The 72089-nt window shown below is 35.2% G+C and overlaps 1 protein-coding gene and 1 non-coding gene across 2 annotated transcripts; one reads left to right on the forward strand and one right to left on the reverse strand.

The window, feature by feature from the left end:
• The first annotated feature begins 33013 nt into the window (after window positions 1-33013).
• LOC121205247 (small nucleolar RNA R71) lies at window positions 33014-33120 on the forward strand. Its single transcript, XR_005900332.1, has one exon. It is a non-coding gene; the product is annotated as a small nucleolar RNA R71 (small nucleolar RNA).
• Window positions 33121-65904: 32784 nt separating this feature from the next.
• Window positions 65905-67131, reverse strand: LOC107905919 (small heat shock protein, chloroplastic). The gene is made up of 2 exons (XM_016832717.2): window positions 66565-67131; window positions 65905-66482 (listed from the first exon to the last, which is right to left on the reverse strand). The coding sequence occupies exons 1-2, from the start codon at window positions 66827-66829 to the stop codon at window positions 66049-66051; spliced, it is 699 nt and encodes a 232-aa protein (XP_016688206.1). The 5' UTR covers window positions 66830-67131; the 3' UTR covers window positions 65905-66048.
• Between the last annotated feature and the right edge of the window lie 4958 nt (window positions 67132-72089).

The raw sequence follows: 72089 nt of genomic DNA on the forward strand, positions 1-72089 counted from the left end.
GATTTCTTCATAGTGTTTGAAGAAGATGGCATTGGGATGGTCAACTCAAGATTAAAACTCAGCTCCACTGGTTCAGCAGTATTTGGGTCCACCCTCGACTCAGGGCTGTTTGGTTCCTATGTCTACTTCTTTCGTGGCATTTTTGAGTCAGATTCCGGCTTAGATTTGGATGATGACCCATCTGATTCTGGTTCGTTTAGCTCATTTGGTTCAACTTGGTTCAATAACCCAATAGTCTCCACTAACCTTTCAAGGTCATGCCTTATTATGCAACCTTGAACATAATGGTCCTTTAGATTTGCTTTTGACCTTACTTGGGCCTTTAAGCAAAGCGAAGTAATCAATTATGGAAAGTTGGCACTTCCTACCTTTTTCCTTATGCAATCATGGATATCGTTGAGAATAATTCTCCCAGTATTGATAGACCTTTTTGTCATAATTGCATACAACAAAAGCATTCATTCCATCGAGATGGTGGAACTATGTGCGTTAGGCATAAAGCTATATCGAATGATGTAGAATCATACCTTAGCCACTGGATTTAAAAATTCCCTCTGGCAAGAATGACTACCATACTTTCTTATAATCCATTGGGATCCCAAAAATTGTAACCACCTAAAAAACTTGTTGAAGAAAATCCCAATTGATATTTTTCATCATGGCATAGTATTCATCTTGTTCAATATCAGGTAAGTTAAACAAATCATTGATGGACTTAGAAGTAAGAGGTACCTTCTTCTTACGAACAAGAACTTTATTAACATCTAACGTGGTCAAGTTGGCATAAAACTCTGGTACTAAGTCTTCATCAGGAATTAATCATGAAACAAAGAATTGCTACCAATTTAAAGCATTAATCATCTTTCGAAGTGAGAATGGCATGACCATCTTGTCATTGCTATCCAAATTAAAACATTTTTCTGGCATCATGGGTTGATTCTTGAAGATAGAATCAAATCATTCCCTTGCTTCCTCACCTTGTATCACAATTGGGTTCTTGGCTAAAGTCTTGGAAGATCTAGCTCTTTTGTGAGACATGGTGATTTTTCCTGAAAAATAGGAGGAGTTTCGGCAAAAGGAAAAATAAGAAATTAACAAGGTTTGCTGGTGAATGTTGCAGCGGTGATAATAGTACGATAGCGTCAGGATTGCAACGACAAAGGCGTTGCTCTGACAAAGGCTTTGTGATGGAGGTAAGTGAGATTTGCGGCAAAGAAAGAAAATTGGGGAGAGGCTTTTAGGAACTTGAGGCTGGCGACTAAGAGAAGAAAATTAAGGTTTAAGCTAATTGTTTAGGTGTTGTGAATTTTATGAAGGTATGAAGGGGTTTATATAGTGATGGATTAGAGAAAAGTTCTAGCAAAACTTTGGCTACAAGGGTTGCTTGGGCAGTAAGGTAAGGATGGAAGGGATAAGTGGTGGCAAAACTAGGGTTTTTAGAACCCTATGGATGACTCCTAGTGGGTAAATTTCTCCTCTTCGTTGTTTTAGGCCTCGAGCCCAAACTGAAATATTAAATTGAACTAGAAAAATAAACTAATCAGTACTTGGGCCAAATTGACCCTTTTATTAAACATAAATGAAAATTTGCAAATAGAAATTAAACTTAAAAAATTCTTTTGGCTTACTTAGAATTTTTCTTCTAGAAAAATTACATTAAATTAATATCCCAAGAAAGGTTAGATGTGATATCTCGAATTAGGACCTAATCAGAATAGTAGTTTCGGGACCACAAATCCGAGATAGAAATAATTATTTTATGATTATTTTTAGGTCTATGATATGATTGCATGATTTTGTGAAAATTTCGTGAAGAAATTCTATGCATAAAGTGCTTAATTTGAATATAGGGACTAAATTGAATAAGTTACAAAATTTGCATTCTAGAAGTTTCTAGTATGAAATTGCTTTGAAATATTAATTAGGAGGTCTTAAATAGCAATTTGACCAATTTTTAAGTTTATGGACAAAAATTGGACATGGATGGAATTTTTGAAAGTTTAATAAGGAAGGGCATTTTGGTCATTTTGATATTAAATGAAATAAAATGGGAAAAATAACACAAAAATGATCACCTTCTCCATAAGTTGCTGCCAAATTTTTCTCTCCACCATAGCTAGGGTTTCAACACTTTTAAGCCTTGATTGTAAGTGATTTCTATGCCCGTTTTTAATGTTCTTTACATTTTTGAAATCCTCGTAGCTCAGTTTACCTGTTTCTACCGATATTTTGAGCTAGGGTTTATATTTAAAAATTTACCTATGAATGATATGCATGAATTTTGATGTTTTATGGTAGAATATGAAGCTTAAGATTGTTTTAAACAACTTTTGCTAAGTGATTTTACGTAAAAACGACTAAAATGACATAATCGGTAAAAATATCTAATGTTCATAAGTACATGTTAGAGTGAGAATTGGATGTTGCTGTAGAAGGGAAAAATGATCAGCGTATCATAAAACATAAGAAAATAGGATGAAGTTTAATTTACGAGATTTGGGGAAAAAGTGTAAATATGTGAAAGTTTAGGGGAAAATTGTAATTTTTCCAAAATATGATTTTGGGTTGATTTGAATAATATGAGTCCTAATTAGGCTATATTTGAAATGATAGAGCAAGGAAAATTGAAATTCGAGCTAAAATCGGCAAAATACCATGTTGTGGACAAAATGGTAAAAATGACCATTTTCGCATACGAGGTAAGTTCATATGTAAATATTGTAATATAACCGTTATTTTAAATCATTTAATACTATTTATAGGATATTATGATTGTTATCATGCAATTCTATGCTTTGTGATCATTGTTGGACAACATGCAAAAATTTTATGAATTATGTGAAAGATGTGAAAGACTAGTGAAGTATCGTCATTAGTATTCCAAGGAGAATGGTAAAGGAGTACAAACGAGGAAAATCCTGTTGAACCTTAGGAATAGATTAGGGTATTTGGGCATTCGAACTCGTTGAGTTGAGTCTGATTTCACTTATGGATGCGAATGCCCGAACTCGTTGAGTTGAGTTCGAGTTCACTTATGGATGCGAATGTCCGAACTCGTTGAGTTGAGTCCAAGTTCGTGAGATGTAACTAGGCATCTGAACTCGTTGAGTTGAGTTCGATTTTACTTATGGATGTGAAAGCCCAAGCTCGTTGAGTTGAGTCCGAGTTCGCTTATGGCGGGTTACATGGTAGCTTGGCTACATATGTGGCACTTATGTGCAAACTTTCCATGTATCCGAGTTATATTCTGATGTGTTCAACGGGTAAAATTCTAGTGAAATGGAAGAATACTCAAGATGCAAGTGACGTATTGGTAAGTTTTATGGAATGGGCACTTTGGACAGGTATGTACTTAACCCTCGGGTTGAGACTTGATACGACAACAATAATGTAGTAAGACGATGAATGATGAATAGAAATGTGATATATGTTTTGGTGATATTATGCTAATGTTGGTTGGTATAATTGCTTTGTTAAGTTATTTGTTATTTGCATGTGAACTTACTAAGCATTTATGCTTACTCCTTCCCTTCCATTCCTTGTAGTTTGGACAAGTCGGTTTAGAGATTAGGACGGTCGGAGGCGCGCTCACACTATCAACGGACCATCTCGGTATGGTGGCTTGCATATTTTGGGAATATGGCATGTATAGCATTATAATCCTTTTATGTATATAATCTTATGATATAGCTCATGGATGGAATGGAAATTTTTGAGAATGATTAGCTATTGGAGTGGCTAATCGAGATTATATTTGATAACAAGTATGCTTTATGTGCTAACTAATTTATGAAATCCATAAAATGGTGAAATTGGCTATAAAATAGAATCACACAGCAGCAGTGACGTATGTTTGAAAAATTACTAAAAATATTAGAGATAGAATTAGATGATGAATATAATATGGAATTGAAGCTTAATGAATCTATTTTCATGTGGAAGAAACAAAATAGGTAAAAGAGTTTTATTTTATGAGATATTTACGTTTTGGTGAAACAGGGTCAGAGCAATTTCTGGATTCCCTGTTCTGAATTTATAAATTCACCATAATTTTTGTAAAAATAATTAGGACTCAAAATTTATATTTATGGATTTCTTATTGAGTCTTATTTTAAGTGAAACAAACAGCATAGTCATTGGATTTCTGTACAGAAGGAAATTTGATTCGTAGTGCACAGGGGTCAGAGTAGTCGAACCCTGAAATAGGGGAGACTTTAACTAATAAACTGTACTAATTGGACTGACCAAAAATTCTAGAAAAAAATTAGTAGATATATATATGAGTATAGTTTTAGGAAAAATTTACAGATCTTAATTTCAAGTTTCGAAACTCGAGATATGGATTTTTAAGCGACTGTGATACAGTTAGCCAGCTTGTCTGGAAATTTTAAAAAATAAATTGTTTGAGCTGTTTAATTAATGAATTAAGTCCGTTAACACCTCGTGTTCGACTCAGGCGATGGTCTTGGGTACGGGGGCGTTACATTAGAGGGGTCACAAATGGCCCCGCTTAAGTTCCAATGTCCTTGGGCATGTTTAATTTCATGTATTAATTCAAGAAAAATAATTTCTAAGTATGTCATTTATTAAAAATAAAAATATGAAAAATTAATGGACTTTTAAATTGAAAAAGGTTTCCACTTGCTCAACTTCAGCATCCCAATAGTGTTTGAGACATTGACCATTAATTTTAAACGTACCCCCATTGTTGTACATTTATTTAGCTCCATATGTGTAAACTCTGTGGATGCTATAGGGTCTTTTCCATCAGGATTTTAGCTTTCCCGAAAAAAAACCTTAGCCTTGAATTAAACAACAACACTTTCTGTCCTTCTCTGAATTCACGAGGTTGTATACGATTGTCATGCCATCTTTTAGTCTTTTCTTTATACACCTTTGTATTCTCATATGAAAATAACGTCAACTCCTCTAACTCATCAAACTTTAACATCCTTCTCTCACTGGCTTGCTTAAGATCCAAATTCAATTGCTTTAAAGTCCAATGAGCTTTATTGTCCAACTCAAGCGGAAAATGACACGCCTTTTCAAAGACTAACTAATAAGGGTTCATTCGGTGTCTTAGAAGCAGTTCGTTAGGCCCATAAAGCATCATTGAGCTTTTGAGACCAATATTTTCTTTTAGGTTGCACCACCTTCTTAAGGATACCTTTGATCTCACGGTTTACCCGTTCAACTTGTCTATTTGACTGTGGATGGTAGGCAATGGCAATTTTGTGTTTCACATCGTACTTGTCAAACAACCAATTAAGCCATTTCTTTACAAAGTGAGATCTTTCATCGATAATTATAGCTCTCAAAGTCCCTAATTGAGTAAACACATGCTTATGTAGGAACCGGATGATTACCTTACAATCATTTTTTGGGTATGCCTCGACTTCAACACACTTGGATACATAGTTGATAGCCATGAGGATATACATGTTGCCATAAAAAGAAGAAAATGGGCCGAGAAAATTGATGCCCCATATGTCAAATAATTCTACCTCCAAAATGTTTGTCAAGGGCATTTCATTCCTCCTTGATATGTTTCTGATCCTCTGGAATCTATCACAACTTTTCACATACGCATACTCATCCTTAAGCACTTTTAGCCAAAAGAACCCTACTTGCAAGATCTTTGCTGCAGTACGGGAACCACAAAAATGTTCCCCACTTGAAGATGAATGGCAATGATACAAGATCTCATCAATTTCACTCCCATCTATACATTTCCTGATTATGTCATCTGCATATTTTTTTTAAAAAAAAAATGAATCCTCCTAGAAATAATACTGACTATCATGAATGAATTTTTTCCTTTGCTGGTATGCCATTTATCGAGGAATTATTCCCCATGCTAAATAATTTACATAATCAACAAGCCAAGGTATTTCATAAATCTGACTTACCTCAAAGATATGCTTATCTGGAAAATTTTCATTAATTGGAACAAGTGAATGAGTTACCTCGTTTTGATCCAATCTCGACAGATGATCAGCTGCTTGATTTTCAACACCTTGTCTGTCTTGGATCTCAAGGTTAAATTTTAATGCATCCAATCATGTATAAATGAAATACATACTTGAGTTTAATTGAAAACATGATTGACTGAGGCAAAAACACTATAAACATGATTTAAACAAACTTCATTGAATCAATGCAGTCATCCTGGCTAAACAAATTTAAGCTACCATTGTAGATGACAAGATAACAAAACATATTGCAAACATGATTAAAATCAAAATAACAAAGTAAATGAAGAATGAACTGCCAAATCAACAGTCTCGTAAACTCTGATTTATATGTTCTCCCTCGATCCTTGTGTTGCTATTTTGCTAATGGCTCTTAAAGGTGGTCAGCTAAGAGATGATCTTCTCAATGTTTTGTTGGCTAAGGGAAATGAGATGTTATGCGTGGTAATGAAGAGGGGAAATGAGAGAATAGTTGAATGAGGGATGTAGGGATGGTTAAGGAATGAAGGGATGAGAGATATTTATACTTGAAGTAGATGGCAGAGTTTACAAAAAATAGGGATTGGAATCCCTCCATTTTCTCCACTTCTTGGCAAACCACATATACTGGAAGTAGGTGGATGGTGGTTGCTTGATTTGAGCATAAAATCACGCTAAATTTAGGCATGGGTTGGACAGTTTCAAAGGCAATCTTTGCGTGTTGATTTCTAATGATTCTCCAAATGTAGGGACCTCCAAATAATTTTCCCAAAAGAGATTTTTGGGCATCCAACATGCTTGTGCCAAATTTGGGCTTGACTCCCCCTTTTTGTACGGTTTAATGACCCTTTAAGCTTGTCTGACTTGTCCATCATTATCATCTTTTTTTATTTGGTCAAAGTAACACCTTGATGACCTATTTAGCATGGTTTTGTTGACCAACATAGGAAATAAATAGCTCATGTTCATGTAAATTTATAATAAGCTCCATATTATATTATCTCCATGGTTTCATGCATAATAAAATATAACACATTAATAATTAACATGAAATAATTTAAACTATGCACAGAATTAATACAATAAAGCTTATATTTGCATTTTTATAAATTCATGCCCATTATCGAAATATAAAGAAAATCCAGTTGATTAATTAACAAATACTCGAGATTAGTATTATTATTAAGTAAAAAGGTGGTAAAAATGACTAGAAAAACCCTATATAATTTAGAGTTTACAATCGCCACAAAGGCTTCCTTTTAACAGAGATAGCCATAAAGGCTTCCTTTTAACAGAGATCGACACAAAGGCTTTCTTTTAACAAAGATAGCCATAAAGGCTTCCTTTTAACAAAGATAGCGACAAAGGCTTCGATACAAAAATTGCCACAAAGACACTTCTTTAGGTTGCACCACAAAGGTGTCTCCTTACAAATTACCACAAAGGTATTCCTTATCAGAGATTTGCCACAAAGACATTTCGTTAATAGAAACAGCCACAAAAGCTCATTTTTCTAGAAATTGGTGTTTTTTATGATAAGGATTCGCCTAAACTCATTTTCATGAGGTTTGCACCTCACCGTTTCGTAGTCACCCAACCATCCTTTAAATCTTTTCCATATGATGCCATGACCCAGCCATCGTCTTACACTATATGGTCTTCAGAGTGTCATGGACTTTTCCTTTTAGAGATTCGTGTTTTTAGTCCTGATAGACCCTTTTAAATGACTCCGGATATAGACACAGTGTAACACTCCTAACCTGTCTCCGTCGCCGAATTAGGGTTATGGAGCATTACTGTACAACAAAAAACATTTGAACATTTTCTCATTTAATAATTCACTCAAATCATAAACCATTCCTACACATGCATACTGTCCCTAAATTGAGCCCTCGAGGCCATAAAAATAAATTAGAAATAGTTTGGGACCAATTTGAAACAATTTGGAAAGTTTATGAAAAATATGCTCAATTTGAAAAATTGGGGTCACACAGCTGTGTGCTCAGATGGCTGAGACACACGCCCGTGTCTTAGGCCGTGTAACATTCAAACTAGGGACACATGGTCATGTCCTCACCCATGTAACTCTCTGAGTTAGCTTGCAGGCCCGTGTGTTAAGCCGTGTGTTAGGCCATGTAACTCACTGACTTTCACCCTAATGAAATCATTAGATGATGACCGTGCCGCCAGGCCATGTGTCTTACACGACTGAGTTACACGCTCGTGTCTTAGGTTGTGTGGACCCAAATTTACCTAAAATCTAGCCATTTCATACCCTAACTATGCATTGACATTTAACTCATTTGTGCACACTTAAAAGGGAACCTAAACAACATCCAAACATACATCAAAATGCCACTTCAAGATCCTACATCAACTAACCAATATGCCATTCAAAGGCACCACAATTATAACAACACAACACTTTCCAAATCATGTGAATATTACCTAATTCCTTGCTTAAAGACTTCATTCTATTATGTGCCTAAAATAAAACATAATTGACCATTTCTAAGTAAAAATATTGTACCAATATGCCATACACATAAATTAGCAAAAAGTGACTAAAAGGACTTACCTAAACAAGCATTATAAGTCTATCAACCATTCTTAAACATCAAAGCACAAACATACCAAATTACTATTTACATATTCATCGAAGCACCATTATAAATTACCTTATGCATGTTAATATTGCCATTCTCAAATATAATAACCTAGTTCAAATATGAACTAAAACATATTACAAGTATCCATTTTCAAACCATCATCAACATGCCAAGATATCCATATCAACTAACAATTTAAAGTAACCAAAATCACATAACTTGATAAGGCTTCAAGGTGTACCAAACCAACAAATCTTTCCAAAGCTTATACATACCAAAACACCATTAACAAATGCACCATAATACCTTTACAAATCATCCTATACATTTCATTAAAAACCTTAGCCAAATTACACAAAAACTATCGAATTATCCACTCGATAGTGTGAAAGATCTTTGACAAACTTCCAACCGATTGAGGTTTTGATAATCTGTAAAGCAAAGGAAAAATAGCTACATAAGCAATGAATGCTTAGTAAGTTTGTTTAAAATTTAATCATAATATACCATTTCAATAATGAACTTTATAAAATAAGTATAAACCTTTACCAATGCCATAAGATTAATAAAGCCTATATAACACCATCAAACTCACGAGTTAGCATACTTGTTCATGATACATATGAAATCAACCTTATATATAAACATAACATTTAATTTATCATCGTTATTATATGATCATGTTTCATTCCAATAGGTTACTTACTATTTCCAAATGCTTAGTATAAGCCTAAACAACATCATCAAATCACAAGTTAGTGCACTTGTCTGTAATATAAATGAGTTCATCCATAGCATAAGTAGATTTCCCATATATAAAATATTTAATAAAATATTTAATAAAATATTTATGGATCATTTTCTAAAAATGAGGTCCCGATACCTCATTTTTTAAAACTACTTGACTTTAGGGACATACCACTTGAACCTAATCATTTATTCAAATAGCATAAATTACCAATTTAAAATTTATTATAATACCATATTTGACTTGTAAATATTAAATAATAACATTTATGAACTTACTTATCGAATTTGTGGCTCTGAAACCACAATTTCTGACACCATTAACAAACGAGCTGTTACACACAGACACTTTATGCAGACTCATACTTGACAGACTCTTTCACAAAAAAACTTGTTCATACGCTAAAAACACATATTGACACACTTCAGACACACTAACCATTGACCATAGAGATCATATCCATATTCCATACGAATCATTCATCAAGTTCATCGACATACATTTCTCATAGAATCATCATATCAAGCATTTTTAGCTATTTCATGGAAGGTTCTAACATGCATAATACATTTTCAAGAGTTGGCTTAGAGACTCACCTGACTTGCGTCTTTAATAGCTCTAAACACTAGATCCGGGCTTCTATCGAGTAGATCAGTAGCCCCTAATTGACAGAACATGGGAACTCATCAAGATCTGTATACTTAACTTATTTTCTTTCACTTTGAGCATAAAAAATCTCTAAATAAGACTTTACCCTACTTACTTTACCTAGTTAAATCGAGCTGCTCCTTAACAACTTAGAATGTAAGGATGTACATCCTACCTTAACAAGGGACATCATACAACCTAGATCTATATCTTCAACTTAGCTTGAAGGATGAGAGGAATTCTCTTTGTTTCTCCTATTTTTATAAATAGAGGTTACTTCTGGAAGAAGTAAGAAAAAGGTTCCCCATTTCTTACTCGGGTTACCTTGATATTTTACCTTTGTCCCTATACAAACATAGATTACTTCTTGGTGATGACCCTATTATCTGAGTTTCTTTAATACCTTACTAGACTTCTTTTTCCAAATGGTTAATTCCTTTCTAAGGTAGTTTCTTGCCATAGTTTCATCTTAGTTACGCACCTACTTAACACGCCAAGAGCATCAGTGGGGCGGAAAACATTTCACCCTTTGAAGTAGCACTTAGTTTACTTATTAAGTTCAGAGCTCGCTCAAATATTGAGCGATACTCAACTTTTAAGGAAATCTTGTTCAAACATCGTGGTCTCAAACTTAGTTTAGAGGAGTACATCACCTTTCTTCTAGTCCTATTATCTCAAGAAAAGGAAGAGAAAAGATATTTTCTTCTTAACCTATCTTAAACACTTAACTCAACCTAAGTCTTTATTGGAACTTGTTAAACATCACATCAGTTATTCAAATCTACAATTTTCAAGAAAATTAATTGAGTACCTACCTTTAGTCCTTAACTATCTTGATCCTTGTTTGGTTGGTTCCTGACTATGGTTTCTTCCATGTTGACTAGCTCAAAGCCAACCTTATAGGATACTCTACACTACTGATGTAAACTCACATCATAAATATCGTTTCCCTTATCCAGAATAGAGTCCGTCCACTCTACGTGCCATCAAAGCTTTCGAACGAATCCTTCCTTACCAGGCACACTTCTTGATCACTATGTGCCAACCTAGTGTTCTCTAGCATCAAGACGTCATAAGAGTCCTTAAAGGGTTCTTATACTTAGTCAAGTTCTAACACTATACATATTCGAAACTTATCTCATCTGTCTTATTTCCCTAAACAGTATCCAGACACTAAGGCTTCGTTGGGCAGAGTGTTATAATACCAGTAGCCACTTAGACTCCACAATGTGCGCAATTTATTACTCAAATGCCATCTCCTTTAGGTTTGACTCCTTGGAATAATCTAGTGTTCCATCGGACACTATAAATATTACAACTGGCCTGGATGTGTGGAAGTAAAACCACTCTTCAAAAAAATAGTTTTTCAAAATAATTTGTTTTAACGTGCACACGCGTGAGAGGCCAAAGTTGTTTATGCCGTTTTTGGGGAGATAATGCAAGATATGTAGAGATAAATGGTAAAAGTAGGATTTATAGATACAACTTTTTTTTTTAATTTTTCTTTATTTTATTTGTATTTTTTTAGTTAATTTACTTCACTCTCTTGTGCTTGTAGGACGCATTGTATGACTTAGACCAGTAACAGTGTATTACTATTTGAGCCAAAACTAGATCATATCATCACACACATGAGGAGGGTGCAACATCTGAGAGACTCCCAACCTCCACAAAGAGAATAATCTATCAAATATCCATGAGTAAAGATTCAACCACCACTACACCCACCCATGGAGCAATGTGTTTTGCGCGACTACACGATGCTTAATCTTGATGCTGTTCAAGGCTGTATTAATCACCTGATGATTAATACTAATAACTTCAAAATCAAACCGACAATGATATAAACGATACAAGCAAACCTTCAATTTTTACGGTCATTGAATGAGGATTCGAACCAATATCTTAAGAGATTTCTAACCATTTGTGATACCTTTAAATATAATGGGTTATCCGTTAATGATATCTATCTTCGATCATTCACTTTATCTCTTATTGATGATGCATTTATGTAGTTAGATTTAGAAACTGTAGATTCCATCAACACTTGGGACGAGCTAGTAAGAAAATTATTGGCGAAATACTTTCCCTCGAGAAAGAGAATGAAGCTTCGTATTGATATTATAAATTTTTGATAATTGGACAGGGAGTCTCGCTACGAGGCATGAGAGCGCTTTAAACTCATGTTACGTAAGTGTCCATATCATGGCTTGCAAGATTGGCTGCAACTTCAAGTTTTTTATAATGGGCTTGATGGAAACTTGCGCTCTAGTCTTAACAGAGTGTCCGCGAGGGCGTTCATGACAAAGACATACGTTGAAGCTTGCCAACTCATCGAGGACATGGCAATGAATTCTTATATATGGTCAACTGAGTGGTTTACATATAGAGTCAAACAATCGACTATAAATATAGTCAGTTGCGAGGAAAAGTATCAACAAGTCCTCGAAAGGCTCAATAAATTAAAGATGAGTTTGACCAAGGCGTAAGTCCAAAATCAGCCAATTCTAATCCATTCTAATGTAGGACATGATGTGGAAGGCGCTATGTGGGGAAATACTAATGAGAAAAACCAAATGGAGGTTAACTATGTGGGGAATAGAGGATATAACCCACACTCCAACACCTATAATTCGGGGTGGCGTGAACATTTTAACCTTAGGTGGGGAGGGAACCAATGAGTCATTCTAATCAAGGAGCCCAAAATCTTAATCCTCCTAGACCCAATGCACCTTACCAACCTCCATTACAAATTAAGGCACCCCAAGATCTGGAAAGAAAACTAGCCATTAATAGTGACCCTTCGATGTCGATTAGGGTAAGTAAGGTAGAGGAAGGCTTGCGTGTGGCGCAAGTCGATGTATGTCAAATTTCGTTGTAACGGTCTGTTTTTAGTGAAATTGTAACGATGCTTTTGGGACCACAAATCTGAAGTCCAAAAATATATTTTAATATTATTTTAATATATTTTGCATGATAATATGATAGTATAAAAATTCTGTTAAGAAATTTTACCGTTCGTATGCTCAATTTGTGAAAAAGAACTAAATCATGTAAAGTGCAAAAGTTATGTTCTAATAGCTATAGAACTTTAACGGGGAGGTCCTTATATGGTAATTAGACCATTAAAGGTGATAGTGGATGTGCATGGCTTGGTAATTGAGTAATTTTCAAATTTAGGTAGGGGAAGTAATAAAAACAAAATTAAGTAAAATAACACAAAATGGTTATCTTCCTCTTTCATTGTCAACCGAAAATTTCAGCAAATAAAGGCTTTGAGAGCTTGAAAATTTCAGCCACAAAAATCTCTTGCATGTAAGCTAATTGTCCCTTTTTTGTTGATTTTTATCTTTTTGGGATTGTTGTAGCTTAACCTAGCTAACTAGGAGACTAATTTGCAAAACTATTGAATAGTTTGAGATTTTCCATTGATGAGTATAATAGGGTTTTGATGTTTAATGGAATAAAATGAATCTTTGTTGTTAGTTAAACAACTTTTGTTAAGAGAATTTTAATGAAATTGTCAAATAGGGGATAAATTGAGAAATGTGAAAATTGTGTTAAATGTGTGAAATTTTGAATTGTATGGGCTGATATAGGTTTATATATAATTCGGCTAGGCTTGGTTGTGGATGAAAATGCATAAATTGCATTTTACGGGTCGAGGGACTAATTTGTAAAAAGGTTAAAAGTATAGGGGAAAAATAATAATTCTACCATAACATGAAATTTGGTTGGATTTGATTAGAAATATGATTAAATGAGTTAAATTTGATTATATAGATCAAGAAAAGCAACATTCAGAACTAAATCGGGGAAAAGATAAAGTCATAGACTAAACGATCGTATTCTTCGTTTGAGTCCATGGTAAGTTTGTATAAATAAATTGCACATTTATATGTTTTGATTGAAATATATGTATGTGAACAGTTTAATTTTTATGTATAATTATTGAATGCATAACCGAAAATGCATGAAGAATAATGAGCCCCGTTTGAACCTTAGGAATTCGTAAGATATAAATGACATGTCATTAGGGTTACTGTTTTGGTTGAGATCCTGCATGTGTTGCGGACTTACCATAGCTCGTATGAACTTACCAATTTGCAGCTCGTAAGAGCTTACCGATATTCAATTGGGAGGAGTTTACTGTTTATCACTCATATGAGCTTACATGTACAAGAATTGACAAATTACAGTTCAGTACACCTCGTGTGTACTACCCGCATATCTAATGAGATTCTAAGTGGTTCAACGAGCATAGCATTATTATGAGATGATATAAATTCAATACAAACTAGTACAGGTATTTACATGAAAATGGTTCATATATATATGATATACAGATATATGGTATAAATGTTACATGTATATGAAATTTTAATAATTGTTAAATTTATACATGATTCTCAGATTTTATACGTACATATGACTAACTTGATGAGTGGTTATGTGATAGCCTATAGCCAAATTGAAATGAGTTATGCTTTGAGTTACTTACCTAAATTTAAGGTCATATGGTAAGTTTAATTCTATGTTTTTACGAACTTACTAAGCTTAATTGCTTACTCCATTTAGTTTCCGTGTTTGATAGTGGTTCGGAAGCTCACTCAATTTGAAACTTGTCGGAGATCGCGTCATACTATCAAACTCTCATTTTGGTACTTTGGACTTTACATTTTGAGTTAAATGGCATGTATAGGTAGTTTGGCTAATGTGGCCTATAGGTTTGGTTGTGTATTAGCCAATTGATTTGGCTTGAAAATGGTATATATTTTGAAATGTAAATATATGTAAATGGCCTTATGATATGTTGGGTATAATTGCTATATGAATGTTTTATTTTAAGAATTGGTATTTAAGGTACAAATGGTTGAAATTGAGAATTTGTATGCATGCTAAGTTAGGTACAATGTCTAATATATGTAATTGACCACTTAGGTAGTCTTTGGAAGTACTTTTGGTATGTTTAAAAGTGGTCAAATGATTTGGCTTATGGATAACAAGTTGCATGTGTCGATAGTACATGATATAAACTTGATATTGGCTGGTTTTGAGTGCCAATTTATGCAATGATTGTTTGTGCTTTGTTGATGCTTAGGTTGGTACCACATTGGGTAAGAAATAAGGCTTAGAAAATAGCCTATTTTTGTCCACACGGGCAAAGACACGGGCGTTTATCTCAATCGTGTGTGACACATGGCCAGGTAACACAGCCTTGCGTCCCCTGATACTTTTATAGATTGCAAGTCAGTAGCTTCACACGGCCTAGCACACGGGTGTAGGGCTTGGCCATGTAGCACAAGTCAGTATACCCTCTAGTTTTCATACAGCCTAGCAAATGGCCTGGCACACGGGCATGTGAGGCCATTTCGAATGGTACACGGTCTGGCCACACAGACATGTGGTTGGCCGTGTGACCCAAGTTAGTGAGTTACACGAGGTCAGACACGGGTTGGGACACAGCCATTTGTCCCCATTTCGAATGCCCACACGACCTGGCCACACGGCGTGTGTCCCCTACATTTTGAAAAAAAAATTCAATGTTTTTCTAAAAATTTCTTGAATACCCGGTTTAGTCCTGAACCACTTTTAATGTGCTCGTATTAGAAACTGTATGAATGTTTCTGAATATTTTTTATTTGAATGGTTTTTGATTGTGAAATGTTTGATTATATAAGCTATAAGTTTGATAATGCTTCGTAACCCTGTTTCGGCATTGAATACGTGTTAGGGGTGTTACATTCATGGTCAATTAAACCAAATCATGCAATTATTTCAAAATCATGCACCCTCTAGCATCCCTAGTAATACTAAGCCAAACTTGAAGAAGGAAGGAAACAAACATGCTAGGGAAAATTCCCTTAGATTTGGGGTTGTGGTTTGGAACCTATTTGACCAACTAGTGGGGAGAAGGAAATGAGTGAGAAGGATGAAAGCACCTACAATCCTAGTGTTGAAGATGGGGAGGAAGAGAAGGAAGGACCCGAGTGTGAGCCCACATGAACTGAACTAGAGGATAGAATTGTTCCAATACAACAACCAAATCCAACCTGCATACCCTTTTCGAGTAGACTAGAAGAGAAGAAGTGAGACAATGAGGAGTTACTAGACTTCACTAATATGTTTAAAGCACTGTATGTCAACCTCTCATTGGTTGAAGTCCTAGAAAAAGTGCCAAAATATGCCAAGTTCCTTAGAAAAGTGATGTCTAGGAGAAAGAAGATTGGGAAAGAAGAGCAATTTGTTCTTAATGTTGAATGTAGTTTCGTTACGTCTAGAAGAGTCCCACCAAAACTCAAGGACCTTAGTAGTTTCACCATTCCCATAGAAATTGGAGGTGTGAATTTTTGCAAGGTACTTCGCAATCTTTGAGCAAGTATAAACTTAATGCCTTTGTCTATCTACCATAGGTTAGTTCTAAGTGACCTTAAGGAAACTTCGGTAACCTTCCAACTAGCTGATAGGTCCTTATTTCACCCAAAGAGAGTTTTGGAGGATGTTTTAGTAAGAGTTCAACAATTCATCTTACCGGTCTACTTCATAGTTCTTGACTTTGAGGAGGATTTAGAGATACCAATTCTATTAGGGAGACTGTTCCTAGCTACCTCTAAGTTTTGGAAAATGTCCCCATATTGTAGTAAACATGTATTTGTTTTCTATTTATTTGAATGATGAATAAATAAAAAAAGTTAATTTCTTATTTTACTATTATGTCTTGTATTTTACATGCATAGAAAAATTGAGACAAGCAAATATTAGCTCATTGATTGTCTAAAGTTTAAACTGAAGATAAGCGGCATTGTAAAGAACGTTTACATTGTGAGAAAGACAACTTACTTTAGTAGATAATCTAAATGCGTTCGTAATTCTGTAAAAGAAGCAAAGTATGCATTTGATTCAAATACTGAAAAGGATTATTATGTCATCTATAATTCCATTTTGGGAGATGGATAGTCTTGGCTATCGGAGTAGTTGACTCCACAAGTAGAGACATAGATGTATTCATTGGTAGAATGATACATTGGATTGGACCCAAGTTGAATTAATTTTGAATCCGTTTGTGAATTAATTCACCTGTTACATTTATGATGTGATTTACGTAAATCCTAAGATAGTCACTGACCATGCGTATGCAACTCATGTGCTTTAATATAAGTAGAGGCTTATGCTCTAAAGATGATAAAGCCTATAGCTGGTATGTTGGGTACATAACTTGTGTATGGCATGACTTTACTAGTAACAGTGGAATTAATAACTCAATTAAAGAGTTAATGATATCCTCTCATTGGCATTGTATGGATTGATAAATATGGAACATGACCAAGGGTTGCTTATTCTTGAATGAGCAATTTATCGCAGTCATTTGTTGACAGATCTCATATTAATCATTAAGAACACAATGGTGACCAAGGGTTGCTTATTCTTGAATGAGCAATTTATCGCAGTCATTTGTTGACAGATCTCATATTAATCATTAAGAACACAATGGTGACAATGAGATAAAATAGGATTGTATTGAGTAAACGGATTTAACTCAAAGGAATCAAGGATATCATATAAAGGTAACACACACATGACGAGGTCATTGGACAAAGCAGTTGGATGAATTGCTTTTGTAAAGAGTATACAATAAGGATTTTTCAGTCGTGGTAATTCTTGTCGACTGTCTCCATGATTAAGTAATTGCAAATCATTGAAACGATGCTTCTGGACATAATTGTAATCACTAAAGTCTAATTGCATATGTCTGATTGGTCCCTCCGCTAGCTCAACAAAAGCTTGATCGGATTGTGTTTTAATCAGAAGAAAATTCTATGACTTTGGGAATAATTTAATTGAGTCGATTTATTCGATGTAGAATTAAATTAGGTGGTTGTGAGAATTGTTCAACTAGAGAATTTGATTAAAGAATTTTCTTGAAAAATTAATTTGGAAAATCTAAGTGATTTTCGGATAAATCAATTTTGATCAAGTAAAATTAAATTAATCAAATCAATTAAAATTAATATGATATGTTTGGAAGTTAATTTTCAAGTTAGACAATTGGCCCAATGGGTAATTAAACTTGAAAATTGGACCTGAGATTTTAAATTAGGCCTTGGAGCCCAAATCCGAGACTAAGACCCAAAAACTAGTCGAACCGGGCCCAGTATGTCAAATCAAGCTGACGGTCCAACCAGTGGCTAGACCGGACTGGTCGTGTCGTCATTGACCTAGACCGATCTGACAGTAGCTGAACCGGCTCAGGGTGCCATAAGGGTGTTGCACCTGCATCATTGGACATGATGGTATAGGTGGCTGCGACAGTGGCATCCCAATGGCCAGCGGTAGTTGCTCGTCGATAGTTGAGTGGAAGAGTTACACTCCTATTAAAACTCTACTAGAGAATTTGATTTCAAATTAATTATTCAAAACATAATATTCTTTTAATAGTTTAATAGTAAATTTAATTTAATACTTATCTTAATAGTATTTTATTAATTCAATATTAAAGTGATTATCTTAATATTAAATTAAATTAAATTTTTATCTTGTAGATAAATATTCTATTATTTTAATAAGATTTAATATTAAATTTAAATATTAGATTAAATTTAATATTAAAGCGATTAAGTTTAATTTAGTTGAACTCTCTAAACTTTCCCTATATAAGGAGAGTATTGGGTAATTATTTACATACACTTGAATTCAAAAGAAAGTTGTAGAGAGAATTCTCTGAAGAGATTATTCAAAAAAAAAATTGTAGGATATTTTTCTTATTTACATCTTGACCTAAAAATTTAAAGAAATTATAAAATTACCCCACTGGTAATTTTTGTGAAAAATTTTCTGATTCGAAGCGAGCCCACACTCGACAGACGTGAGATTGAGGATAGTAGAGAAGACTACTCGATCGAAGCACTCATCCTAGACGAATCAAAAATGTATTTTGATTAAGTGTTTATTACTTTTGATATGACAACCAATATCTTGTTTTGGAAAAAAAAATTAAAACTTTCATTTTCCCTAAATTTATTTCTGCTGTGTTTTCCAAATCCATTTTTCCAACGCTAAGGCCACCATAGATGTGGGCAAAGGAGAGATGACGATGGAAGTAGGTGGAGTGGTAGAGACCTTCAGGTGTGTAGAACCCGAACCTAAGGTGAAGGAAGTATCCCCTAATAGTGAGCTAAAGTGCCTAGCCATTCAGGTAGTTTCCGATCATGCAATTAAAAAGGTGAACTATTTGAAGTGGTGTATGTTTTCAGGGTCAAGATTGAGGATACGAGGCATCCAAGTGAGGAAATGAGGCATCGTGAAAAGCTGATCAGTGAATCAACTCGTAAGGCTGAAGAAAATGAGATGTGTTGGTGCTTCGAACCCTGTGCAAGCATCACTATGGGGGTGATACATATCACCTCAGAAGAAATTTTTAATTTTCCGCATGTGTCAATTGAACAAAAAAATTATAAATATTTGGGTTATTGAGCATCGACTCCACATATTTTCTATATTTAGATTAGTATTTTAATTTATGTTGGTTTAATTTTTAACTTGGTAGTTTGGATTTTTGAGAGTTGAGAGAAAATTTGATAATTTTGTAATGGGTTTGTTCTGTGAAATTGTGATATCCAATGGAGGTATCACGATTTCTAGAACAGTTTTGATTGGGGGCCAAAACGTTTTCTAGGTATCACGATATTGGACCTATGATATCGTGATACCCCTAAAATTTCAAAAGTAACAAGTTTTGGTTTTACTTAGTGATACCGTGATATCTCAAATAGTATAAAATGTAAAGGGCCAAAAAAACAAGGCATATCGTGATACCCACCCCTGGGTATCGCGATACCCATGTCGAGGCAAGCAATGCCCAAGTTGGGTATCGCAATCCGTGTGCTTTGGGAGGCTTTTTAAGCCCCCGTCTCTATTTTCTCTCACTCTCCCTCGCAATTTCTTTTGTTTTTCTTGCAAATTCACTATTCTTGTTCCTTTCTTTTGGTTTTCTCCCTCTTTTTGTAGGTTTGTATTATTCCATCACTTGGGGAACATAAAGCTTTTTCAAATCAATCAACTTGTCTATGACGATCAAACTGATTTAAGTTTTCTCTGCTTTTATTTTCTTATAATTGGTCTTTGATGCTTTTACTTTCTTTAATTTTCCTTTTTGTCTTTAGCTTTTTTATTTTTCTTTAAATTTTAGTTTTTAGTATCGTTAGTTTAGTTTGTTGGTTGATTGCTTATGGCTAGTTGGTTAGTTTTCTATTGTTTGCTTAAAATTGAGAGAAGCACAAAAATGCCCCCGAGACAATGAAAACAGTCTCGAACCCAAATTGCCTTATGTCTATCATCGGGATTTCAATGGCAATAAATTTGCATGAAAAGAGGTCGCGCACTTCTATCAGATGATTTAGGGACGGACGTTCAACCCTAAACATGGTTTTGATCTAGTTTATTCATTTAACGATTAAATTTGGAATGATGTCCGCTTTCACAGGTGAGAAATTTTTTGTATTCTTCCTAAGCAGACTGCCGTAGAACCCGTAGTATTGGAGTTTTACTCCAATTTGAAAATTTCTAAACGTGACCAGGTGTACGTTAGGAATGCTAGCATGGGTATTTCCCCGAAGCCATTTGTGAATATTATGGCCTCCTATGTTATGAGGAGGATGATCTTTTGTCTCTCAAATTAACTCACTTTACTAACGCAGACACCGAGACGATTCTAAACTACCTTACAGAGGGTAGAGGCAAGTGGAAACGATAAGCTTCATTGGGGGATCTCGCTCATTTAAACAATCAGTAATCTTCCTCATTGCAAAAATTTGGAGGCAATTTATATGTACTCGTCGTTACCCATTACTCGACACTAATAACATTAATGTTTTTAGAGTAGGCCTATTATACTCTAGTTTGCAATGCAAAAGAATTTGTGTTGCTACATAGATAAATCAACAATTAAAGCATTGCTTTGGGGGCGACAAGGTATGTACTTATTTCTCACATTTGGTCACTGATCTCCATCGTAGGGTTAGCATAAACATGACGTCCACCGAGCAGATTCATAGTTCCACTCGCAGCATCATCAGTGATTCCTTGCTCCACCAATTCCACGATCATCATAGAAGAATAATTAGGAGTGGAAGACGTGCCTCGACTAGCAAAGAAGCCAAGTGAAAAGAAGAAGACTAATGATGAATCTACACAGTGGCAACGTAGGCTAGGTCGAGACATGCACTACAACAATCGAATGTTGGAGGTAATGAAACCATTTGTGATTATGTTTGTGGTGAGTTAGGAGTAGAGGGCATACAATAGCCTGATCGGTCAAGTGATTCATCTGTGGATGAGGAAGACGAGGACCAGGAAGTCGATGAAGAGGGGAGTGATGAAGGCGAGGCTTGTAAGACCTCTAACCCATATCCGTCGCTGGACTAGGGTTAAGAGGCATTACCGGTTATATCGGAACATTTCATAAACATTTCATAATCATCATATCATCATAGTAACTCATCATTATAGAGTCCTTTACATAGGTCAATAGGACCTTAAACATGCTTTATGAAGGGGTCGGGACTAAACCGAGCACAAACAAATTTTCTCAAAACTTAAACATTTTTCAAAGTTATAAAGGTCACACGCCCGTGTGAAGAGGCTGTGTGCTTCACACAGCATTAGACACATCTGTGTGTCTAGGCCATGGCAAAATAGAGCATACATACTGACTTGTCCACGTGGCTACAAGACACGCCTATGTGCCAGGCCATGCGAAAATTAGGGAGGCTACTAACTTGAGTCACACGACCAGTCACACGCCCGTGTGTCTAGCCCATGCTCGATACTGACTTGACCACACAGCCTGGCACAAGCCCGTGTGTGCTACTGTGTGGTCTGCCTAGGCTCATTTCGAAATGGCCCTCGAGCAACACAGCAGTGACACATGCCCGTGTCCCTGCCCATGTGGGAAAAAATAGGCCATTTACAAGTCCAACATGCCACCCATTTAGGGTCCTCCCTACAAGCACCAAAACCAAATCATTTGAGACCTAATTTTCAACTAATTCACAACCAAAACATACACCAATCATGCCATATTATGATCAACCAATTTCATGCTTACAATCCATACCAAAACATGCTAAACCATAAGCCCAAGACATACCAAAACATATGTTTCATTGTCTAAATTCATTCCATTCATTCTCATGCCAATACTTACCAAATTCCACAATGGGCACATTCCAAGAACTTACCAAATTGACCAATTCTCTTGCCCATTCATGATCACATCATATTAGCATAATTGCATCACATAATTTATATGCAAAAGTCATTCATGAATACAACCATAACTAAGCCATATCTCATGGCTAGATATTCACAACTCAAAACATATCTCTATACTTCTATCCTATACATGCCATACATCAATATTAACATTTTCAAAAGGTACCAAAATTGAGTTTGATAGTGTGGTGATGATCCTCGATGATCCCCGACCTCCCAGTATCTTCGATATCTCAAAACAATTAAAAACACGTACAAAGTAAGCTTTCAAAATCTTAGTAAGCCATATACAAATAAACTTAACACATAACATCAATCTAGATAAACTTATTCATATAACTCAAGGAAAAATACATTCACATAGCCAAATGTCCCTTATAGTTCATTTGATCATGAATCACATATATATATCATATCTTATTCGCATAGCAACTCATACTTATCTCATATGATCACCAAGGTACATGTACTTACATTTCATTTTCAAACATAGTATACAATTCAAACATACCTGGATTGGATATACATTCACAAAGTCATTCATTATCTCGGAATGCTCGTTGAACCATTCGAAATCAATAAGGATACTCGGATAGCTCAGAAAGCTCATACAATGCCAACGTCCCAAACGTGGTCTTACATGTAATCAAATATCGATGCCACTGTCCCAGACAGGGTCTTATACGAAATCAAATAAGATGTTGATGTCCCAGACATTGTCTTACATGTAAATCATAAGCCGATGCCAATGTCCCAGACGTGGCCTTACACAAAAACACATATCGGATCATGTCATGACATATGTATCCTAACTCTTCCTATGGTTCGTACGGGACTTTTCGGACGCCGAAACTTTGTCAATACTTTCTTGGATATCTTATACTCAACTCATATAATCATTCATCATTTTTCAAGAGCAAATAAACAATAATAATTCAATTCAAAACACATTTATTTGTATATCGACTTACCTCATACGGATTCAAACGAACAGAAACGATTACTCAACGACTTTCGACTTTCTCCGGTCTAATTCCGTTTTCTTTGGTTCTTGATCTATATAATTTCAAATTTAGCTCTTTTATTCACCAAATCATTCAATTCAATCCAAAAACACATATTTAGGGCATTTTACAAATTAATTCTTACATTTTTACATTTTGACACTTTAGTCCCTAATTCACAAAATCACAAAATACACAAAATTTCCTTTTACACAAGCTTGGCTGAATATTCATAGTGTTCATATAAGCCCACATATTTCATTTATTTCACATTTTAGTCCCTTAACATCTCATTTTTACAATTTAGCCCAAATTACTCAAATTCATCAAAAATTCAAAGACAAAATTTAGTAATCTAACACATATCTTTCATTTTCCATCAACTAACTTCACAAAGCTTACAATTTCATCAATGGCATAACTCAAAATCATCAACAAAATCAGAAATTGAGACATGGGCTTAGTAAAACATAAAGCAACGATCACAAAAACGTAGAAATTATCGAAAACAGATCAAAAACCATACCTTAATCACCAAAATCAATAGCTGAACCCTAGCTTAAGTTTTCTTTTCTTTTCTTTTTGTATTTTCAGTTAATAAGGATGAATAAATCATCCATTATAATGTTTTCTTTTATTTAATAAAGCTTTAATAACCAAATACCAAAATTTTCCTTAATAATATAAACATTTAAACTTATAATGAATGTCCAACAATGTCCATTTAATATATCCATTGTCTATTAACAACATAAGGACCTCTCATTTACAAAGACATAGTAATTAAGCACTTTAACAAATAAAAGGCCACTTTTACATTTTACGCGATTAGGTCCTTTTATCAAATTAAACACACAAACGATCAAATTTTTATACAGAATTTTTGGTCCCAAAACCACTGTTTCGACTTGACTCTAAACCGGGTTATTACAGCTCTCCCCCCTTAGGGATTTTTGTACCCGAAAATCTTACCATTGAACAGATTCGGATATTGCTGTCTTATAGCATCTTCAGGTTCCCACGTAGCCTTTTCAATACCGTGTCAATGCCACATTACTTTTACTAATGGAATTTTCTTACTTCTCAATTCTTTAACCTCGCAAGCCAAGATACAGATTGGATCTTCTTCATAAGTCATATCAGACTGAATCTCAATCTCAGACAGAGAAACCACATGTGATGGATTGGATCTGTATCATTGAAGCATCGATACATGAAACACATTGTGAATCTTTTCTAGCTCTGGTGTCAACAACAATCTACAAGCAACCGGCCCGATACGCTCAATAATTTCATACGGTCCAATAAACCTCAAACTCAATTTGTCTTTTCTGCCGAATCAAAGTACTTTCTTCCACAGAGATACTTTTAGAAACACTTTGTCACCGATTTCAAATTAAATATCTTTTCGTTTCAAATCTGCGTAAGATTTGTAACGATCGGATGCTGCTTTCAGACAATCTAGAATTGTTTTTACTTTCTCTTCAATCTCTTTAATCAAGTCAACCCCGTGTATTATTTTCACTAAGCTCAGTCCAATACAAAGGTGTACGACATTTTCTACCATATAAGGCTTCGTACGGTGCCATTTTAATGCTCGATTGAAAAATATTATTATAAGCAAATTCAATCAATGGCAAATATTGTTTCCACGTACCTTCAAACTCAAGAATGCAACATCTCAACATATCCTCGAGAATCTGAATAATACGTTCGGATTGACCATCGGTCTGTAGGTGAAAAGCAGTACTAAAATGAAATTTTGTACCTAAAGCCTCTTGTAGTTTCTTCCAAAATCGCAAAGTGAATCTCAGATCTCTATCTAAAATAATAGACAAAGGCACCCCGTGCAACCTCACAATATCATAAATGTATAACTCAGCTAATTTATCAAGTGAGTAATCAGATCAAACCGGAATAAAATGTGCTAGTTTTGTCAATCTATCAACAACAACCTAAATCGTATCTTTCTTTCTCGGAGATAAAGGCAAACCTGAAACAAAATCCATCGTCACTCTATCTCATTTCCATTCAGGAATCATAATTGGTTGTAACAAACTGGATGGCACTTGATGTTCAACTTTAACTTGCTGACAGATCAAACATTTCGAAACAAAGTTAGAAATATCTCTTTTCATTCTAGACCACCAATAATGTTGTTTCAAATCATTATACATTTTCGTACTACCCGGATGTACAGATGAACGACTGTTGTGAGCTTCGTTCAAAATCATTTGAATCAACTTCGGATTTCTCAAAACACAAATTTGGTCTCGAAATCTCAAACACTTATCAGTATCAATTCTAAATTCTGAATCAGAATTCATTTCACATTGAGCTGTTTTGCTATTATCTCATTATCAACTTTATGAATTTCAATAATCTCGCTTTCAATTCAGTTAATACCGAACCACCATCGGACAAAACCAAATGAGCATTCATCATACGCAAAGTAAACTAAGATTTTCAACTCAAAGCATTAGTAACAACATTTGCTTTTCCCGGATGATAATCAATACCAAGTTTGTAATCTTTTAGCAATTCTAGTCATCAGATATTTCAAACTCTTGTTATCAAAATAAACATGACATTTCTCACCAAATAGATAATGGCGCTAAATCTTTAAAGCAAACACAATAGCCGCCAATTCCACGTTGTGTGTCGGATAATTCTTTTCGTGTGGCTTCAATTGTCTCGAGGCATAGGCTATAACCTTGCCTTCCTGCATCAAAACACATCCCAGACCATTCAATGAAGCATTACTGTAGATCACAAATTCTTTACCCGGTTCTGGTTGTACCAACATCGGAGGTTCTGTTAATAAGGCTTTCAACTGATTAAAGCTTTTCTAACACTTTTCAGACCATTCAAATTTCACATCTTTCTAAAATAGTTTTGTCAACAGAGTTGCAATCATAGAAATGCCTTTTATGAACTATCGGTAATAACCAGCAAGTCCAAGAAAAGTGCGGACTTCAAAAACATTTTTTGGAGGCTTCAATCTAAGATAGCTGAAATTTTACTCGGATCAACTCGGATACCTAATGCTGACACTATATGGCCCAGAAAGCCAACTTCGCGTAACTAGAACTCACATTTACCGAATTTTACATACAACTGCTTATCACGCAAAGTCTGTAACATTATTCTCAAATGCTCGGCATGTTCGGTTTCATCACGTGAATAAATCAAAATATCATCAATAAATAGGATAAAAAATCGATCTAAATATGGTCTAAAAATTCTGTTCATCATATCCATAAAAATAGCAAGTGCGTTCTTTAATCCAAAAGGCATAACTAAAAACTCATAGTGTTTGTACCTCGTTCGAAAAGTAGTTTTTAGAATGTTTGAATCCTTTACTCTCAACTGATACTAGCCCAATATCAAATCTATATTTGAAAACATAGTAGCTCCTTTTAATTGATCAAACAAATCATCAATTCAAGGCAGAGGATATTTATTCCTGATAGTCACTTTATTTAACTGATAATAATCAATGCACATTCTCATCGTGCCATCTTTCTTTTTCACAAACAGAATAGGAGCAACCCAATGTAAGAAACTTGATCTTGCGAATCCTCTATCGGTCAACTCTTGCAACTGAGACTTTAATTCTTTTAACTCGATCGGAGCCATTTTATACGGAGCTATTGAAATTGGAGTAGTTCTCGGTACTAATTCAATGCCAAACCTAACTTCTCGAATTGGAGGTAATCCTGGAAGTTCTTCAGGAAACACATCAAGGAATTTACAGACAACAGGCACTAATTCAACTTTCTTTACTATTTCTTTTGAATCAATTACATAGGCAAAATAAGCTTCACAACCCTTTCTCACAAGACTCAGAGCTTTCATCGAAGATATCATAGCCAGCAACCCATTTAAGTCACTGGATTCAATTCTAACTATTTCATCATTCTTGCATCTCAAATCAATAGTTTCCATTTGCAATTCACAATAGCTTCATTCAAAGTTAGCCAATCCATACCCAGAATTTTATCAAATTCATCAAAGGGTAATAACATCAGATTAGTCAGAAAACAATTGTCTCAAAACCTTAACGAATAATTCTTGCACACTTTGTCAACTAAAACACTTTTACCTAGGGGGTTCGATGCTCTAATCACGAATTCAGTAGACTCTACAGGCAAAGTCTTATTAGATACTAAATTCATGCATATATACGAATGCGTCGATCCTGGATATATCAATGTAATCATAGAAGTATCGTAAAGTGTAAAAGTACCAATTATAACATCTAGAGATGAAGCTTCCTCACGAGCTCGAATAGCATAGGCTCTGGTAGGTGAACGAGCCTCAGATCTAACAGCAGTGTCTTTAGTTCCCCTTTGGCGACCACTCACATTAGCGGTATTTCTTAGCGGTCTACCTCGTGCTGTATTGATCGCATGATTTCTTGATAGGTTTTAAATATTTATAATTACTCGTTCTTGAACTAACTATTATTGCGATGTAGGAAAATGTACCTATCGAATAGTAGTATAGTTTTAGCAAGATCGGATTGTCGAACCCAAAGGAACTAAAAGTACTAGTAATGACTGTCTTTTTATTATCTAGCCTAAGAATAAAGAGGTTTTTGTTTTAACTAACTAATTATCTAAACTAAGAATGCACAGAGAATGGAATTTGGGAATTGCTTTTGGAAAAGTCGATTGAATGAAGACAATACCTAAGGAAACATCCACCTAGACTGTAATTCTTATTCTAGCTCCGAATCGAACGATTTATTCATTTAACTTGTTTCGTAGAGATCCTAAGTTATGTTTTTATCCCTATTCAAGACTAATAATTTCTAATCCCTAGATTGAATAACCGATACTTTTCTCTAATTAACACTCTAGAGTTGCATTAACTCGATCTATGGATCCCCTTATTAGGTTTCACCCTAATCCGGCAAAATCTTGTCACCCTATATCTAGGTGCGCAATCAACTCCACTTAATTATGAAAAATGTACTCTTAAACAGGGTCTATTCCTCCTCTGAATAAAAGCTTATCTTGAATCGGTATCCTGGGATATCAAAACAAGAATTAAGAACACATAATTAAGAACAAGTCAAATATTTATCATACAATTCAGAAAATAATAACAAGATTCGTCTTCGGTTTCATTCCCCTTAGGTATTTAGGGGATTTAGTTTATAACTAAATAAGAAAACATCTCAGAATAATAAAGAATACAAAATATAAAGAAAACCCAAAACTCCTGAAGGGGAATTAAGGAGAGATCTTCAGTCTTGATGATGAATCCGGCTTCTGAGATGAATCAATCAGCTTTCTTGGAGTAATTCCTTACCCCCTACTCTGTCCTCCCCTTTCTTCCTTCTCTAGGGTGTATTTATAGGCTTTGGAATGCCTAAAAGCCCTCAAAATTAGCCTTTTCCGAATTGGACTCAACTTGGGCTCGGTAGGGACATGCCCGTGTGTGATTATTTCAGGCCGGTCTCGAGCCTGCCAAATTGACACAGCCATGTGGTCTGCCCGTGTGAGGAGGTCCAGGCTGTGTTGATTTCGTACTTTGGCCCATTTTCTCCATTTTTGGCCCGTTTCTCGTTCCTTTCGCTCTCTTATGCTCTTCTAAGTGTAAAACATGAAATTAAAGCATTAGGAGCATCGAATTCACCAATTCTAATGGAAAATCATCCATAAAATGCGTTAAACATGGGATAAAAATATGTATAAATTACGGTTTATCAAATTCCCCCACACTTAAGCATTTGCTTGTCCTCAAGGAAAATTCTCAACTCATAATCAAAATAAATTCTTTTCAACTTATAATTTCTATCGATAATATCTCAGAATAATCCATAGGTAATCATACATTGAGAGTTCAACTTAAAAGAACATAAAGGTTTCAAACATTTCAAGTTGAGAATTTAATCATGCAAACATAGGTGTTTCTCCTCATTTAAGGAATTACCTTTGATTCAGAATACCACAGAGTTTTACATCATCACTACAGATTCACTCAAATCACTCGAGGTGTTTAAGGACAATAATTGAAGCACTCAATAGTCAATAATGAAATGTCATTACCATAGGCTTGCATGAAAATCAAATCTCCACCACTATAATTTAAGATAATACATCAATCAAAAGGTCTTTAGAGGGTTGTAATGAGGTTTGGTTAGGGGGTGTGGTCACAAGCTGAAAGAAAGGGTTAGAATCGAGATTGAATTGAAAAATTACCTAACTAGAAAAAAGAAGTTAATCATTACTTGCGTACAATAGAGCTTCTTCTCAGACTATGGAATTGAACTTCTAAAGCTTACAAACAGAAGATCACTACTAATATGTATACATGTTTTTTTTAAGAATGCATTAAATTATAGAGTAGAATAAAACATAGCTAAGCAACTATTTCAATTCAAATCTCGACAAAAATCAAGCTTAAATTAATTTAAGGGATTTCAACAATAATGGGTTAAAGGTTAATATTAAGGGTAATACAAGAAATGGCTTGTTAGGCTCAAGGGGGTTCACTAGGGGTTAATTGTAGAGGTAGGCTTTTCATGGCATGAGTGGGTTAATCCTAAGTGCCTTAATCATTTTGACATATCAAATCAAATGGTATAGTCTTAACATGAATAATCAAGCAAGTTCTAGAATAACAGTCCACTACTGACGCACTCAAAGCAATAATAAAAGTGAGCATGAAAGAATTAATAGATGCTCAAAAGGCTCAAAAATCTCACAAAAATTATGGCTTTTTGATGTTTAAAACTTGTGAATCCCAACTCAAAGTAATACCTAAACTTTGGGGAAACAACCTAAGATTTAAATTCTTAAAAATCAACTTATCATGCTTGATTCTCTAATTTCTTGAAGTTTAAACAATCAATGCATAAATCCCTATGTTTTAATTCAAGATATATCAATCAAAATCATAAATCAATCAAAATTTATCCTAAATATGATATGAGAGCTTTTTAAGAGAACAAGGCAGTCATTTAGGGATTTTTCTGATAATAAATAAATACCCTCCCACACTTAAGATGTAATGTACAAAATAGATATTAGAATATAAAAATAAGATAGGGGGAGGAGAGAAACTTCCTGAGTTGAAAATGGATGAAATTCCTAGATTAGCGAGAGCGAGTTGCTGGGAATACAACTGGAAGACAAACATGATTCTGAAGGACAAAAAGATAATGGGGGGAATAATTTGATAGTAATCATAAAGATAAGTCGTTTTAAAAACAAACGAATCTTCAAAAATAAATAAACAAAATCGGTAATCTAATTTCTAATAATTTTTTTAAGCGGCACAGCAGGTTCACACGCCCGTGTGGATCGTGTCCTGCCCGTGTTTGTCGTGAAGTGAGATGACATCACACGGCCTTCGGGCACGCCCATGTGTGATGTGGTTCACTTTTCCCACGGTCGTGTAGATTTGCGCACGCCTGTGTTAGTTTGACAGTTTTGTCCACGGGTGATAGACACGGGCGTGTCACGCGCCCGTGTGCAGTTGGCAGATTTGACCACGGCCAGGTCGCACGCCCGTGGCCACTTACCGCATCCCGTTTCAGGGAAGATAACTTTTACCCTATTTTTGCACGGCTGTCTCGCACGGCCGTGTTTCTGTCTGTGTTGGTCACACGGCCTTAAGCACGCCTGTGTGCTTGGCCGTGTCTCTGTGGAAAACCTATATTCGAGAGTTCCGTTAGTAAGTTAGATGTTGAAGACTAAATTTTTAAAAAAGGGTTAATACAGTTAGTGCTCGGGTTGCCTCCCGAGAAGCGCTTATTTATAGTCTAAGCTTGACTTACCTCTCCGTTGAATAATCATGGTGATTTGAGGAGTTTATACTCCTCATTCCTGTCATCAATCTCATCAAAATAAGGTTTTAAATAGGTGTTGTTTACCTTAAAAGTGCCGAACTTGGGGTGCCTTACCTCGACTGTACCGAATGGAAAGATACTAAGTACCGTAAGAGGGATTTTTGCATTCAGTGTGGTAGCGACAATGTGGGATCTGCGGCATCTAATAAGACTCTATCTCTAATCTTAAGTTGATTTGGAAAGGTATTGAGCTCATTCTATCGTAGATTCGGTTTGTCGGGTGTTCTTGGTTTATCCGTCCGCCATTCATCGAGTTCGTTGATTTGTAATCTTTGATCTTCATGAACAGGTCCTCTACTATTGCTTGAGAACGACTCGTGTGCTTCCTTCAAACTCATTTCCTGTAAAGTAGGTTGTACCATATTGTCAGTTCTAGGAGAATGGGTTAAACGATCACCTTCAAATCCCGATGTGTTGCCAGAATTGCGAGCTTGAAGGGTGATTGTTTCGTCTCCCACACGGAGTGTGAGTTCACCTGTGCCAACATCAATAATCGTTTTAGCAGTTACTAAAAAGGTCCTTCCCAGAATTAAAGGAGTGTTGCTATCCCCCTCTATATCTAGAATAATAAAGTCAACGGGAAATATAAATTTGTCGATTTTAACTAGTACATCTTCAATAATACTCCTAGGGAACCTTATAGTTTTATCTGCTAATTGAATGTTCATCCTAGTTTGTTTAGGTTTCCCGAGACCTAATTGCTTAAACATTTTGTAGGGCATGACGTTAATACTAGCCCCTAAATCAGCTAATGCATTATTAACATCTAAACTACCAATTAAGCAAGGAATTTTAAAACTCCTTGGATCTTTTAGTTTGTTCGGTAGTCTATTTTGGAGAATAGCTGAGTAAACTGCGTTTAGCTCCACGTGCGACGCCTTGTCCAACTTCCGCTTATTTGCTAAAAATTCCTTTAAAAATTTCATTACATTTGGCATCTATTATAGGGCTTCAATAAACGGTAAGTTAATATGTAATATTTTTAAGAGTTTAAGGAATTTACCAAATTGTTCATCTGAGCGGTCTTTCCTTGTCACATTGGGGTATGGCACACGAGGTTTATATTCGACATTCACCATTTTGTTTTTATTGTTATCTACCTCACCTTGACCTTTTCTTACCATAGTTTCTTGCCTCGGTTCTGGTTCAGGCTCAATAACTCCTTCTTCATCTTGAATATTAATTGCGTTGAGCTGTTCCCTTGGGTTGGGTTCAGTATTACTTGGCAAGCTACCTTATGATCGTTCAGAAATTAGTTTGGAAAGCTGGCCTATCTGAGTTTCGAGCCCTTGGATCGACGCTTGTTGATTTTTAAGTGTTGTCTCGGTGTTCTGGAAACGAGTTTCTGACACCTAAATAAACTTTGAGAGCATCTCTTCAAGGTTCGACTTCTTTTCCTGTTGGTAGGGTGGTTGTTGGTAGCCTAAAAGTGGTTGTGGTCTTTGATTTCCTTGACCGCTCCACGAGAAATTGGGGTGGTTCCTCCAACCTGCATTGTAAGTGTTACTATATGGATTGTTTTGAGGTCGAGGATTATTACCCATGTAGTTTAATTGCTCATTATCCATGTTGTGGCCATAAGGTTGGTATTCCAAATGGCTTGTTCCACCTGCACTGGCTTCACACTGCATTACTGGGTGAACCTGTAAAGAATTAAGAAAACCATCGATCTTTTTATTTAAGAGGTCTACCTGATTAGAGAGCATGGTGACCGAATCGACGTTATAAACGCCGGCTGTTTTCGTTGGCTTTGTCCTCATGACTTGCCATTGATAGTTATTCAGTGACATCTCCTTTATAAACTCATAGGCATCTTCAGGTGTTTTATTATTGATGGTTCCGCCAGCAGTTGCGTCAACCATTTGTCGAGTCGAAGGATTCAGGCCATTATGGAACGTTTGAACTGTAGCCAAAGCGATAACCCATGGTGATGGCATCTTCTCAAAAGGTCTTTGTATCTCTCTCATGCATCGTAGAGTGTTTCTAAATCCATCTGCACAAAAGAAGAAATATCATTACGTAATTTAGCCGTTTTAGCCAACGGAAAATATTTTAGTAAAATTTTTTTGGTCATTTGTTCCCAAGTAGTAATTGACCCTCTTGGTAACGAGTTCAACCACTATTTAGCTTTGTTCCTCAATGAAAAAGGGAATAACCGAAGAAGAATGTCATCATCAGAGACACCATTAATTTTAAATGTATCGCATAGTTCTAAGAAGTTGGCTAAATGAGCGTTGGGATCCTCATCCTGCAAACCATCAGACTGAACAGATTGTTGTATCATTTGAATAGTGTTAGGTTTTAATTCAAAAGTATTTGCGGCTACAGCAGGTCTAACTATGCTCGATTTAGTTCCTGTTAAAGAAGGTTTAGCATAATCATACATAGTGCATGGGGCAGGATTTTGATTAACCGCAATTGCAGGAGGTAGCTGATTGCCTTGGTTTTCAACCATCTCTTCGGTTGGGGGTTGAGTATCGTCTTCTTGCTCATTCTCTGTGTATCTTAAGCTTCGTCTTATTTCTCTTTGATTTCTACGAACTATACGATCGATTTCTTCGTCAAAAAGTAATGGTCCTGACGGATTTCTTCTAGTCATAAACTATAAACACCTGCCAAGAGAAGGAAAAAGTAAATTAATAAATAATAATAATAAATTAATATGCATGAAAAATGAATGGCTAAAGTAATAAAAATTGAGTGTTCCTAATATTTCAGTTCCCCGGCAATGGCGTCAAAAACTTGATCGCGTGATTTCATGATAGGTTTTAAATATTTATAATTACTCGTTCTTGAACTAACTATTATCGCGATGTAGGCAAGTGTACCTATCGAACAGTAGTATAGTTTTAGCAAGACCGGATTATCGAACCCAAATGAACTAAAAGTACTAGTAATGACTGTCTTTTTATTATCTAGCCTAAGAATAAAGAGGTTTTTGTTTTAACTAACTAATTATCTAAACTAAGAACGCATAGAGAATGGAATTGGGGAATTACTTTTGGAAAAATCGATTGAATGAAGACAATACCTAAAGAAAAATCCACCTAGACTGTACTTGTTATTCTGGCTCAGAATCGGACGATTTATTCATTTAACTTGTTCCGTAGAGATCCCTAAGTTATGTTTTTATCCCTATTCAAGACTAATAACGTCTAATCCCTAGATTGAATAACCGAGACTTTTCTCTAATTAACACTCTAAGGTTGCATTAACTCGATCTATGGATCCCCTTATTAGGTTTCACCCTAATCCGACAAAATCTTGTCACCCTATGTCTAGGCGTGCAATCAAGTCCGCTTAATTATGATAAATGTACTCTTAAACAGGGTCTATTCCTCCTCTGAATAAGAGCTTATCTTGAATCGGTATCCTGGGATATCAAAACAAGAATTAAGAACACATAATTAAGAACAAGTTAAATATTTATCATACAATTCAGAAAATAATAACAAGATTCGTCTTCGGTTTCATTCCCTTTAGGTATTCAGGGGATTTAGTTCATAACTAAATAACATCTCAGAATAATAAAGAATACAAAATATAAAGAAAAACCAAAAATCCTGAAGGGGAATTAAGGAGAGATCTTCAGTCTTGATGATGAATCTGGCTTCTGAGATAAATCAATCAGCTTTCTTGGAGTAATTCCTTACCCCCTACTCTGTCCTCCCCTTTCTTCCTTCTCTAGGGTGTATTTATAGGCTTTGGAATGCCTAAAAGCCCTCAAAATTAGCCTTTTCCGAATTGGACTCAACTTGGGATCGGTAGGGACACGCCCGTGTGCGATTACTTCAGGCCGGTCTCGAGCCTGCCAAATTGACACAGCCATGTGGTCTGCCCGTGTGAGGAGGTCCAGGCTGTGTTGATTTCGTACTTTGGCTCATTTTCTCCATTTTTGGCCCGTTTCTCGTTCCTTTCACTCTCTTATGCTCTTCTAAGTGTAAAACATGAAATTAAAGCATTAGGAGCATCGAATTCACCATATCTATTGGAAAATCATCCATAAAATGCGTTAAGCATGGGATAAAAATATGTATAAATTACGGTTTATCAAATTCCCCCACAAGTCAAATATTTATCATACAATTCAGAAAATAATAACAAGATTCGTCTTCGGTTTCATTCCTCTTAGGTATTTAGGGGATTTACTTCATAACTAAATAAGAAAACATCTCAGAATAATAAAGAATACAAAATATAAAGAAAACCCAAAACTCCTGAAAGGGAATTAAGCATTAAGATCTTCAGTCTTGATGATGAATCTGGCTTCTGAGATGAATCAATCGGCTTTCTTAGAGTAATTCCCTACCTCCTACTCTGTCCTCCCCTTTCTTCCTTCTTTAGGGTGTATTTATAGGCTTTGGAATGCCTAAAAGCCCTCAAAATTAGCCTTTTCCGAATTGGACTCAACTTGGGCTCGGCAGGGACACGCCCGTGTGACACACTCGTGTGCGATTACTGCAGGCCATGCTCGAGCCTGCAAATTGACGCGGCCGTGTGGTCTACCCGTATGAGGAGGTCCAAGCCATGTTGATTTCGTACTTTGGCCCATTTTCTTCATTTTTGGCCCGTTTCTCGTTCCTTTCGCTCTCTTATGCTCTCCTAAGTGTTAAACATGAAATTAAAGCATTAGGAGCATCAAATTCACCAATTCTAATGGAAAATCATCCATAAAATACGTTAAACATGGGGTAAAAATATCTATAAATTACAATTTATCATGTATTGCCACTCGGCCTCGAATTTTGCACAATCTCTTATTCAATAGACTCAGGACAATCTCTGATAAAGTGATCTAAATATCCACATTTAAAACAAGCTCAATCATCCAATCTGCAACTTCCCAGATGTCTTTTACCATTGTGTCTACACTCATATCTATCGAATTGAACATTTCCAACATTTGCAACAGAAGTAGCTGGAGATCTGAAACTCGAATGCGATCTAGTACGATCTCTAGTCGAATGCCCTACAGTGGCCTTTGAATGGCTGAAATCATCTCTAAACTTCTTCAACGCAGAATGAAATGAGTTACTTGCAGATCTCTTTCTCATATCTTTAGCTTTTGAATCGGCTTTTCTTTTCTCTTTCCCGAGTTCTTTAGCTTTACATGCTCATTCAACAAGCACAACGAACTCTTTTATTTCCAAAATCCTGACTAACAATTTAATATCTTCATTCAAGCCATCTTCGAATCTCTTACCCATAATCGCTTCAGTCGAGACACATTCACGTGCATACTAGCTCAATCTCACAAATTCTCACTTGTATTCTGTAACAGACATACGGCCTTGTTTCAACTCAAGAAATTCTTTGCATTTCTGATCGATGAATCTCTGACTAATGTATTTCTTTCGAAATTTAGCTTCGAAGAAATCCGAAGTGACTTGTTCTCTCGGAACCACAGATATCAACGTCTTCCACCAATGATACACCGTATCTCTCAAAAGTGAAACGGAACATTTAAGGCATTTGTCGGGAGTCAATGACAATTCATCGAACACTCGTATTATGTTCTCTAGCCAGGATTCAGCTCTCTCAGTATCATCACTAGTAGCACGGAACTCTTCGGCCCCATATTTTCTGATTTTATCAACTAGAGGCTTATTCAACTGAATCGAATTTACTACTTGTGGCATGACAGGAACTTGCGAAGGATTAACTGGGGGTGAACGTTGTGGTACACCCGGATTAGTTCTCATATATTGCGTGAACCAATCGTTCATCATTTGATAAAAGGCTTGCTTAGCGTCTCCCTCATGGCTACTAGTCACGGGTCTAGAGTTAGATGGCACTGTCCCTTGGGCGGGAGCAGGTGCATTACTCGACATTGTCAGCTACGGCTTGTTCAGGATCTATTTACTATATAAAAACACATTTTCATTGTCAGGATTCATCACACTATCGCAGTTCATATATATAGCATGTATAGCTAGACTTATATACGCTACATTAGTCCTAGAATCGACTATACTGTAACTCTGATACTAACCAAATGTAACACCCCTAACCCATATCCACCGCCGAACTAGGGTTAAGAGGCATTGCCAGACATATCGGAACATTTCACAAACATTTCATAATCATCATATCATCATAGTCACACATCATTATAGAGTCCTTTACATAGGTCAACGAGACCTTAAACATGCTTTAGGAAGGGGTCGAGACTAAACTGAGCACAAACAAAAAGGTCACATCCCATGTGAACAGGCTGTATGCGTCACACAGTATTAGACACGCCCGTGTGTCTAGGCCATGTCAAAACAAAGCATACATACTGACTTGTACACACGGCCACAACACACGACCATGTGCCAGGCCGTGTGAAATTTAGAGAGGCTACTGACTTGAGTCACACGGCCTGGCACACGCCCGTGTGTGCGACAGTGTGGTCTGCCTAGACTCATTTCAAAATGGCCCTCGAGCAACATGGCAGTGACACACGCCCGTGTCCCTACCAGTGTGGGCAAAAATAGGTCATTTACAAGGACAACATTCCACCCATTTAGGGTCCTCCCTACAAGCACCAAAACAAAATCATTTCATACCAAATTTTCAACTAATTCACAACCAAAACATACACCAATCATGCCATATTATGATCAACCAATTTCATGCTTATAATGCATACCAAAACATATGTTTCATTGTCTCAATTCATTCCATTCATTCTCGTGCCAATACTTACCAAATTCCACAATGGGTGCATACCCAGAACTTACCAAATTGACCAATTCTCTTGGCCATTCATGATCACACCATATTAGCATAATTACATCACATAATTTATATGCAAAAGTCATTCATGAATACAACCATAACTAAGCCATATCTCATGGCTAGATATTCACAACTCAAAAAATATCTCTATACTTCTAGCTTATACATGCCATACTTCAATCATAATTCAATTCAAAACACATTTATTTGTATATCGACTTACCTCGTAGGGATTCGAGCAAACAGAATCGATTACTCAACGACTTTCGACTTTCACCGGTCTAATTCCATTTTCTTTGGTTCTTGATCTATATAAATTCAAATTTAGCTCTTTTATTTACCAAATCATTCAATTCAATCCAAAAACACATATTTAGGGTATTTTACAAATTAACCCTCATATTTTTACATTTTGACACTTTAGTCCCTAATTCACAAAATCACAAAATACAAAAAATTTCCTTTTACACAAGCTTGGTCAAATATTCATAGTGTTCATATAAACCCACATGTTTCATTTATTTTACATTTTAGTCCCTCAAAATCTCATTTTTACAATTTAGCCCAAATTACTCAAATTCATCAAAAAAATCAAAGACAAAATATAGTAATCTAACACATATCTTTCATTTTCCATCAACTAAATTCACAAAGCTTACAATTTCATCAATTGCATAACTCAAAATCATCAACAAAATCAAAAATTGAGATATGGTCTTATTAAAACACAAAGCAACAATCACAAAAACGTAAAAATTATCGAAAACGAATCAAAAACCATACCTTAATCACCAAAATCAATAGCCGAACCCTAGCTTAAGTTTTCTTTTCTTTTCTTTTTTTATTTTCGGTTAACAAGGATGAATAAATCACCCATTATCATGTTTTCTTTTATTTAATAAAGCTTTAATAACCAAATACCAATTTTGCCTTTAATAATGTAAACATTTAAACTTATAATGAATGTCCAACAATGTCCATTTAATATATCCATGGTCTATTAACAACATAAGGACCTTTCATTTACAAAGACATAGCAATTAAGCACTTTAACAAATAGAAGGCCACTTTTACATTTGACGCGATTAGGTCCTTTTATCAAATTAAGCACACAAACGATCAAATTTTTATACGGAATTTTCACACATATTAATTAAAATATAATAAGCATAGAAAAAATATTGAAATATTTTCTGACTCAGATTTGTGGTCCTAAAACCACTGTTCCCACTAGGGTCTAAACTGGACTGTTACAAAGCCTTTGATGATGTGACACCTTATACTGATACCACCGAGGATGTATTCAGCCTTGCATGTCTAACGACCGATGGTATTGTCATCTGAGAGTAGAGCATGCCCATGCCCAAACGCGCACCAAGAGAACCACTCCTAAATGGAGAAATAGGCATATAATTGAGGAAACCGACTTGGAGGACGAAACATCCAATGCATAGTTACATGTTCTTATATTTTACCTTTATTTATTTGTGCAACATGTGAACTATATACTACTTTTGGATTTGTTTTGGATGTTTTAATTCTCTTTTATTAGTATTTGCATATGTTTTCCATTGTTTTTGTTTCTATGTGCAACAAGTTGCCCTGAAAGGCTACACTACATTTGCGAGCTTCAACGATGAGGTGGATCACTGAGCTAGTCTGACACTCTATTCTAAGGAAGTTCATAACCTCCTATCTTTTTTGTTTGGACACGTTGAGGACAATGTATAGTCTAAGTGTGGGGGGATGCACAAAATTTTTTGTGTTTCATTTTTTTTTATGTTATTTGTGTGTTTATTTTTAATTTTAATGCCATTTTCAAAAAAAATTCAAAAATTCCAAAAATATATTTTTTTTCTTTTTTGTTTTGTTGTGTAATTGCATGGTGCTTAACTATAATTAAGCAACAAGTAATTATTTGTACATACTGAATAAGTATATGGAATTGCCAAACTTGTAAATTTTGAATGATACTAGATAATTTGTTATTCTGAATTGTAGACTAGTTAGTTCAATTAGTTATTGTGTATAATAGGGTGGAGGCAATAACCTAAATGAAAATGTATAAAGTGTACAATAGGATGAATAAAGTATACGGATCCTTATAGATAAATAATTTGCATTGTTAACTGTTCATTTAAATAGATGTATGCTTGAAACAATTGGTGTTAGGTGATTGATTTGAAAAAGACCTTAGGCATCATTTGAAATAGCCTAGAGCCTAAAAGCTTACATGTGGCTATATACCCCTAATTCCCATATTTTTTTAGCCTTGAATACCCTTTTCTTGTAAGCCTTACTATCAAAGCCTTGAGCCTAAATGAGTTTAGCACTCAATCCTTCTCTATTTCATTCTTTAAAATGCACTATATAATGGACGTCAGTTGTAACACCCCTAACTCATATCCTTTGCCGAACTAGGGTTAAAGGCATTACTGGACAAAATTGGAACATTAACATTCATTTTATAAGCATCGAAGTGTTAAGGATCAATCATCAATATAGAGTCTTTTATATAAGTCATCGAGACCTTAAACATATATTAGAAAGGGGTCGGGACTAAACCGAACACATACAAAATTTCTCAAAATTTAAACATTTTTCAAACAAGTAAAGGTCACACGCCCGTGTGAACAGGCCATGTACCTCACACGGCTTTAGACACACCCATGTGTCTAGACCGTGTCAAAATAGGGCATACATACTAACTTGTTCACACAGCCACAAGACACGCCCGAGTGCTTTGGCCGTGGTCGAATCTGACTTGGAACACACGGCTAACCACACGCCTGTGTGCCTTGGCCATACTTGAGCCTAACTTACAATTGTTGGGTACCCCAGGGAACACACAGCCGTGCAATATAGCCGTGTGTCGTACACGGCTGAGACACACACCCGTGTCTCTGCCCGTGTGGACAAAAATGAGATTCAATAGTGTGGTGATGATCCTTGATGATCCCCGAACTCACAGTAGCTTCGATATCAATAAAATAATAGAAACACACACACAAAGTAAGCTTTCAAAAGCTTAGTAAGTTCGTATCAAAATCAACAACAGTATATAAAATATGAAATAACAACACATAAGTACTTATAAATTCTCTACTCATCTATCAATTTCATGCCAACATTATCCATATATTTACACCAATTCAATAAACTTTATATGCATAATACCATTTACCACATAGGTATTAAACTTACCTGAACATTCCTGTATTCATTCATTTTATTCTCAACTCTTGTTCGGATATTTTAAAACTTTCCGAAGATTACCAATGCTTTAAACATCCAAACACTTAGTGCTTTAAAGATTAGCCGAAGCCATAATAATTCCGCACACTTAGTGATTTCTCAATTAACTGAAGCTATCTCGGTATCGCACACTTAGTGCCTCATATAGCCAAAGCTAGTTTAAATCGCTCACTTAGTGCCAAATACCATTGATTTATCATCGTATTCATCCAAACTAAATATATATACAATCTATGTATAAACAAAGCATCAAAACATACTTATAACTTCATGTTTTACGTACGAACTTTCCTCGTACTCGGAATTGTCGACTCAGATCATCTACTCTATCATCTTTAACTTCCCTCGGTCTAAGTCTGAATTTCTCTTTTCTTGATCTATAAGTATTCAAAATTAACCCTTTTATTCACTAAATTATTCAAAACAATCCATAGACACATATTTAGGGCATTTTACAAACTAACCCTTACATTTTCACATTTCAACACTTTAGTCCCTAATTCAAAAAATCTCAAAATACACAAAGTTTGCTTGTACAAAAGCTTAGCCGAATTTTCATAGTTCTCATACAAGTCCATACATTTCATTTATTTTACATTTTAGTCCCTCAAAATAAAATTTTTACAATTTAGCCCAAATTACTCAAATTCATCAAAAATCCAAAGGCAAAACATGTAAACCAAACATCAAGCTTTCATATTTCAAAATTTTAAAATTATCAAAAAAATCAAAAATTGAGGCATGGTTCGATAATATACGAAGCAACGATCTCAAAAACATAAAAATTATCAAAAAATCAAAGCAAAAACTTACCTAAATCAAAGCTTGCAAGTGCTGAACCCTAGGTAAGCTTTTCCCTTTTCTTTTCTTTTATATTGTTGGTTATAAGAACATATTATGGCCTACTTTCATACTTTAGTTTTATTATAATTACTTTAATAAACATTTTAGCAATTTACCCTTGCATTAAAACATTAATATTCCACAAACTAATGTCCACCAATGTCATTTAATCAAAACCATGGTCAAATAACCACATAAGGACCTCACAATTATAAAGCCAAGTCAAATAAGCACTTTTAACAAGCAGCAGGCAACTTTTATATTTTACGCGATTAGGCCCTTTTATCAAATTGAGCACACAAACATTCAAATTTTCATACGAGACTTTCACACATGCTAATTCACACATCATAAACACGAAAAATAATATTTAAACATTTTTCTGACTCGAATTTGTGGTCCCGAAACCAGTATTCTGACTAGAGTCTAAACCGGATTGTTACAATTCTCCCTCCTTTAGGGATTTTCGTCCCCGAAAATCTTACCATTGAACAAATTTGGATATTGCTATTTCATAGCATCTTCAAGTTGCCACGTGGCTTCTTCAATACCGTGTCAATGCCACATCACTTTTACTAATGAAATTTTCTTATTTCGCAGTTCTTTAACCTCGTGAGCTAATATACGAATCGACTTTTCTTCGTAAGTCATGTCATACTAAATTTCAATCTCAGACAGGGAAATCACATTCCACGGATCAGATTTGTATCGTCAAAGCATCAATACGTGAAACACATCATGAATCTTTTCTAACTCTGGTGGCAACAATAATCTATATGCTACCGGCCCAATACGCATCTCATACAGCCCAATGAACCTTGGACTCAATTTGCCTTTTCTACCAAACCGAAGTACTTTCTTCGACAGAAATACCTTTAAAAACACTTTGTCGCTGATCTCAAATTCAATATCTTTTCTTTTCAAATCCGCATAAGATTTCTAATGATTGGAAGCTACTTTCAAACTATCTCGGATCATTTTTACCTTCTATTCGATTTCTTTTATCAAATTAATTCCTTGAATCTTATTTTTGCTGAGCTTTGTCCAATACAAAGGCGTACAGCATTTGCGACCATATAAAGCTTCGTATGGTGCCATTTTAATGGTCGACTAAAAACTATTATTATAAGAGAATTCAATTAAAGGAAAATATTGTTCCCACGTACCTTCAAACTCAAGAATGCAACATCTCAACATATCCTCAAGTATCTGAATAATCCGCTCAGATTGACCGCTCGTTTGTGTATGAAAAGCAGTACTAAAGTGCAATTTAGTACCTACAGCATTTTGCAATTTCTTCTAAAATCGTGATGTGAATCTCGATTCTCTACTGACACAATAGATGATGGCACACCGTGCAATCTCACAATATCAGAAATATATAACTAAGCTAATTTATCAAGTGAGTAATCAGATCAAACCAGAATAAAATGAGCTGATTTTGTCAATCGATCAACTACAAATCAGATTGCATCTTTCTTTCTAGGAGATAGGGGTAAACCCGAAACAAAGTCCATTGTCACTCGATCACATTTCCACTCCAGAACCATAATCGGTTGTAACAAACTATATGGCACCTGATGTTCAACTTTAACTTGCTGACAAATTAAACATTTCGAAACCAATTCAGAAATATCTCTTTTCATTCTGGACCACCACTAATACTATTTCAAATCATTATACATTTTTGTACTACTCGAATGCACAGATAACTGACTATTGTGAGCTTCACTAAAAATCATCTGAATTAACTCTGAATTTCCCGAAACACAAATTCGATCTTGGAATCTCAGACAATCATCTTTTATCAACTCTGAATTCTGAATCAGACACTAAATCACACTGAGCTCTTTTAGCTAAAATCTCATTATCAATCGTCTGAGCTTTAATAATCCGCTGTAAGAACAAAGGTCTTGCTTTCAATTTAGCTAAAACTGAACCATCATCGGACAGAACCAAATGAGCATTCATCACACACAAAGTAAACAACGATTTTCAACTCAAGGCATCAGCAACAACATTTTCTTTTCCCAGATGATAATCAATCACAAGTTCGTAGTCTTTAGCAGTTCTAACCATTTTCTTTGTCGTAGATTCAGATCTTTCTAAGTCATCAAATACTTCAAACTCTTATGATCAAAATACACATGACATTTCTCACCAAACAAGTAGTGGTGCCATATCTTTAAAGCAAACACAATCGCAGCTAATTCAAGATCGTGTGTCGGATAGTTCTTTTCATACGGCTTCAACTGTCTCGAAGCATAAGAATTGACTTTGCCTTCTTACATTAAAACACATCCCAGACCAATCAACAAATCATCACTGTATACCACAAATTCTTTACAAGACTCAAGTAGTACCAATACCGGAGCTTCAGTCAACAAAGTTTTCAACTGATCGAAGCTATTCTGACACTTTTCAGACCACTCAAATTTAGCATCTTTTTGAACCAGCTTTGTCAATAGAGTTACAATCATAGAAAAGTCTTTTACGAACCTTCTGTAATAACCGGCGAGTCTCAGAAAACTACAGACTTAAGAGACATTCCTCAGAGGTTTCCAATCTAGAATAGCCGAAATCTTGCCCTGAACAACTCGAATACCAGATACTGATACAATATGATCCAGAAAACCAACTTCTCGCAACTAGAATTCATATTTACTGAACTTTGCATATAACTGTTTATCTCGTAGAATCTGTAGCACTAATCTCAGATGCTCGGCATGTTCAGATTCATTACGTGAATAAATCAATATGCCATCAATGAATACAACAACAAATTGTCTAGATACGATCTGAAAATTCTATTCATCAAATCCATAAAGATAGCAGGTGCATTAGTTAATCCGAAAGGCATAACCAAGAATTCATAATGGCCATACCTCATTCTGAAAGCAGTTTTCGGAATGTCTAAGTCTTTTACTCGCAACTGATAATAGCCTGACCTCAAATCTATTTTCAACTGATAATAGCCTGATCTCAAATCTATTTTCGAAAACACAACAACTCCTTTCAACTGATCAAACAAATCATCAATTTGGGGCAGAAGATACTTATTCTTGATAGTCACTTTATTCAACTGACGATAATCTATACACATTCTCATCGTACCGTCTTTTTTTTCACAAATAGAACTGGAGCACCCCAAAGTGAGAAACTCGGTCTAGCAAATCCTCTATCGGTCAACTCTTGCAACTAAGATTTTAATTCTATACGGAGCTATAGAAATCGGAGTAGTTCCAGGTACTAATTCAATGCCAAATTCTACGTCTCTAACTTGAGGTAATCTTGGAAGTTCTTCAGGAAATACATCAAGGAACTCACAGGCAACAGGCAAAGATTCAACTTTCTTTTCTGACACTCTTGAATCAATCACATAAGCAAAATAGACTTCACAACCCTTTCTCACAATATTCAAATCTTTCATCAAAGATATCACAACAGGCAATCCGTTCAAGTCACTAGATTCAATTCTGACTATTTCATCATTTTTGCCTTTCAAATCAATAGTTTTCGGCTTGCAATTCACAACAACATCATGCAAAGTTAACCAATCGATACCCAGAATTATATCAAATCCATCGAAAGGTAATAGCATCAAATTAGTTGGAAAAAAATGTCTCAAAACATTAACGGACAATTCTTGCAGACTTTATCAACCAAAACACATCTGCCTAGGGGTTCAAAACTCTAATTAAAAATTCAGTAGACTCTACAGGCAAAGTCTTCCTGTCCACTAAGTTCATGCATATATATGAATGTGTCGATCCAGGATCTATCAAAGTAATCATTGAAGTATCATACTGAGTAAATGTACCCGTAATCACGTCTAGCAATGAAATTTCCTCACGAGCTCGGGTAGCATAGGCTCTGGTAGGTGCACAAGCCTCTGATCTGACGACTGTACCTTTTGTCCCTCTTTGACTGCCACTTACATTTCCCGTATTTCTGGGACGTCTACCACGAGAAGCGTTGCCACCCGACCTCAGATTCTGAACATTATCTTTTTCATCTAAATCTGGGCAATCTTTTATAAAATGATTTCGTGAACCACAACTGTAACATGCTTGGTTATTATTCTTTCCCCAGCACTCTCCAAAATGTCATCTTCCACATTGATCACACTCAAGTTTTTCATTCTTTGCATTACCAACACTGGCAACAAACGTAGCTGGAGCTTTAAAACTCAATTGCGATCTAGCACGATCTCTATTCGAATGTCCCATAATAGCCTTTGAACGGTTATTATCATCTCTGAATTTCTTTGTTGCAGACTGAAATGACTTGCCCGATTATCTCTTTTAGTACTCTCTAGCTTCAAAATCAGCTTTTCTTTTCTCTTTCCCGAGATCTTCAGCTTTACATGCTCGTTCAACAAGCACAACAAATTCTTTGATTTTTAGAATTTTGACTAACAGACGAATATCTTCGTTTAAGCCATCCTCGAATCTTTTGCACATGATTGCTTCCATAGATACACATTCACGAGCATACTGACTTAATCTTATAAATTCCATTCGTATTTGTGACACACATACGACTTGTTTAAGCTTAAGAAACTCTTTATGTTTCTGATCGATGAATCTCTGATTGATATATTTCTTCCGAAATTTAACTTGAAAGAAATCCCAAGTGACTCGTTCACTCAGAACCACGGATGTTAAAGTCTTCCACCAATGATACACCGTGTCCCTTAGAAGTGAAACGACACATTTTATGCATTCTTCAGGATTCAATTTAAGTTCATCGAATACTCGTATTATGTTCTCTAACCAAAATTTGGCTCTTCCAACATCATCACTCATTGTAGCTTGAAACTCTTCAGCCCCATACTTTCTAATCTTATCTACTGGTGGCTTACTTGACTGAATTGGAATCACTGATGGCATAACAAGAGCTTGTGGTGAATTAACCGGGGGTGGAGTTTGTTGTACAGCCGGATTGGTTCTAATATATTAGGTGAACCAATCATTCATCATCTGATAGAAGGCATGTCTAGCCTCACCATCATGGCTACTCATAGTTGGTCGAGAATTAGATGGCACCGTTCCTTGCGCGGGAGCAGGTGCATTGCATTTGACATCGTCCGCTACGACTCTTTCGGGATCCATTTGCTATATAAAAGCACATTTCAATGTCAGGATTCATCACACTATCACAGTTCATAAATATGGCATGTAAATCTAGACTCATAAATGCTATGGTAGTCCTAGAACCGACTAAACCATAGCTCTGATACTAATAAAATGTAACACCCCTAACCCATATCTATTGCTGAACTAGGGTGAAAGGAATTACTGAAAAAAATTAGAACATTAACATTCAATTCATAAGCATCGTAGCATTAAGGATCAATCATCAATATATAGTCCCTTATATAGGTCATCGAGACCTTAAACATATATTAGAAAGGGGTTGGGACTAAACCGAACACATACAAAATTTCTCAAAATTTAAACATTTTTTAAACAAGTACAGGTCACACTGCCGTGTACCTCACACGGCTTTAGACACACCCATATGTCTAGACCATGTCAAAACAGGGCATACATACTGACTTGTTCACATGGCCACAAGACATGCCTGTGTGCTTTGGCCGTGGTCGAATCTGACTTGGGACATATGGTTAACCACATGCCCGTGTGCCTTGGCCATGCAACATAGTCGTGTGTCGCACATGGCTGAGACAGACACCCGTTTCTGTAACACCTCTTACCTATTCTCGAGACTGGGACCAGGCACAAGGCATTACTAAACACATACTCAAACATTTTCAAAAAGAATATTGGTCATAAAATTTTGTTCCAAATTTAAAACCAATTAGACAACATCTTATTGTCCTTATTATGGGCCTAGAGACCCTAAACATACATTGAGAATGGTTCGCAATCAAACTGAGAACTTGAGAAAGTTCCTAGAAAATTTGCTATGTTAATCCTCACACGCCCGTGTCCCCCACCCGTGTGGAATTTAGTAAATTTATTTCTCATATCAAATCTACAGGGGTTTTCACATGGCCAAGCACACGCCCGTGTCTCTAGCCCACGTCCTTCACACGGCCTTGACACGCCCGTGTCCAAAAACTCGAGCATTCTGTTTATGATGTCAGCATGCATTTACGAGCACGCGGCCAAGACACAATCCCGTGTGCTAGGTCGTGCCCTACACACGGTTGAGACACACGGCCGTGCCTCTACCCGTGTGTTTACTACCATGCATTCTGACTTAAAAATTTTAAGTGCAGGGGACACACGGATGGACTACAAGCCTATGGGGCTATCCGTGTGTCACACACGGCCTAGACACATGCCCGTGTGTCTACCCGTGTGGACCTTATTGGGCTATTTTCCAAGCCTTTGGTCACCCTCTAAGATTCATATCCACTTATAGTTCTCAATAACGCTTAACATGGTCTAATTATGCTCTTAAATGACCTTAATATGCCTCATTTCATGTAAACTTCATCTCATTGATTTTATACAAGCTAGGTTATCCCCTTTATATTAAGGATTTCCATGACTTGTAACTCAATTATGATTGGCTCGTTATCTTAACCCATTGCAAAATTGTGGCCTCACCACCCCATGTGATTTGGTCATATTATATATGACTAATTGTAACACAACATATTTAATCATCACAAGAACATTAGAACATAACATGCACAATTTGGTAGGCCATAACCTACACCAAAATGAGCCAATTCCCCTGGCCATATACAAGTGAATATGTGTACTTTTATAAGCCTTCATAATGGTTAATCAAATGACACGTATAACAAAATAACAAAAGCCCTATTCATGCTATTGAACAAAATAAGAGTATCTATATACCAAAGCTAGACAAGATGATATTGTGTTGATTCTCCAACCGTCTCCCAATCTTCGCGAGTCCACGAGCTCTGTAAGATTGGGAAAAGAGAGGGGTAAGCATTACCTGCTTAGTAAGCCTGAATAACTGGAAAGCTAACTTATCGATTAATTAGCATGCATCCATATTAGGCAATAAAACCAACAAGCATGAAATAGTTTCCCTATCACATGCACTCAATCGCCAAGTTAGTTCTATAACAATACACCATGTAATTTGTCTTAGATGAGCTCATCATCGAACATTTTCATTTTTCTCTCTCATGTTAATCTCGTGGAGTTTCTCAAAAATTTCGATGGATTATCCATTTACCGTCAAGTCATAAGAGCGATCATCTCAAGTACGTGCTTCCGCGAACCTCACACCATATGGCTGGATTACCAGTCCCGACTAAATCCCCCGTAATATAAACTCATAGGGTGATGTCGGGATTTCCAGTCCAGGCTAAATCCCTTATAGTGAAAAACACCCTTAATGAGCTCGGATTTGAATTACCAGTCCAAGCTAAATTCAGACCCTAATCGGATTACCTATCTGGGCTAAATCCACAATGCACATATATTCTTCGGGAGGCTCGATCACTCAAGGAACACCCATCCGGGCTAGATCCTTTCTATATTTGAGATCAACGGATTACCTGTCCTGGCTAAATCCTTTTCTACAACACATGCAGGATCTCAAGTCATGTAAGCCATGGTTTAACCATCAAATTTCCCTTTTGACTTCAACCGGAACATTTATTATCATATCATTATTATTAACACATTTCATGGATTTTCATGCCATCACTATAACCAATTATCATACATTCATAAAACATGCAATTAGACATATTAATAGTTTACTTAAAGTTATTTGAACTGACTTGGTACTCGTTTCGGTTTTGCATTTTGGTTATTCCGAAACTTTTCGTTTTCCTCGATCGATCTCTCAAATTTCTTCCTTGGGGTCTATAACAATAAAAATGAATCATTAATACCTCACATTATTCTTTTTCGAGTCTAAATTTCACCCCTAGACAAAATGATCGTTTTGCCCCTAACCTTTTACATTTTTTACGATTTAGTCCCTAGGCTCGTATGATGAAATGCATGAAATTTCTACATTACCCAAGCCTAGTCGAAAGTTTTTCCCTCTTATCACAGCCCACATTTTCAATTATTTCACATTTTTACCACATATTTTGTACCTTTTGCAAAAAGGTCCTTTTAGGGATTTTTCATGAAAATCACCTAAGAAATATGTTTAACACGCATCCAACTTTAATATTCCTCCATAAATCATCAAAGAATAAACATGTCACACATGGGTCACTTTACATACATGAACCTTAACTCAAAATGTGGGTAGAAATGGAGAGAGTAGGTTACCGGGATTTCAAAAATACGAAGAACATTAAAACGGGGCCAGAGAGCACTTACTATTGTGCTTAGAAAGCTTGAAAACCCTAGCTATGGAGAACCCCAATTTTCAACAGCAACATGGGGAGAATGGACTGATTTTTGGCTTATTTTCCCATTTTTTTCATTAATTAGCCAAATGACCAAAATGCCCTTTCTTTTGAATTTTATCCATACATGCCCATTTTTGTCCAAAAACTTAGAAATTGGAAAAATTTCTCTTTAAAGACTTCTAATTAATAATCTAAAGCAATTTCATGCAAATTGCTTCTAGAATCCAATTTTTACAATTTATTCAATTTGGTCCTTATTTTCTAGTTGGACACCTTACTCATAGAATTTCTTCATTAAACTTTAGCACATGCATATTTTCATATTCTAGACCTCATAATAATCATAAAACAAATATTTCAACGTTAGATTTGTGGTCTCGAAACCACTGTTCTGACTAGGCCCTATTTTGGGATGTTATATTTCTCCCCCATTTAGGGACTTTCATCCTCGAAAGTTTTACCGGTAAACAGGTTCGAATATTGGCTTCTCATGGTTTATTCTAGCTCCCATGTAGCCTCTTCCACGCCATGCCAATGCCATAAGACTTTTACCAAAACCACATCTTTATTTCTCAGCTGTTTAACTTCACGAGCCAGAATCTTTATCTGTTATTCACCATTTGTCATGTCTGGTTTAATTTCAATCTCCGTCGGTGAAATCCCATGAGAGGGGTCTGATCGATGTCTCCTTAACATAGATACATGGAACACATCATGAATCTTTTCCAGTTCTGGTGGCAATGCCAAGCGATAGGCTAATGGTCCAACTCTTTCAGTGATCTCGTATGGTCCGATAAATCACAGATTCAGTTTGCCTTTTCGGCCAAATATCAATACCTTTTTCCATGGAGATACTTTCAAGAATACTCTATCTCCCACTTGAAATTTGATTTCTTTTCTTTTCAGATTAGCATATGACTTTTTCCTATCTAATGCCGCTTTTAAATAGTCACGTATCACTTTAACCTTTTCTTTAGTTTTCTTGATCAGATCAACTCTGTGAATCTGATTCTCCTTGAGTTCCGTCCAATACAATGGTGTTCAGCACTTCCTGCCATACAAGGCCTCGTAAGGTGCCATCTTCAATTGAAAACTGTTGTTGTAGGCGAACTCTACCAATGGCAGGTATTTTTCCCAGCTGCCCTAAAATTCAAGGATGCAACATTGCAACATATCCTCAAGAATCTGAATCATCCGTTCAAACTGACCATCAGTCTGTGGGTGAAAATCTATCCTAAAACTCAACCTAGTACCCAAGGCTTCTTGTAACTTCTTCTAGAATCTCGAAGTGAATCTTGGGCCTCTGTCTGAAATAATCGACAATGGTACCCCGTGTAATCTCACGATCTCAGATATATACAAGTCAGCCAACTTTCAAGAGAATAATCTGTCTTTACCGGAATAAAATGAGCCGACTTTGTCAACTTATCAACCATAACTCATATAGCATCTTTCCTTTTCGGGGTCAATGATAGTCTTGTAACGAAGTCCATAGTGATTCTATCTCACTTCTATTCAGGGACCATCATTGGCTAGAGTAAACTGGAAGGTGCTAGATGTTCAGCTTTGACTTGCTGACGTATCAAGCATTTCGATACAAATTTAGAGATGTCTCTTTTCATACCATTCCACCAGTACATTTTCTTCAAATCATTGTACATCTTGGTACTTCCCAGATGAACAGACAAACGGCTATCATGTGCTTCTTGCAAAATCCTCTGAATAATTTCGTCGTTCCTCGGTACGCAAACTCTGTCTCTGAACATCAAGCATCCATCAGGACTAATCTAAAAATTTGATTCATTGCCCGACTCACATTGAGCTCTTTTAGCTTGCAGGACACTATCATTAGTCTGAGCATCATAAATTTCTCAAAAAAATGTCAGCCTAGCCCTTAGCTCTACTAAGAACGAACCATCATCAAGCAATGTCAATCGAGCGTTCATGGTTCTCAATGTAAACAAAGATTTTCTGCTTAACGCGCCGGCGGCCACATTCGCCTTTCTCAGGTGATAATCGATGATTAGCTCGTAATCTTTAATTAGTTCTAACCATTTCCGCTGTCTCAGATTCAATTCCTTTTGAGTCATCAAATACTTCAAACTCTTGTGGTCTGTGAATATACGACAAGTCTAACCATATAAATAATGCCTCCACATTTTCAAGGCGAAACCAATGGCGGCAAGCTCTAAATCGTGCGTCGGATAATTTCTCTCGCGTGGCTTCAACTGTCGTGAAGCATTATCTTGCATAAGCACACAACTTAGTCCATTTAAGGACGCATCAATGTAGACCACATAGAGCTAGAGCTTCCGTCAGCAATGTCTTCAACTTCTCGAAACTCTATTGACACTTTTCTGACCATTTGAACTTAATGTCTTTCTGTAGGAACCTCGTCATTGGAGCCGCTATCATGGAGAATCCTTTCACAAATCTTCGGTAGTAACCGGCTAAGCCCAAAAAGCTTCTAACCTTGGTTACATTTTTAGGTGGTTCCCATTCAATTATAGCAAAGATCTTACTTGGATCAACTCAGATGCCATCACCCGAAACAATATGACCTAAAAACCTTACTTCTTGGAGCCAAAATTCACTCTTGCTAAACTTAGCATACAATTATTTTTCCCGTAAAGTCTGCAACATAGTTCTTAGATGCTTCGCATGCTCTGTCTCATCCTTGGAATAGATCAAAATGTTGTCAATGAACACAACAATGAACTTGTCCAAGTATGGCCAAAATATCCTATTCATTAGGTCCATAAATACGGCCGGTGCATTCGTTAACCCCAAAGGGCATGACAAGGAATTCATAGTGACCATACCTCATTCTGAAAGCTGTCTTAGGCACATCCGATTCCTTAACTCACAAGTGATAGTAGCCGGATCTCAGGTCTATCTTAGAGAATACAGTGGCTCCCCTCATTTGGTCGAACAAATCATTGATTCTTGGCAAAGGATACTTATTCTTGATAGTTACCTTATTCAGCTGCTGATAATCTATACATAGCCTCATTGAACCATCTTTCTTCTATACAAATAATACGAGAGCACCCCAAGGTGAAAAGCTCGATCTTGCAAAACCTTTATCCGTTAGTTCTTGCAACTATGCTTTTAATTCTTTCAACTTGGTTAGTGTCATCCTGTATAGAGCAATAGAAATGGGAGCTATTCCTGGCACCAGTTCAATACCAAACTCTATCTCTCTATCAGGAGGTAATCCGGGTAGTTCCTTCGGGAATATGTCTGGATTTTCACATACTATTGGTACGGACTCAATCTACAACTCCATTTCCTTACTGTTCAGTACAAAAGCAAGGTAGGCTTTGTACCCTTTTCTCATATATCTTTGAGCAACCATTGCTGTGATTACAACCGGTGGTGTATTAAATTCTATTGAATCAACCCGTAAAATCTCACCATCTGGGCACTTCAATTCAATATACTTGCTACCACAATTTACAATTACATCATGTAGGGCTAATCAATCCATGCCAAGTATTACATCAAACTCATCAAATGGCAATAACATAAGGTTAGCCGGAAAACAATGACCCTAAATCGTCAAGAGACAATTCTTACAGACTTTATCAACCAGGACTGACTTGCCTAATGGGTTCGACACTCTGGTAATAAATTTCGTAGGTTTAATGGATATATTCATACTAGCCACCAATCTCATCCAAATGTATGAATGCATCGATCCCGGATCAATTAAGCCAACAACACAAGTATTAAGAAGAGAAAAAGTACCCATGATGACGTTAGGAGCAGAGGCTTCCTCTCGAGCGCGTATTACATACGTTCTTGCCGGGGCTCGAGCCTCTGATTTCGAAGTGTCTTTGACCGTAATCCAACTGCCACTAGCACTTCCTGGATATCTCGAAGATCTACCTCGTGAAATAAGAACACTCGATTTCAGGGCTACTTCCACCTCTTTATTAGTTTGCTCTGAGTAGTCTCTGAGGAAGTGGTTAAGAGAACCATATCTGTAACACGCACCGCTCTTCATCTGGCACTCTCCGAAGTGAAATTTATTGTAGCTTTTACACTTCGACTTTTGGTCATCTACACTCCCCACACTAGTCACCATCGGGGAGGAAGACTTCTGATTATGTCGTTTGGAGCCTCTTGCTCTACCAGAATATCCTACGATGAAGCGGAGCATTCATGTTGGCTCCTTGATTTCTTTGTGGGAATCGAGAGCGTCTTATCGCTGGATCTCTTGCTTGCAACTTGAGCTTCTCTCTTAGCTTGCTTCCTTTCATTATTAAGCTCATCGGTTTTCTTGGCCCGATTAGCTAATGCAGCGAAATCTCGTATCTCAAGAACCCAAATTAATAGCTTGATTTCCTAATTCAGACCTTCCTCGAAGCGTTTACACATTTCTGACTCTGTTTGAACCCATTCAGTCGCATACTGACTTAGCCTTACAAACTCTCTTTCGTATTCTGCTACAGTCTTATTTCCTTGTTTGAGTTCCAAAAACCCCTTTCGCTTCGAGTCTAGGAACCTCTGACTGATGTATTTCTTCTTAAACTCTGCTTGGAAAATTTCCCAAGTGATGTTTTCCTTTGGAACCACTGAAGATACAGTCTTCCACCAGTGGTAAGCAGTATCCTTTAAAAGAGATACAGCATACTTTAAACACTCTTCAAGTGTACAAGATAACTCGTCCAATACTCGTGTAATGTTCTCAAGCCAAAACTCGGCTCGTTCAGCATCATCATCAATTTTAGCTCTAAATTCTTCAGCCCCATACTTTCTAAGCTTGTCCACCGGGGCTTTACCAACTCTTACAGGTTCCATACCTTGTGGCACTTCCTCGTTAGGTCAGTTAGGGGGCGGGGGAGGTCGTGGTATATTGGGGCGATTTCTCAAATAATCCCCAAACCACTCATCTATCATGTCAAAGAAGGCGGCTCTGTCCTCTTCTTGGCCTTCAGACACGGAAGCTGGAGCATGGCTCTCGGCTCCCTCAGACTCATCTTGCGCTTGATTGGAAGACATTTACTATATTCAAAGACAATGAAATAGTTAGGAGATGTCACACTATCAACGTTCATATAATGGCATGCATAGCTAAACTCAATACACTCTACGGTAGTCCTAGAACCGACTAAACCGTAGCTCTGATGCCATTAAATGTAACACCCTTTACCCATTCCAGAGACTGGGACCAGGCAGGAGGCATTACCTGACACATACTTGGATATTTTCAAAAAAAATATGGGTAATAAAAATTTGTTCCAAATTTAAAACCAATCAGACAATATCTTATTGTCCTTATTATGGGCCTACTAGACCCTAAACATACATTGAGAATGGTCCGATATCAAACCGAGAACTTGACAAAGTTCCTGGAAAATTTGCTAGGTTAAGCCTCACACGCCCATGTGGAGGCAATGCACACGCCCGTGTGCTTTGGGACACGCCCATGTGCTTTGGGACACTCCCGTGTCCCCTACCCGTGTGGAATTTATTGAATTTATTTCTCATATTGAACATACAGGGGTTTTCACACAGCCAAGCACAGGCCCGTGTCTCTGGCCCGTGTCCTTCACACGGCCTTGACACGCCCGTGTGGTCGCCCATGTCCAAAAATTTGAGCATTCTGTTTATGACATCAGCATGCATTTAGGGGCACACTGCCAAGACACACACCCATGTGCTAGGCCGTGCCTTCCACACGGTTGAGACACATGACTGTGCCTCTACCCGTGTGTTTACTACCATGCATTATGACTTAAAAATTTTAGGTGCAGGGGACACATGGACATACTACACGCCCATAGGGCTATCCGTGTATCACACACAGCCTAGACACACGCCCGTGTGTCTACCCGTGTGGACCTTATTAGGCTATTTTCCAAGCCTTTTGTCACCCTCTAATATTCATATCCACTTGTAGTTCTCAATAAAACTTAACATGGTCTAATTATACTCTTAAATGACCTTAATATGCCTCATTGCATGTAAACCTCATCTCATCAGTTTTTGTACATGCTAGGTTACCCCCTTTATATTAAGGATTTCCATGAGTTGTAACTCAATTAAGCTTCGCTTGTTATCTTAACTCATTGCCAAATTGTGGCCTAACCACCCCATGAGATTTGGCCATATTATATATGACTAATTGTAACACACCATATTTAATCATCACAAGAACATTAGAACATAACATGCACAATTTGGTAGGTCATAACCTACACCAAAATGAGCCAATTCCCCTAGCCATATACAAGTGAATATGTATACTTTTATAAGCCTTCATAATGGCTAATCAAATGACACATATAACAAAATAACAAAAGCCCTATACATGCCATTGAACAAAATAAGAGTATCTATATACCAAAGCTAGACAAGATGACAGTGTGTTGATTCTCCAACCGTCTCCCAATCTTCGCGAGTCCACGAGCTCTGTAAGACAGGGAAAAGAGAGGGGTAAGCATTTACATGCTTAGTAAGCCCGAATAATTGGAAAGTACACATATTGATTAATTAGCATGCATCCATATTAGGAAATAAAACCAACAAGCATGAAACAGTTTCCCTATCACATGTACTCAATCGACAAGTTAGTTCCATAATAATACACCATGTAATTTGTCTTAGATGAGCTCATCATCCAGCATTTTCATTTTTCTATCTCATATTAATCTCGTGGAGTTTCTCAGAAATTTCGATGGATTATCCATTTATCGTCAAGTCATAAGAGCGATCATCTCAAGTACGCGCTCTTGCGAACCTTACATCAGACGGCGAGATTACCAGTCCAGGCTAAATCCCTTATAGTGGCAAACACCCTTAATGAGCTCAGATATGAATTACCAGTCCAGGCTAAATTCAGACTCTAATGGGATTACCCGTCCGGGCTAAATCCACAATGCACACATATTCTTCTAGAGGCTCGATCACACAGAACACCTGTCCGGGCTAGATCCATTCTATATTTCAGATCAATGGATTACCCGCCCAGGCTAAATCCTTTTCTGCAACACATGTAGGATCTCAAGTCATGTAAGCCATGGTTTATCCATCGAATTTCCCTTTTGACTTCAACCGGGACATTTATTATCATATCATTATTATTAACACATTTCATGGATTTTCATGCCATCACTATAACCAATTATCATACATTCATCAAAACACGCAATTAGACATATTAATAGTTTACTTAAAGTTATTTGAACTTACTTGGTACTCATTTTGGTTTTGCATTTCGATTATTTCGAAACTTTTCGTTTTCCTCATCGGCCTCTGAAATTTGTTCCTCGGGGTCTATAACAAACAAAATGAATCATTAATACTTCACATTATTCTTTTCGAGTCTCAATTTCACCCCCAGACAAAATGACCATTTTGCCCTTAACCTTTTACATTATTTACGATTTAGTCCCTAGGCTCTTATGATGAAATGCATGAAATTTCTACATTACCCAAGCCTAATCGAAAGTTTTTCCCCCTTATGATAGCCCACATTTTCCATTATTTCACATTTCTACCACATATTTTATACCTTCTGCAAAAAGGTCCTTTTAGGGATTTTTCATGAAAATCACCTAGGAAATGATCTTTAACACACTCCAACTTTCATATTCCTTTATAAATCATCAAAGAATAAACATGTCACACATGGGTCACTTTACATACATGAACCCTAACTCAAAATATGGGTAGAAATGGAGAGAGTAAGTTACCGAGATTTCAAAAATACGAAGAACATTAAAAACGGGGCTAGAGAGCACTTACTATTAAGCTTGGAAAGCTTGAAAACCCTAGCTATGGAGAACCCCAATTTTCGGCAGCAACATGGAGAGAATGGGCTGATTTTTGGCTTATTTTCCCATTTTATTTCATTAATTAGCCAAATGACCAAAATGCCCTTAAGCCCTTTCTTTCAAATTTTATCCATACATGACCATTTTTGTCCAAAAACTTAAAAATTGGGCAAATTCTCTTTAAGGACTTCTAATTAATAATCTAAAGCAATTTCACGCAAATTGCTTCTAGAATCCAAGTTTTGCAATTTATTCAATTTGGTCCTTATTTTCCAATTCGACACCTTACTCATAGAATTTCTTCATGAAACTTTAGTACATGCATATTTTCATATTCTAGACCTCATAATAATCATAAAAAAAATATTTCAATGTCAAGTTTGTGGTCCCAAAACCACTATTCCGACTAGGCCCTATTTTGGGATGTTATAGTGTCTCTGCCAGTGTGGACAAAAATAGGCCATTTGAACAACCAATTTGCCACCCCAATTGGGTCAAACCTACAAGCACCAAAGCAAACATATTTGCTCAAAATTTTATGACCAATTTACAACCAAAACATAAGCCATTCATGACATATCATTGCCAACCAAATTTCCATCTCAATACATCAACCAAATCATAACTAATCTAAAATAAAATCATACCAAACATAAGTTTCAATTTCATGACCAAACCTTATCAATTGCCATAGCTAACACATGCCGAAAGCTTACGTATTTTACCATTTCTTATATTCATACACAAACACATTAAATATATCATATTGCCTCATAATTCATATACCAAAACCATATCCTAATCACATCCATACCAAGCCATATCACATGGCTAAATATATACAATCACAAAACATAATCTAAACACTTCTAGCCTATACATGCCATTTTTTAATATATACATTTTCAAAGTACCAAAATGATATTCGATAGTGTGGTGATGATCCTTGACAATCCCTGAACTCACAGTAGCTTTGATATCTAAAAAACAATACAAACACACACAAAAAGTAAGCTTTCAAAAGCTTAGTAAGTTCGTATCAAAATCAACAACAGTATATAAAATATGAAACAACAACACATAAGTACTTATAAATTCTCTACTCATCTATCAAATTCATTCCAACATCATCCATTATTTACACCAATTCAATAAAATTTATATGCATAATACCATCTACCACATAGATATTAAACTTACCTGAACATTCCCGTATTCATTCATTTTCATTCTCACCTCTTGTTCGGATAGTTTAAAACTTTCCAAAGATTACCAATGCTTTAAACATCCGCACACTTAATGCTTTAAAGATTGGTCGAGGCCATAATAAATTTGCACACTTAGTGCTTTCTCAATTAACAGAAGATATCTCGGTATTGCACACTTAGTGCCTCATATAATTGCACACTTAGTGCTAAATACCATTGATTTGTCATCATATTCATCCAAACTAAATATATATACAATCTACGTATAAACAAAGCATCAAAACATACTTATAACTTCATGTTTTACGTACGAACTTACCTCGTACACAAAATTATCGACTCGGATCATCTACTCTATAATCTTCGACTTCCCTCAGTCTAAGTCTGAATTTCTCTTTTCTTGATCTATAAGTATTCAAAATTAACCCTTTTATTCACTAAATTATTCGAAACAATCCATAGACACATATTTAGGGTATTTTGCAAACTAGCCCTCATATTTTCACATTTTAACACTTTAGTCCCTAATTCACAGAATCACAAAATACACAAAGTTTTCTTGTACACAAGCTTAGCCGAATTTTTATAATTCTCATACAAGTCCATACATTTCATTTATTTCACATTTTAGTCCCTCAAAATAAAATTTTTACAATTTAGCCCAAATTACTCAAATTCATCAAAAAGCCAAAGACAAAACATGTAAACCCAACATCAAGCTTTCAAATTTCAACATATAACATCGCAAAGCTCATGAACTCATCCATGGAATATTTCAAAATTATCAACAAAAATCAAAAATTGAGGCATGGGTTCAATAATATACGAAGCAACGATCTCAAAAACATAAAAATTATCAAAAACTGAAGCAAAAACTTACCTAAATCAAAGCTTGCAAGTACTGAACCCTAGTTAAGCTTTTCTCCTTTCTTTTCTTTGATATTTTCGGTTATAAGAACATATTATGGCCTATTTTCATACTTTAGTTTTATTATAATTACCTTAATAAGCATTTTACCAATTTACCCTTGTATTAAAACATTAATATTCCACCAACTAATGTCCACCACTGTCATTTAATCAAAACCATGGTCAAATAACCACATAATGACCTCACAATTATAAAGCCAAGTCAAATAAGCACTTTTAACAAGCAGCAGGCAACTTTTACATTTTAAGCGATTAGGCCCTTTTATCAAATTGAGAACACAAACATTCAAATTTTCATACGAGACTTTCGCACATGCTAATTCACACATCATAAACACAGGAAATAATATTTAAACATTTCTCTGACTCGGATTTGTGGTCCCAAAACTAATATTCTGACTAGAGTCTAAATCAGACTGTTACATCAGTTCATGGACATTGAGGGCTAGGTAGAGACATCATGGTGGCTTTGTGTGAGAAAAAGAAAATGAAGAGACTACGTGATGTAGTGCATTAAAAAAATAATGGATGAACGAAAAAACACAAAATAAAGAAGAAGAGAGCTAAATCAAAATTAAGCTCGAAAATGAAAATCTTTTAGTTCAAAATTAAAAAAAATTGTACATATTAATCTTGCGTCATACCTTTTAACATCTTGGAGAAATAAGGTAAGCGAGGGAAGGAGAAATAATGAGGTGAGCTCGTGAATAAATTGGGGACGAGTAGGGAACAATGTCACGCTCTAAACTATTTTTAATGCTTGAACACATTTTGAGTGCCCATTGTTTGAATCTCGAACAGCCCTAAGCCTTAAAACGTTACAAGCTGAAAACCTTTGGGACTCGGCTAAGTCACTAACACAGTAATTCATGAATATATTGCATTTGTTTGAACGAATATGATTAGTTCTTTTTAAATATCTATGAGTGATCCACATAATTTATTTTGATGGATAACACTTGTACATATGTTCATTTCCATTGCCTCTATATCTATTGACATTTTAACTGAGTGAACTAACTATGCTTGTATTAGAAATAAACAAGTTAGCTAGATTGACTTTTAAGTTGCATGTGAGGTAGTTCACACACGTGGTCAATGTTTTACCATTATATGACTTAATTTCCTAATTTAGTCCATAATTCGTCTTTTCTTTTGCATGTTTAGTGTGTTTTCTTGAGAACAAGGAAAGAGTTAAGTCTGGGGGAGTTTGATCTATCATAATTTGATATGGAAAATTAATCTTTCCCGATATACTTAAAGAGCTTATTCTCAAGAAAAGTAGTGTCTTTTCGTAACTTTTAGATTTTAAGCTAATAAGTGTAAATGCCTCGTTTTTAGTCATTTGGAGGCCCAACTTGGCCAATTAAGGAGCTTATTCTCAAGAAAAGTAGTGTCTTTTTCTTAATTTTTAGATTTTAAGCTAATAAGTATAAATGCCTCGTTTTTAGTCATTTAGTGGCCCAATTGGCCAATAGTGTTGTTGGGTGCCCTAATGTGTGGTTAGGTGATGTACAAACATTTTGGAGGTTGAAAACGAGCGAAAATGACACCAAAGGAAAGGGTATTGTAATATCCAAACCTTGGAATCGCGATACCTCTAATAGACTTAAAGATTGGAGACCACCCTTTAGTGGTATTGCAATATCCACCCTTTTAGAATACCCCCTAAGTTCGAAATTAACCAGGGTTTCATGATACCCTCTTCTTGGTATTGCGACACTGATATCCCGAGAGGACAAAATTGGACAAAAAGAGTAGTCTTTGTCCACTTGAAACACCTATCACACAAGGCCTGTATAAGGGCATTTTTTGCAACAAAAATTCATTAGCCATTAGCCTAAACAACCAATTTTGGCTTAGGAAAGATATACACTCATTAGCTTAGTTTTAACCTTAGTTTCTCTAGGTTTTCTCTTAGTTTTTTTACAACCTTTTTCTAAGGTTTATATTTTCTCTTTTCCTTTCTTAGTTTTAGAGTTTATTTTACTGCACTTCTTGTTCTTAGTGTTGTTGCAATTTGATATACTTTCAGTCCATGTACTTGAGTTGTAATGACATCTCTAGTTTTATTTTGATGTATTTCAGTTTTTTCCACTTTAAATATATTAAAGTTTGTTCTTTTTATGTTTATTGCTTTGGATTTTCTTATTGAATGCTTTTTGTTTCATGTTCTTTAAGTTTTCTTGCATAAAAATCTCAACTTTTATAATTTTCTTACGCTTTACTTTACTGGCTTCTTTTCTTTTCATTTCCATGGTTGTTAGTTGTATTTTCAACATGAGTAGCTAAACCTTTAAGGGGGTTGGTTGATGGATATGTGGTAAGTGGATTTTTGGATGAAGGACCAAATCATAATAAATTGGATTAATTTGAATGAACCTAAAAACTTAAGATTGATGCCCTTAACAGAACATCTAGACAAGTGAGATCGAGAGGTACTTTTGTTGTACTCCAATTCATTAGTCCTGAATTACCTGATGAGATCGAAAGAGAAATTAGATTAATTTGTCTAATTTGGTAAAATTGAGATTGAGATATAAAATTGAGTCACTTTAGTAATTTAATCGATTTAATTCCCTCATTCAAAAATCGATGAACCACATCAAAGTCAACTGACCATCGTTACTCATTTATTGGTTAATTTCGTAATCTTTTAGTTTTTACAATTTGGTCCCTAGAGTAGCGTCTTTAATTTCCTTGCAACATTTTTTTATTATGATTTGTCATACTATAAAATGGTACTAGTAGCCACTTATACTCTAGAGTGTATGCTATTTATTATTCAATTTCCATCTCCTTTGGGTTCGACCCCTTGGAATACTCCGGTGTTCCATCGGACACCATAAATATTACAATTGATATGTGCGCTTGCAGTTAAAATTGCTCTTCAAAAGAATAGTTTTCCAAAATTGTTTGTTTTAACGTGCACACATGCTAGCGGTCATTTACAAATGAGAGGGAAGGCCTTTATTTATAGTTAAGCTCCTTCAAATCCAACAGTACAAATCAAATTACATCAATGATTGAGATTAATGTCTATCTACAAGATGAGTGTCTATGTGTTCCACAATTTGGTTCGATTCAAGTGGGTCAAATGAGCCCCATTTAATCAGTTAACCTCTATGAGGTGCTCTGTATGCATTCGTCATGGGCTTTGATCTATGACTCGTTATACAAGTATATGATCAACTCAATTCCAAATGAAATATCAGTTTCTCATTAATATCCAAACTCTCATTTAATCTCTATAATAATTGTAAATAATGGAAATTCCAAATTAAAATCAAAATTTGAAAATAGGTGAAGGAGAAGGAGATTATTCCTAGAACAATGTCAACATGAACCTTGATGTAAGACAAACCTTAAATATTTTGTTTGAACTATTTGATAAATATAAAATAATGAAAGAAAGGCACGATGATTCATTATCTACTGTAAACCATGATTCAAAAAGAATGATTGAAGATTTTTATCTCAAGGATAAGGTTGAAGATAACCATAATTTGAATTTAGAAACAATCCCTACCAAAGGTATGCACTTCACAATCATTGATTCAAAGTTCAAAGCATTTAACATTATGAATAGATTATTGTATAAAAAAGGTGGTGAAGTACTCAAATATGCTCTTTTAACTTATGGTAAAGTTGACAAATCTGATGAGAATAGGAGTAGCAAGAAAAGTAGTTTTCTTGCAATGGTCAAATTTGGATTTGATAATGATTGGAAGTGGTGTGTAACTAATGAAATCATATATCATCCTCTTGAATTGTTTCTTGACATGTTTCTATTCCTTCAGATAAACATGTGTTGAATCGATTAAAGAGAATCCTTGAGGTAAATGATGTAACTAACTTTTAAATTTCCAACAACACTATTAAATGCTCGAAGTTTAACTAGGTGGGCCAAATAAAATGGAATTTTACCACATGATTCTAGGAATTATCTTGGTAGCAAGGAAGTTGATTATACAAAAAGAGGATATTGAGTCATTAAGCAAGTTTTTTTAACAAAATGCAAAGGAAAAATAATGATTTTTACCATCAAAAAGACCTTGATGGTGATGGAAGATTGAAAAATATTATTTGCATTCATCCTTAAAGCAGAGCAACTTACAAAGACTTTCGTGATGTTATTATTCAAACAATACTTATCTTGTGAATTGGTACAATATGTCATTTGATTTATTTGTGAGAGCTAATCACTCCTTGTGAACTTAACTTGATTAGGTTTGAGCATGGTATTAACATACTTTATACTAGTTCAATCTCAATCCAACCTAAAACATAGGCCTAAATTTTGTCTAAGCCTATCCATATTTGCAAATGGTCAACTCAAGCCTATTTTAGATCAGCTCATATTATTTTTTAATTTTTTAAAAAAAATTATATTATTTAAATTTAATATTTAATAATTTTATATGCTTTTCCATTTACTAAGATTTTATATATATGCGTCTTAATATTTTTTAATGTTAACATTATAATATTATTGATTATTATCTCTTATTTTTTATCTATCACACATTACATAATATAAAAATAATACAATATAATATATTACAAACATAAAAAACATGTCGTATCTGGCCGATATCAAGCCTTAGATGTTGAAGCCTAAGTTCAATTCATATTTTAAACAATCTTATTTTTTAGGCCTAAGTATTATTGATTAAATTCTCTCAAGTTTTAGATTTCCCTTTAAGGTAAAAAGTGAATAGCCCAATTTTTTAACAAAGCTATTTTTGATAAACTCAAACAATTTATACAATTCAAATCATTTAAGATATAAACTTGAATATATTTTATAAGATGTTTAAATTGAATTTCCCAAATTAACTCAAGAAATTAATATAGAAAATTACTCTTACATATGTTAGATCAAAACCTTTCTAAAACAAAGATAGCAGAGTAAACATTTGAAAAGAGAGAATTTCTCAAAGAATTGCTTTATTTTCCATCAATTACTAAATTTTTTTATTAATTAAATTTTCTTTGGAACCGAAAAAAAAACATTAAATCATTTTTTAAAAAAAATACTAAACTGTTAATTTAATCTAAAGTTGTATTCGATAAATTGAAAAATTTAAGAGTTTAAAAAGTGAATTTTGAAGAAAAAAAGTAATGAAAAATTAAAATTTGAATTAAGTTATAAAATTTGTTTAGCATATTACTTAAAATTAAATATTAAGTATAATTAAATTGTTTGATGAAATATAATATAATTTTAAATGAGATAAAATAAAATAAAAATAATTAAATTTATTTTCTATTAAATGATAAGTAAAGTCTTTATCTTCTTATATTTTTTTACATTTTTTAAAACAATTTTATATTGACTAAAAAATTAAATTATTAAAAATATTAATTTTTAATTAAATTGATTTTTTCTAAAACACTTCATGGATATTTAATAAAATTTACAAATTTGATCAAATAATTTAAATATTTTAATTGAATTTTAATTTCGTAAAAATAATAAAAACGATTAATTATATTTAGATTTAGGTGTTAATAGATATCGTACACTTAACATAAATTTTGTATTTATTACACATAAAATATAGGTGATCAGTTGAAGCTTTTGGTAATAGTCAATGATGAGATGACCGTTGGTAAGTGGATATGGTTTTACATTTCTATCAATTTCCCTAGGATAATGTGCCCTTAATTTTCAAGCCTTAAACCAATTAAGCTTTCCAGTCAGTACAACAGCAAACACAACCCTCGGTTGATGATGATTGCTGGAAATGGAAAAATATATTATTTCCCCTTATCATTCACAACCATATCTACAGCTTTATGCAAAATACTAAGAGATTAAGAGTACATAACCGAGATAAAAGATTTAAAAAAAAAAACAAAAACACTTGAAACATTCTATTTTACTGAATTTGAACATCCATAACCTTGCGCTCAACTTTAGACTTGGGAATGGAGATGAAGAGAATTCCATTCTTCAGCTCAGCCTTGATCTTATCTTTCTCACAGTTGTCGGGTAACTGGAGACGAGTATCATAGGAACTGTAGCTTCTATTTGTCCAGGAATCATCTTCCCCCTCTTGTTCCTTTTTGTGCTCTCCTTTAATAACCAGAATATCGTCCTCTACCGAAACCTTCACATCCTCTTTCGCCAGTCCAGGCATGTCGAATCGCATTTTGATCTCTTGTTCATCGTCTTTGATATCCCACGGTGCACGCAACTGTCCTCCTGTTCGGCTCCTGCTGCCCGGTAATATCATGGCATCTTCGAATATCCGGTCCATTGCGTCCAGCATTTGACGCATTGATCTCATCGGAGACAAGGGGTCCAACAAACCTGTCAAGTGTCATCAACGATCACGTTACGATAGTGTGAAAATGGATGATGAATGGTACGTACCCAAAATGCAAATACTTACCAAAAGGAGAGACATCGACAGCCAACCTTCTAGGCCTCTTCTCGACAACTGTGCCTTTGTTGTCTTTGTTGACATGCACGTCCACTGACGTATCTTTGTTATTATCCCCAACAGCCTGTGCCCTTACAAGAGAGAGTCGCCTAATGCAGGGATTCTTGGATGGAAAAGATACAGAGAATGGCGTTACAGCTTTAATGGAACAAGAAGGCTTAGGTCTGTTTAATACCAATGGAGAAGATGAGCAACACAAACTTGAAGCCGCCATTTTTATATTAAACGCAAAAGACTTCAAGAATTGAGAGCTTTGTGTATTTGTGTTCGCCGATGATTGCTGATTCGAGGTGGTGAAGGGGGGGAGAATATATGTATATATAGGTGAAAGGAGAGCAAGAAGGGAAGTTTGTAGAGGGATCTTGAAAGGTGGGAGAGGATAATGAAGGTTCTGGACCCAAACACTTGGACCTATCCTTATTTGCAAACCCTATTTGGCCTTTTCTAGCCCTTCGGGAAGCATCCACGATTTGCTTCTTATTGGCCAAGATCAATGATATCTTTTATATTGACGCTGTTTCCTTTTCCCCTACATCGATATGTTTTATATAATATATTCAACGATCTAAATTTTTTTAAAAAATGTTAATTTTATTTTTTAGAGAAAAATAAAAAATGTTAATTTTAATTGCATAATCTATGGGACAGTTGAAATTTTAAATATATAAAAATTTATGAAAATAAATAAAAATATTTTAATTTTATTATAAGGTTAAGAATAAGAGTATTTATCTCCTTCAAAAGTTTGACATCTATGTTGTGGTTCAAGTGGCTTAAAATGAACAAGTGATTTAATCGGGAGATTTAAAATTATTTAGGTGGGGTTGTAAAAAACTTATAGGTTTAACTTATAAATAGGTATTTAAGTTACATATTTTTATTAGTATTTAAATTACCACTCTCTTTTTTTTGTAATAAATGGTATTTAAATTACTTTTTTTTAAAAATAATACTTTTGTTAGTACAACAATTAATCAAGTCGTTAAGCTTATTCTAAGAAAATGGCTTAACATATAAATTGTCACCTAAATTATGTCTTCTTTTTTTTAGTACCTAAACATTTTAAGGTAAAATATAGTGACAAAATTTGGCAAATATGTCGATTTTAAAGAAAATTTAGAGATTTAGGCAAGTTTTTTTGAAAATAAGAAAAATAGGTTGTTTTAAGAGAGAGAAGTGCCATTTTTTTTTAAAAGAAAATTATTGTACACTGTTGGGACCAATAGTAACTTTTTTTCTCCAATGGTATTTTTTTTCTATATAAACCTTGCCTATTTTCAATTTCTTTTATCCAATTCTATTCTCTCAATTCTCTGAACTATTTTACTTTCAAATTTTTTGTTCAATTTCTCTTAAATTCTTCTTCTCTCAATTTTCTATTTTGTAATTTCTTTGACTTTATTTTATTTTCATAATTTAAATTTTTTAAAAATGCCAAGCCTCTAATTTATTTGGATCAAAAACACATTTTCGATGTTCAATTTCAAATGGTCAGAAAATATTGTTACATTTTTTTATTTTAATAAATATAATTATTAAGTTGTTAATATTATTTTTTAATTTTTTTATGTTTATATAATAGAACGAAAATTGGATTATCGAGACATATATACACAATTTATGTACGAGGGCACTGCATGTAATTGAACAACACTTGGAAGAGACAAGATTCTTGCACGTGTCCCGTATGCTCGATGGGACTAAATTGAAGCATGCACTTATCAGTACTTTGCTGGAAAGATGGGAATCTAAGACACACGCATTCTATCTTCCATGTAGTGAGTGTATGATTACACTCGATAATGTGGCATTACAACTTGATTTACTAGTTGATGGGTTAGTCGTTATAGGGGTAATCCGCGTTAGCGATTGGAGCGCAATTTGCCACCAACTATTAGGCAAAATGTCGGACAAGTTTAGTGGTAGTCGAATAGAAATGAAATGGTTAAAAGACAATTTCTCACATCTCAACAACTCTTTTAGTGCGGTTGAAAGGTAACAATACACTCGAGCATTCATACTAAGGTTGATCGGTGGTCTTCTAATGCCAAGTAAATCTTTAAATCTGGTACATTTAAGTTGACTTCTACAAATAATCGACTTAAAAGAAGTCGAGCGACTTAGTTGGGGATCAGTTGTCTTGGCTACATTGTACTGAGATATTGTCGGGGAATTGAAGCACAGAAAATTAAAATCGGTGGTTGTATACTCCTTCATTCATAAGCAAGATATCACATACCATTTTTATGTCCCCGAGTAACCTTCCCTTATCAATTCCCACTCATAATAAGGTAAGATTCATTTAATAATATAATTATCACATTATTTTATTATTATTATATATTTGAAATAACATATTACTTGAATTGGTGGAACAATGACTCGAGTCGTGTGGGTATATTGAACAAGCTTGAAGATATTCGGTTATTATTAGATTAATAGCCAGAAATAGGGTTTGTTTTTTAATTATTCAATTAAATAATAATTGTATAAGGGTTTGAAATTTAATATTAGGTACATGATAAAATTTATAATTTTGTACTGTAGTTTGAATGAACATCATACTTTGATCCGAGACTTTAAGAATGTATCTCGGCCGAATTTTTGATGAATTGCAATATTTGGCATGTCAAAGTGCAATTGATAGTTTTTGCAATGGTAGAGAAGCATGAATCTGATCAAGTGATGCGACAGTTTGAATTTGTGCAAAATATTTTACACTCACCCTAGGAGCTCGATGAACTTCACAAGATTGACTTTTGAGGGAGAAACAATGAAGATTGGCCTAAATTCTATGCCAAGTATATCTACATCTTGGAACATAGGTATGATTTCATACCTATGTGTGAACCAATTGTCCGATTGGATTTGGTGACATCTTTGGATTACATGACATGGTTTAGACTTCACGGTAAGCCTTATCTGTTGCCGAAGGAGGAAAGGAGTAGACAAATTTGTCATAAAAGGCCAACGCGACCCTATATGGGGCAGCAATTGGGAGTACATGTATCGAGTTCATCATCATCAACTCCAACCCCAAATTCTATACCGATGGGTGCACCACATCCTGGTCAGTATGGTTCATATTTTTCTAGTGCTTTTACTAATCCCATGTTTTTTCACGCAAGCACCATATTATGCACCATTATACCATGCATAAACACTTTATTTAGGAATATTTTTTTGACAACCTATATCCATAGGAGCATATGACACGCCAGTACTGTCTACAACACCAATATATCTGCCATCGCCTATAATTCCAAAATTCTATACACAACTAGGTCATTCGACACCATATACTTTTCGTTGATAGTGTTGCAAACACCTCCCAGAATCACTATTTTTCAAAGGTGGGTCATCTTCGCAACCATTTATTAATACAATTAATGATATACAATGGGGACCTAATATGTAAATGCAGTCTAGCATGGAAGAACAAGATGAAAATGAAGACAATGTTGGAGATGAAGATCAAGATGGAGGCGTAGGTGGAGGTGAAGGTGAAGGTGGAGATGGAGATGAAGTAGAATATGATGAAGATAAAGATGAAGATGAAAACGATGAGCTAGAACCCCAACCACGATGAAATCCTCGTAACTAAAACCCACCAGTTGTGGTACACATTCAGGTTGGTGACGGGGATGATTTTTTTATTTTAAAATTTTTTCATGTACATAATTATTTATTTTGCTAACTTTTAATTTGTATTGTATTGAATTTTTACATCAATAATATACTTATTCACAATTTACCAAAAAATAAAAATAAAAATAAAATTATATTGTATTGTATTGTCTTTTTACATCAATAATCTACTTATTTACAATTTACCCTAAAAAATGAAAAAAAATGTTTATATTGTATTTTTATATCAATTATCTACTTATTTACATATTATCAAAAAATGAATATATTGTTTGTTTGTTTTTTGTATGCTTATAAAAAAATAAATAAGTTCTTTTAATTCTGTCCTCATCTCAATGTTTCCCTCAAATATGGACATGTTGTCTTACTATGCCCTAGGTTCCTACAATAATTGCATAATATTGATTGGTCTATCTTCTCCCAAATATTCATATTCTTGCGTATTCGACTAGATTTTAGTCGAGCTTGTAACACCCCATACCCGAGACCATCACCAGAGTCAAGCACGAGGCGTTACCAGACTTATCTTACTTGTTCGGGGCATAAATTTTTTTTTAAATTAATTCCCTCGTATTCATCCAATAAATCCCTAAAAAGGGCCTTCAAGGCCCTAAAACGTACAATTAGAACGGTTCGAGATCAAACCGCCCTAGGTTCCTACAATAATTGCATAATATTGATTGGTCTATCTTCTCCCAAATATTCATATTCTTGGGTGTTCGACTAGATTTTAGTCGACCTTGTATCACCCCATACCCAAGATCGTCACCAGAGTCGAGCACGAGACGTTACCAGACTTATCTTACTTGTTCGGGGCATAATTTTTTTTAAATTAATTCCCTCGTATTCATCCAATAAATCCATAAAAAGGGCCTTTAAGGCCCTAAAACATGCAATTAGAATGGTTCGGGATCAAACCGAGAACATTGAAAATTTTCCAATTACTTACACAAATTAAAACAATTTATTTCTCTATTCATAATAAAACTGTCCATCTGCATAACAGTCACTAAATTAATTATAACTCGAGTTACGGAACTCAAAATTTAAATCCGTAAATTTTCCCCGAAATTAGACTCATATATATCTTACCATAAGTTTTCCAAAATTTTTGGTTTTGCCAATTAGTACATTTTATTCACTAAAGGTTCCCCTGTTTTGCAGTTTAGCGGACCTGATCTCTCTTCACTAAAAATTGATTATCTCATTATACAGAATTCGGATAATGTTTTTGTTTGTTTGTAATGAAAATAGACTCACTAAGGAATTTATAAATATAAACTATGAGTTATAATTCGTTTTTTACAATTTCTAGTGATTTTCCAAATTTGGAACAGGGGATCACGAAGTCACTCTGAACCAGTCTTACAAAAATTTAAATATCTCAAAATATAGACTTCTGTTGTTTCTCTGTTTCTTTCCTATGAAAATAGACTCAATAAGCTTTAATTCTATATCTATTCACCATTTAATTTCATTTCTACAATATTTAGTGATTTTTCAAAACCACGTCACTGCTGCTGTTTCCTAACTGTTCCATGGCCAACTCTTACTCCATAATTCCTTTGCATCAAACCTCATTTAGGCATGCATAATACCAAAACATGTTCTTATTTAGCTATATCATAAGCTAATCATTACCAAGTATTCACATGCCATTCTTTAATCATATCATGTGTAACAACCCAATTTAGACCCTATTCGGAATGGTGATTTTGGGACCACGAATCTGAGTCAGAAAAATATTTAAAAAATATTTTCAATGTTTATTTGGTGTGAATTTATATGTGTGAAATTTTCGTGATTTAATTTGGTCATTAGAGTGC

The sequence above is a fragment of the Gossypium hirsutum genome, chromosome A08 (genome assembly GCF_007990345.1).
Source record: "Gossypium hirsutum isolate 1008001.06 chromosome A08, Gossypium_hirsutum_v2.1, whole genome shotgun sequence".
Classification (NCBI taxonomy): Eukaryota; Viridiplantae; Streptophyta; class Magnoliopsida; order Malvales; family Malvaceae; genus Gossypium; species Gossypium hirsutum.

What these genes read in the sequence shown, in the direction of transcription:
- LOC107905919 (XM_016832717.2), bottom strand. Translation starts at nt 66,829, where the DNA reads ATGGCGGCTTCAAGTTTGTGTTGCTCATCTTCTCCATTGGTATTAAAC. An exon ending in TGTCGATGTCTCTCCTTTTG is followed by an intron (nt 66,483 to 66,564) that starts GTAAGTATTTGC and finishes GACACTTGACAG; the next exon opens with GTTTGTTGGACCCCTTGTCT.